Source organism: Stegodyphus dumicola, chromosome 9 (genome assembly GCF_044657685.1).
Source record: "Stegodyphus dumicola isolate Sdum_Otavi_A_Nest chromosome 9, ASM4465768v1".
In the NCBI taxonomy this organism is placed as follows: Eukaryota; Metazoa; Arthropoda; class Arachnida; order Araneae; family Eresidae; genus Stegodyphus; species Stegodyphus dumicola.
Window position 1 is genome coordinate 175,818,126 of NC_140776.1, and position 72,089 is coordinate 175,890,214.

The window sequence follows — 72,089 nt, forward strand, 5'->3', positions numbered from 1 at the left end:
ACATTTTTTGCTTTAAAAATGATTGAATTATGTTGCTTTTATCTTCCGGTTAAGGTTTTTAAGCCTTTAGTAAACCTGTATGCAATATTTTTAGAATTATCAACAATTTTAAAGTTGTTTAAGTGCCGCTAAGCCTTTTTTCTATGGCAGCCATTGATTGTTTACATTTGAAACAGCAGACTAGTGGATTTGTTACCAATTTAGAGAAACTTAGCTTCGCAACAACAAAGAGAACGCCTTCATTTATTATTGCCAATTAAATCATGCTTAATCCTTTCTGGAATTTTTTCGAGGAAATAAGTGTTTAAGATTTACTTCGTAATTTTTAATATAGATATTTTGAGTTTTTATGAATTTTTGCCTTTTCGTGAAGTGAGAGCTGAATTAATTGAATGAGAAATACTCAATCGTCTGTGAAAAACTGTTTCTTTTTTGTTTTGTTTGCTTTATTTCTTTTATACATCATTCTAGCTTTATTATAGTATTTGAATAGAACATGTGGCAACGATTAGATAATTCTATTCTTTAAATGATATAAATTTTGTGTATTCTGAATTATAATATGAACGAAATATAATACTGTTAAATGAACCTAGCGCCGGAGTGTCGCTATGGTAAACAAATACTAGAGTGAATTTTAAAGAATGCATTTATTCTATTCTGGTTTATGCGCTGTCGGCGAAGTAGATTTAATTCAAACCAATACGTTTAAATGAAATGCAAGAAAAAAGGCTTATAATTTAATATTCCGTACAAGGAAGTCATGTGGTGTACACATCAGATTTTTTTTCAATTATTTTTGTTTACTATAAAAACAAATGCCACTATTATCACAGAAAGACGATTCAAAACACCTTATTGTTATCTCCAAGCCTATTTGATAAAATTGATTTTCGAGTATTTTTTAAATTTGGGATTTGTAGGAGGTTCTGTAGGTTACTTTTCTAAATAACCGATGTCTGGTCGTAAACTCTTCATGCCTTAAGCATTTTATATTGTTAGGCACATGTGTTTGCTTAGACTTCAAAACTGATGACTCGAGTTTTTATCTTAAATTTCTGATAGTTACAAATTTCAAAATTTAAAAATATCGGTTATTAATGGAAGAAATAATCATAGTTAGGCTGTTACATGAGTTACCTTTCTAAATATTTAATGTGATAATATGAGTACGTAACCCCTTTATTTATTTAACGGATATATTAAAATTAACTAATATAAAGCTATTTGTGTTCACAGTTAAAGTAAATTTGAAAGCAGGACTATATTTAATTAAATACAATGAAACAAGTGCTGTTGAAATGCATTTTATTTTCTTCAGAAGCATGATAAAATCAATGGCACATAAATAAACATCAAGAAACATACGTTCTTGAAATTTAGTTATTCTGAATAAGGCGAACGTATAACAACATAGAAATTTGATATGAACACAAAGTTCAATGAAACTTCAGGAAATGAAAGGAAAAAAATGGCTGTTGAGATGGACTTGCAAGTCTAAATAAATATTAGCTTAACGTGGTAAGCTTGACTGGAAACATTGTACCTTAAGATCGTTTTCTGATATGATAAGACAACTTTGACTAGCTACCCATAGTAAGAGCTTATTTGTCGAAAGAAAATTAAAGGATCTTCCTTACATAGTTTGACTTCAGAGAAATGTCTCCTGCCTAAAGATAAACAAAAGGAGTTTTCTAGGAAAAGCTAATAAGTAGAATGTAGTAGAAAGAAAAGAAGACATAAATCATTATTTCTCTTTTCATTCAGAGGTATGAATTATTTTACATTAAGTTTTTCATTTGTTCTGTATACTGAATGTTTAATAGTGGTAGGCATATCCGTAGTGAGGGGCAGCTAAATGGTGAGAAGCATATGCTACTGGAGCTGGTGCAGCATATGCTAAATGAGCTGGAGCAGCGTAGGCTATATGTGCAGGTGCCGCTGCCAGAGCAGGAGCAGCATAGGCTATGTGATGTGCGGGTGCTACAGCGAGACCAGCCTTGTTGATTGAAGCATGAGCGGGATCTTTGGGCTCTACGCCTGGTTCGTTGCTCTTGATTTCGGCACGGAATCCAGCAGCATCAGCAACGTAGTTAACAACACGAACACGTCCATCAGCATCTCTCAGTCCGTAAGAACCAGCAACATTGCCATGGCCATCTCCAGATTCTTTTCGGAAGGATCCCCCACTAAGGTGGCCCTCATCGTAGCCAAAGTTGTAGCCACCTAAGCTCTAGAGAAAAAAATTAAAAATAATAATAAAAAAACTGAAAGCTTTCAGATTTTACATTACATTGTTTTTCAAACGTTTTGATTATTACCTTTATTTATTAAATATTATGTTCTTCGCACTTAAAGCACATAAAAGTCAATTCAACAGCAGTATAGCAAAATAATTTAAAGACAAGCATACCTTTAGAATTTCCGATACACAATCTCGCGTGTTGGAAATAAAAATGCTTTTTTTCATACAGTGTTGCCACTGCTCCTTTCAAATTGCTGAGGTTGTTAATCAAAAGTTTGTTAAAATGTTACAAGATTGCTGAAATCGATGATAAAGCCCATATTCGGTGGAAGATTACGTAATTCAAACTTAGACGGCTCTAGGTACCGTATAATAAGATTACTCGTAGTTCCTAGTATATGCTTGAGAATTTAAGAAAACCTCGCTTTGCAATCATATTTTTAGTTATACCATTCATATATTTCTTCGCGTATCTGTTTACCTCCATAATTTTTTCCCCCGTCCGTTTTCTTATATGATATCTAGTTCGTGGTACTTGCAAAAAACATTTAGTTTTTTACTTCCTTATACGAAGTAAAAGAAGCATTGTAATAGTGAAACATTGCCGGGTTTTATTTTGAAAATTCTCAGATTCATTTGCACAATTCTTTTGCGTGACCTACGCACAAAATAAAGGTCTTTTCTTTTCCAAAATTGATTGTAAAATAGATTATTTTCGTGAAGTCTGTACGTACATAACTATCTATACGTACGTACATAACTATGTATGCATGTATCTCGCATACTACATAAACGAGTCACTACAAAACTGTAAAACTTTCTGTATGGAACTGCTATAGAATCTAGTTACGCACCACAATTTTTTACTGCAATTTCAGTAACAAATGTGTGTGTGTTGATATATATATATATATTGTTTCATAAGAATAAATTGAATTTAATTAAATAAATTTAATTTAAATACAAATTTAATTAAATAATTCTTTGGCCATTGCTGCAAGGAATGAAATTTAAATCAAAATTTTAACAAACACGTATAAAAGTAAAAAAGCATAAGCGCCATCTATATAATTAATTTAAAGAACACACTTACATCTCTTTAAAAACACTTTTGCAGACCCCAATGCTCATATAGTAGGTAAATTAGAATTAAAACTTACTATTTACTTGCTTTAAGTATTTTTTTAAATTTTTTATGTAGTATTTACGTATTTTCTAGACATAAAATTATTTTTAAGTATATATTTGTTTTTTAAAAATTGTGAATTAGTTCTTTTTGTTTCTTATTGGTTTATATCGATTATGTCTAGTTCTTTTTTAGTTTCTTTTTATTGATATGCATATTCGTGTCGGGGAGGTTTCTGTAGACAAGGGTTTCTAAAATACATTGGTTTCTAGATTATTTTTTTATAAAAAATTAATTTTTAAAAAAAATTATTTAAAAAAAGTTTAATTTAATACTTGACTTTACTTGCTTGTTTCTCAAAAGACTTCATATGTATTTTCCTTTTAGAACTTTAATTCTTAAATGCTAATTTAAGGGTACCACTTTATTGATATTTCTTTTTGGACATTCTTCTCTTTTTACTTTTGGTTTTGACTTTTACCCTTGCCTGCATAAATGACGAAACACGAATTGAATGATTGGAGAGTTAGGTTTGGAGGCAACTTCCCCTTAATAAGTCTGTCTCCTGCCTGCTAAACAGTCATTCACTTATGCATTTTTTTAAAAAAAAATTGTTTGGATTAATTTTAATTTGCTAAGTTAGTGAATTTATTTTCATGGATTGGTTTTGCACTTGATTTGCTTATGCTTCTAAATTTAAATGATATTGTAGATTAGTTCAAGAATTAAATCTTTTATATGTTTGCACATTTTTTAAAATTTTTTTAAAAATTATTTTGGCTTTAAATTTGCTTTTTTTATTTATTTTATTTATTTATTTATTTATTTTTTTATAAATTTGCTTTTTATTTATTTATTTATTAATTTTTTTATTTTGGCTTTATATTTGCTTTTTTACTTTTATACGTGTTTGTTAAAATTAAAATTTAAATATATATATATATATATATATATATTTAAATTACCTAAGCTAATACTAGATGTGCATATATATATATATATATATATATATATATGCACATCCTTATCCAGTCATATACTTTAAATTACGGAACTGTTTTAAATGATGAAAATCTTCATCTTTTGGTAATGTTAAGTTCAAAAAGAAATTTAATTTTTGTCAAGTAACGAAATTTATCTTTTAAAGCAGTCCCTGTATTTGTTTTTAAGAAAGTTTTACACTGGTTATGAAGAAAATAAAATTATGATAAGTTTGACTCTCGTACGACAAAAATTGACCTGGGTATTTAATTTCAAAATTTGCAGTTTTTGACGTAATTTTCAGTTTACTCTGTGAGATCGGTTATTCAAGGCAGTAAAACTAATTAAAATAGATTTAAATGAAGTGCAGCAAAAAATGAATATAATTTAAAAAGAAGTTATGTGATGCCCCACCATTTTTTAAGGTAAGAATATTTAATGCATTTACGTAAAATCTCTTATTAGTTTAATCAATTAAAATTATACATTGCAAGCATATTCTATAACTGATGATTTTGAGGATTTTTAATCCCGATTTTGAAGGACACTTACCAGAGTGTTCACAGAAAGAGAAAAATGCGATATAACAATTTACACATTTAACAAAAATTTACTATGAAAGAGGAAAATTTGCAAAATAATGAGTTTCCAGTGAGAAACAACGCGAGAATTAAACATTGCTTTTATTAGAAAAGTTGCATTTTAGTGTAGTGTGGGAAGCATTTACAATTTGCTATGGATTTTAAAAGAAGATAACTTATAATGAGTTCTAAAATATAGAATTTTCTTAAGAAGACAAATGAAATTAGTAAATTAACTAACATAAGGAAACAAGCTTTTCATGTGAAACGTTTCAAAATGTCGTTCTAATTTTATAAATTTTTGTTTTCATTTTGTCAATGCATTAAAACCAAAGATTTGTTGTAACATTTTCTTTAATAAAATTTCTTATGGGTAAAGATATTGGATAAAATTTGCATGTACTCAATTAAGTTAATCTGAATAGTAAAACATGTTATGTATCTAGTATTAGCTTAGGTACTTTCTTTAAAGTTTACGGTTTATGGATAAGATCATAAATAAATTTTCAGCCCTCCCGACCTACTTCATGAAAACTTCAGCTCTAAATAATTCATGCTATTAGGCTGAATGTTACGAAAGAATGAAAAGCATTATGATGCTCAGAGAATTCTGAAAATATTTTGATTATTTAAAAAAATAAAATTAGGAAAAAAATATTCTCCTTACAGTAATTGAGGCAATAGTTAAGTACATACTAAGGAAAGCTGTTTATCAGATAAAAAAGTATATTGCTGATACAATCCGTTAAAACTTATATAAAATTATAAACTCGTTCTTTTATTGGAGGAAATATAATACATGAAAATCTTTAGTTTCCGAAATAGTTTTTAACTTTTTTTTTTTACATTTTACTTTATTGTTATACATCTACGTATTTTCAAAGGAAACTTACGTTTTATTGCTTCTTCCAAAAAAAAAAAAAAAAAAAAAAAAAAAAAAAAAAAAAAAAAATGGCTCACATAAGTGATGGGACACCATTAGATACTACTACGTACTACAATAAAAATATCTTTGGGGTTTTCTTATTTTTACTCAAAAGCAATTGGCAAAAAAATCTGAAATTTTTCAGATTTTAAATTACGTCCAAATGGGCGTTTTTTTAACGTTTTGAGTGTTACCTTTATTCATTAAATATCATGTTCTTTGCACTTAAACCATAAAATTCAGTTCAAGAGCAATATCGCAAAATAATGTTAAATTAAGCATATCTTTAGAATTTCCTATATACACAGTCTCGCGAGCTGGAGATAAAAGTATTTTTTTTTTCTATATAAAACCCGTAATGTTTCCGTCCATAAATTTTTTTAATATTAAAACATTCATCAGATTTTTGGTTCATTTAAAAAATAGGGCTCATATAAAGAATTCCATCCAATTTCAAATATGTACCATGAACCATTTTTAAAATATCGTGCGCGCAAGGTGGAAACGTGACGAAATATTTTGTCACAAAGCGGATAAAATTATAAAAATATTTGTGGCAACACAAACTTTCTGGTTACTAGTTTCCAAAGCAACTATATTATGTAGTTAGCTGTAAAAAATTGGAAGTAATTGATTTTAAAATTTAAAAAAAAAATCTGAAATTTTTCAGATTTTAAATTACGTCCAAAAGGGCGTTTTTTTAACGTTTTGAGTGTTACCTTTATTTATTAAATATCATGTTCTTTGCACTTAAACCATAAAATTCAGTTCAAGAGCAATATCGCAAAATAATGTTAAATTAAACATATCTTTAGAATTTCCGATATACACAGTCTCGCGAGCTGGAGATAAAAGTATTTTTTTTTCTATATAACGTTGCCATTTCTCGCTTTTAAAGCATTGAGTTTGTAAATCAAAAATTCGTTAAAGTTTTACAAAATATAAAATCTATAATAAAACAAATTCCAAATTTGGGATTTCAGATGCCCATATTCGCAGTAGGATTTCGTCATTCAAAATTCGATGGCTCTATGTACCATTGTTTTATCACAATGCGAGAAATAGACAATCATTTATGCAGATTTTTCATTATTTAATTTCTTCAAATATAATGCAGGACTCTAACATTTTGTGGTAACAGTTTGAAAAGTGAACCGACGTTTATGAGTCCGACGCAAAATGCCAAAACGAAAGCAATAGTCCTTCGGGACTGAAATCCCTTTGGACTAAAAAAAAAATCTGCATATTTTATAACTCACAAGGTCTACAAAAGGATGGAATTTAAATACCTTTCCCATGCAGTCAATAAGTTAAAAAAAATATCGGAATCTTTCATCGCAGAAAGCATTTTATATAATCCAAAAACTTTTCTGCAATTCGTTGCAAATTAAAAATTTTGAATTAGCCGCGATATGAGACTTCCTCCCCCCCCAAATGATTTCATAAAAATATTACATTAAAGTATTTTATTTAAATGCGATAATAGATGTACCGATTTCTTGAAATATTTGAAGCTAATCATGTTATGTAAAGGTACTGAATGTTATGAAACTGGAAATACTTACATCTTGGCTTCTGTATTGACTGCTAGCGCCTGAACTAATAACCGCAGGATGATGGAGGACTGCAGCTGCCTGGGAAGCGGCCACGAGAGCGAACAAGATGAGGATCTAAAAAGCATAAAAGTACATATTAATGAACAATAATAAAGGAAAGTTTGGCTAGGCATAAGAAATTCAAACATTGTACTGTAAGATATTGTGTAGTTTAATGAAAATTAAATATCAAAGAAAAATTCAAACTAAACCTAAATTTGTTAAAGATTTTATCTAGAATAAACGAAAATAACTTGATTAAACCTGAGTATTATTATTTTAGTTAATTCTAATAATATTTAGTTAGTGTAGTTAAAAATAAATAAATAAGCTGTTATAAAATATTAAGCTTTCTGAAATGTTATAAATCTTACAATTTTTATGTTATCATTATATATATGAAGCAGCTTGTTTAGGCAAAGAAGTAACTGTTACAATTGTTTTGAGAAAATACGCTAAGGAATAGGAACAATTAGAATGAGTTTTTAACATTAGCAATTAATCAAAATTTTCTTTCTATTTTGTGAATGCTGCAGGATTGTTAAATGTCAGCATCTAAATGGAGGAAAATCTTAACCATGATCACTGATTAGGAACATTTATAGTATTTTGAGACGAATAGAACTTTTGAATGCAGTCAAGAATTTTTATTGACTAATCATTTTATTTAAACATTAATAGAAGAAAATTATCGTAAAACTAAATCCATATATAAATGAGAAAATTCCTTTTACATTATTTTAAGGATTTTTAAATATAAATATATTTTAAATTCAATTGTGCCGCTAGTTTTATTATTAGAAAAGTTTTAAAATCTCCAGTTTTGCAAATTTAATCACAGGAAAATTAAAAGGGGAAATTTATACATAGTATAACATTTCTGAGAAGAGAAGTCAAATGAAGAAATTGACAGATTAAAGAGCGTATCAAAATGGACGAATTAATATTTCTGAATTCTGCATTTCGAAGAATTCAGTTGCAGAGACAAATTTCATTATATTCATTCAATCAGATATTGCCTTTCCACCCTTTACTATCCTACTGAATCATACGATATAAAATCTCAGAACAAATACGCCAAGGAGGAACATAAACGAATTTTATTTTTCCAATATTTTATACCCAAATTCTTAATTCACGATGATTTATAATCTTTACTTTATTCTAAGCTCTGTTTTGTTATAATGTTACGTGTTTAAAATTGTCCATTTTAGCTGCTTTAAACTTATCTATAATTAAATCAATGTAAGGGCTTTGTATATTTCAGCAAACAGATATAGTACTAAACTGAATTAAAGTCTAGTTCTAACATAATTTCTACCTATATATGAAAATGAAAACTGGGATAAAAATTTTGCAAAGTTTTTCAACTGAATCCGGATTGATCACCTTAGTCGAATCTCCTGTTAAATAAACCCCGTTTATGACATCCAGCCTGAAAACTTATCCCACCTGGTAGACGGGTAAGTATATGGCTTACATTATATATTATATATAGATATTATATAGATATTATATATAATGTAATGAGAGTCATATACGTCGTAGCTATATGACTCTTGACATTAAATAAGGCTCATAGACATTTACTCTTGAATGGAGATCTAAAATTTGCTACTTAATACGAATCAGCGAATGGCAGACCCCCGTCTATTCGATTTTCTGTTCTTTGCTGGCTAGATAACGGATTAAATGGCTGCAACGTCTAAAATATTAGTCTCTATAACCCATGGAAAAGGTTAATGGAGTTAAAATCAGATTTCGCTAGTAAAAGTAATCTTATTAACAGAACGGTGTAATATCAACTATACTACTTTTGAAATATGTCGATTAGCAACAAGGATATGAACAGAAATTATGTATTCCTGTTAGAAAAATCTAAAGCTTTCTCACCTGCATGGTTGAGCTTGCTGTTGATCAAAGCTGAAACAACTGCTGTGGATACTTCGGACGCTCACTGCAGTTTATATACCTTTGGTCATCGAAGGGCCACAACAGGTGTTTTCCTTTCAGAATGTACAACCGCACGTGACCTGGGAGATGGCCGAGAGGGTGTAGTCCCTCGATTCCGTTCGCCTTCGAAGGTCATTCGGAAAGAATCGTTGCGTCCGACTTCTTTACGAGGTCAGTAAAAGAAACTACTGAGCAAAGAAAACAGAACCAAAGAACCCCCGAGGGGAAATGGAATCTTTACATTTTCTTAACTTTTCCACTTTCATTTCCTTATACATTGTTACAATTCCACAACTGATTTCAAGAGCTAAAGAATAGCTAAGAAATCTATATTAAATAATAATAAAGTGGAATTATTGTTTAATCGTTTAGCGAAGCATTAAATTTAAAAGGGGTACAGAATTTTAACTGTGCTTCAAACATCAGAGGTATTATAATACAGTTTTTACGGAAACATTTCCATATGATATAGCTATAAAATAAAAACTGTAAATTCATTAACATGTCTCCGTTTCAGCAAAGATTCGTTCTAAACACCAGTAAAGCATAAAAATGCATTTTATTAAAATATTTTAAGTGGCGTACATAATAGAGCTTCTTTCCGGTTTTTAATGTATAAATTAATTAACTGTTTTTCCTCAGGAACTAATAATGCATTTTTTGATTGTGAGAATTAAAGACATTTTCTCTTTCTATTTCATTAGACACACTCTCACACAAATTTATCTATAAAGGAAAAAACCTGATGTGTACACCACATGACTTCCTTGTACGGAATATTAAATTATACGCATTTTTTTCTTGAATTTCACTTAAATTGACTGGATTGAATTAAACATACTTCGTCGACAGCGCATAAACCACAATAGAATAAATGCACTATTTAAAATTCACTATATTTGTTTACTATAAGGACACTTTGAATGCACAATTATTTGAAGAATTATCTTATCGTTGCCACATGTTCTATTCAAATACTATAATAAAGCTAAAACGATGTATGAAAGAAATTAAGCAAACAAAACAGAAAAGAAACAGTTTTTCACAGACGATTGAGTATTTCTCATTCAATTAATTTAGTTCTCACTTCGCGAAAAGGCAAAAATACATAAAAACTCAAAATATCTGTATTAAAAATTACGAAGTAAATCTTAAACACTTATTTCCTCGAAAAAATTCCAGAAAGGATTAAGCATGATTTAATTTGCAATAATAAATGAAGGCGTTATTTTTGTTGTTGCGAAGCTTAGTTTCTCTAGATTGGCAATAAATCTACAATTCTGCTGTTTCAAATGTAAACAAATATGTCCGCCATGTTATTTAAAACTTAACCGCACTTAAACAGCTTTTAAATTGTTGATAATTGAACAAATATTGCTTCCAGAATTACGAAAGGCATAAAAACCTTAACTGGAAGATAAGAATAACACAATTCAATCATTTTTAAAGCAAAAAATGTACAATTTACAAACATATAAGAGTAAAGAAACTGAGATCTCTGAGCCGGGTAACAGAGTGGATACATATATAAATATATTTATATACGTTTGGTGCGGCCAATTGCAACCAAAATACGAGGTGCACATCTACATGTTATAGAAGTCCTGTATACAAAATTTCAACGTTCTAAGGCTACTCGTTTTCGAGTTATGCGAGATACGTAAGTACGTACGTACGTTCGTACAGACGCTACGAAAAATTCACTTCAGAATTAATTTTAAAGCAGTTTTATAATTTTTTTGGAGGAAACGAGTCTTTTATTCTGTCCTTACGTACAGATATCACGCATAAACATCGTTAAATTGCATTCGATAGCGGTCAAAATGGTTATTTTCCTTGAAAAATGTTCCCTGAAACTTTTCGCGATTACAATACTTCCTTTTTACTTCGTACAAGGAAGTAAAAAGAAAGTCTGTGTGTTTGGTTGTCTTCTAATGACTCAGTCACTACACTAGCTATCGTCACTAAACTTTCTACAATTCTTTTCTGGATCCTGGAGAAGTTTCAGTTTTTAAAAAAAAAAAAAAAAAGTAGCTAAAATAAAAGATATTAATTAAAAACAAGGAAAAACGATAATTTTTGCCCTCTTTTCTAAGTGGCAATATTCTCACAAGCTGGAGATGAAAATCTGCTTTATTTCGAAAGCTGTTGCCACTGCTCATTTTCAAATCCTCGAGCTTGTTGATAAACAAACCGAAATTCTACGATGAAATAAAAATAACGTTGCCAAACATTAAATACATTATTCCCGATTCAAAAAATTCGTGGGAAGCCATTTCGGCTATTTCCATCTTCGTACGACTTCAATCAGCCAAAAGATTACTTAAAAACTCTGAAAGCGCTAATTACCGCACACATTTTTGCGAGTGGCAACAGTGTCGCGCGTTGGAGATAAAATTATTGCTACTGCTGGCTTTCAAATCGTAGAGTTTGTTAATCAAAAATTTGTAAATGTTACAAAATCTATACATATAAAGAAGAATGTCTGTTGTGTGTTTTTGTGTTTGCGTCATTGATTTCTGATCAATTATAATAAATTTTTGCCACATTTAATCGACTGAAATTAAATATAGGGGAAATATTGGATGGAACTTGAGCTTTGACGACCATTTGATTAGAAAGACGAAAATCATTAAAAACTGCCTGCCATTGTTGCTGATATAATGAGAAAGAATTAGTTTATTTTTCTATCGAAATGTTTTATGTGGGTTCCATATCGCATCAGACTGAAAAATGTATAACAGTGAATCATAACACACAATACATTCAAAATGAGAAAGGAAAATAATAGAAATTAAAAACTTACTTAATTATACAGTACGTTCTAAATGGGAAAATAAAATAACAGTCATAAAAAACTTACTAAATTATGTGATTCAAATCTTATTTATTGCAACAACTTAAACTATTATGGTATTTTATGACCTCTCTTTTCGACTTTCACCAGAGCATATCTGTGATTGTCGACATACACCGGTGAGGGTCCGAATATACAAGAATGTAGTGCAATATTCGGTCTTTCACCGACGTATTTGGTGAATGTTGATATTCTCCGGTGAAAGTCAACATTCTCCAATTTCGGTCTTTCACGGTAACATATATATTTATACATTAATTACAATATGTACATAGATCTGTGTGAAGAAACTAAAACTAAAATATGCTTAAAGTTATATAGAATGAAAACGAATTTATGTCAAAAATGCGAATTGTGCTTAATAAAAATATGAAATAAAAATTCTATTCACTGGGAACCTCTGATCCATGCTACACTTTTAAGTATGCTAATGTTATGTACAGTAATTTCTTTAATAAAATAACATAAAGGTAGGATACACGTAAAGTTAATCAAGAAATGGTTAGTGGGTTAGTGGATCTTTTTGTTTATATATACATATATATACACAAATAGTTTGGTTTATGTATATGTACAAAGTAAAACACAGTTCAAAATGTTATTTAAAGGGAGTAAATACGAAGCACAGAAAAGGTTTAGCTACAAAGTAAAAAAACAGTTGATTACCTAATCCAAATATGCGCTAATACCAGCAACCAGTGGTGGTAATAATAAAAAATAAAGTAAAAAAATAAATACTTTAAAATTCCTTCCCATATTGGATTCGAAATACACCACGTTGACGGAGAAAAAAGCGAAGCGGAAGAACTCAAGGAATAGGCTAGAAAGCATGCCAAAAACAAAAATAAAAAATAATATTTATAACTTTTTCTGCAACGTCGTCAGGGTGTTTTCGCAACAAAAGAAGTAAATAAATAAAATAACCTGTTTTTGAACCGACAAGGACACAAATTAAAATTTTAAAATAATCTTATAAAAATAATAACCATCGAAAAAGAATGAAAATTTTCTGTGTCCATACCATTCCAACCTCTACAGGTAACATTAAGCACTGCAAGTATTGTAGCATGAAAAGGATAGAGAAATTTAAAAAACATTGTGAAATAATTGTAAAATTTAAAAAATATTTTGAGTAGATCGAGTCCAAAACCAAAACTTGAAAAAATCATAATCCAACACTTGAAAAAACAAAACTATAAGCAATATTTTTCATTCAAAATTTAAAAAACAAAACTAAATGCAAAATTTGGAAACAAACAAGCTTGGTCAAAAACTAAAAGCATACTTCATAAACAAGCAAAATTGCTTAAAAATTCAATATTTTCTTTTTAAATTAGATGACCGAGTTAAAAGCCATGTAAAACAGAAGTTACCCAACATATGCAAAAATAAAAGAAATATGAAAATTTGATTTAAAAATGTAAAATAAAATATAATATAAATATGGAAATAATAAATAGAAGAGTTAAGTTCTTAAATCTGTAACACAAAAGCAACAAAAGATTTGAAAGGATAAAATATACTTACATACACCTGTCAGTGACAAAGCCAAAAATGTGTCGCGATAAATTACGAATTTAAAACTGATAAAACTCAATAAAAGTAATTAGATGAATAATTTGAAAAAGAACAACGAATCGCTTGGTTTATGAATATGTATGTAATGGAATTAGAAGAAGTTTATTGTAATTAATTGGCGTTATAAATTGACTCATGAAACAGAAGCTTGCAGACGTGGCCGAATTCAATTGTTTCCTTTTTATTCATGGCTGGCATACATTTTTATTTAATTCAACGCAAATCAAATCGGCATTACAGCACCTTGTTCTTAAAGAATATTTTACATTGGATAAACTTAAAAAATATACTTTTTGAAGACATCAGCATTTTGGTAGAGCAAATCCAAATAAGAGCAAAGACAAAAAAAAAAAAAAAAAAAAAAAAGCAACGACCCCCCCCAAAAAAAAAATACTGAAAGATTTCTGATTTTATATTAGGCCCAAAGAGGTGTTTTTTAAATATTTTTTGCGTTACTTTTATTTATTAAATATCATGGGTTTCGCACTTGAACCATAAAATTCAGTTCAAGAGAAAAATGAGAAAACAATTTAAAAAAATGTATGTGTTTAGAATTTCCGATAAGCAGTGTTGCCACTGCTCGTTTTTTAATCGTTGAGTATGTTAATCAAAAATTTGTTAAAAGTTTTAATAAATATGAAGTAGGTAATAAAACAAATTCCAAATTTTTGGCTTCCAAATGCCCATATTTGAGTGGAGGATTAAGTTATTCAGAATTTGATGTCTCTATGTCCGTTGTTTTCTCCCATTGCGAGAAACATACATACATTCATCCATATTGTTCATTATTTATTTTCTTTAAATATAATGTAGGGAACAAAATTTGGAGGCAAAAATTTGAAAAGTGAAACTCCGTTTATAGTGAACCAACGCCAAAACCAAATTAATAGCCCTTCTCGGCTCACGCCCTTTTAGTTAAGGGCACTCATACACCTTAAAACCCATAAGATGTTCGAATAGGTGACTGTTGCAAGAATTGGGATAACTTTTTATTTTAAAAGCAATTACTACCACCTTTTTACAGCTGACTGCATAATATAACTTCTTTCTGAAATAGTCATCAGAAAGTTTGTGTTGCCACAAATATTTTTATAATTTAATCCGCTTTGTGACAACATTATTCGTCATGTTTCCAACTTGCGCGCACAGTTTAAAACATTCTGTTTCATAATTTAATTCCATATTTAATATATAGCTTTTATAACGTCTGGAAACTACTGTGAACCTAAAATTCTAAAAATTTCATGTTAAATTTTTATTTTATTTTGAGTTGAGTTTATAAAATGTATTTTATTAAAAGAATTTGTAATGCTTTCGTCCATAAAATTTTTCAATAGTAAAATATTCATCAGATTGTTGGTTCAGTTAGAAAATAGTGCCCATATAAAGAATTCCATCCAATTTCAAGTATGTACCATTAGCCATTTTTAAAATATCATGCGCGCAAGGTGGAAACATTGCGAAATATTTTGCCACAAAGAGGATTAAATTACAAAAATATTGTGGCAACACAAACTTTCTGGTTACTAGTTTCCAAAGCAACTATATCATGAAGTTAGCTGTAAAAAGTTGGAAGTAATTGCCTTTAAAATAAATAAAATATCCCAATTCTTGCAATAGTCACATATTCGAAGATCATGAGGGGTTTAAGGTGTATGAGTCCCCTTAAAAAAAGAGAGACCGCGAGATTGTGCAAGCAAGTACTTTTTGTACGAGGCATTATTACATTAAAGAGATTGCATTCGGAACAAATTAGAAGAATGCTCACATTAATGGAATTAAATTTGAGATACGTAACAGATTAATATTCAGATGCTGGGTTAGTATTCCATAGCATACCATATCTGGAATAATTACGGAATAGAGATCAGATAACAGATCACCTTTTCAGAATTATAATAAGTAAAGATAATATATTCCTGTGCTATTTTTAGAATGAAGAGAGGAGCATGCTCAAATTTAAAAGGGAACTTAAAGGACTATAGTTTAATTTATTATTAGAAAGGTATATATTTTGTATTATGCACACACACACGCATATATATACAGGGTACCAACCGCTTATTAAAATCACTTCCGTTCCAGGCATACTTGATTTCATTCATTGGGTGAGTTTAATATGGCTGTTTGTGCATTGCGAATAATGATATCAGTTTAAAACTTTTCAAGTAAAATAATAGCTATTAATTAATTTAATAATTAAGCCTAAAATAATAATTAAAAATTAACGCTAAAATTAAACTATTTACGCAATTTTGAAACTAATTTTTATATTTTTTAATTACCTTCTTAATGAAGTTTCATCTCTTTTCAAACAACTATTCTATCTGTTGGTTTTTTCATCTCGTTTCTAAGTGTCCTAAAATTACTGGTAGCTTTATTGATCACTACTTTTCACTTCAAGAGTTTTTCTTAGAACTTGCTGTGCTTTTCTAGATTCGATTGATGTCTGCTATGAATTGGAACACGTTCCAAAAATTAATTTTTATAAATTTTAATTCAACTGATATCTGAAACATTAACTACAACTTGTATAATTAAGACACAATAACACGCCGAACAAATACTAATTCAGAAGTCAAACAACAAAAATCAGCGTTATATTCACAAAATTTTCACAGGACTAGTTTCGATGGTTTTACCGAACCATCATCTTCAGCTGCAAAACCGCAAATGAACAAGATAGGAAATAATGATTAGATAAGATAAGGAAGCCTGGACAAGAATAAGCAAGTGGCGCCATCTGTTGGCGAAACCAGAACTAAAACATAATTTCTCTAAAAGCCGAAGGCAAATTTGGATTGGAACCCAACATTATTAATCAAGCAGTTAAAAAATTATGATTGCATTATGATTGGATAAACATCTATGAAGATAAATTTACATGCATGGAAATAAAGACTGAAAATTCGTCAAGTTCATGCTTTGTTGTCTTCATCTGTAAGCCTTCACTCTCAGCCACGACGACTGTAAGCTGAATCCTCTTCTGTGCTCCCGGAATCATTACATATATACATGTGTGTGTGTGATGAAACAAATTTAGCTGTAATGTTGTAGGTCCATTACTTGTGCCTATTTCAAAATGTTTATATTTCCGACAGCTCTGGAATAAGAAGGGAATAGCAGGCAGTAGTCCATCTACGCTGACGAGTTGAAAGCAAGTGCAGTTGAGTTCAGGATGAAATCTTAATTCAGAATGAGTTATGAGTTAGTTTTGGTTCTCAGTGCATATGATTGGATAGTTAATACTGCTGTAAAACTCTTATTGGATGTTTTAAAGATAAAGCGTTAAAACAGAACCAAATGAAGAAAAATGTAAATCAAAATTTTGGCCAATATAATTAAATTACTGTAAAGTACAATTTTTAAATATAGGAATTTAAAAAACAAATGCAAAATCAGAGTCGTATTATTTTCAGCATTTCAGCATTTGATTATACCTATTGTTAAATAAATACAAATAAATTAAATATATTCGTTGTGAATAAGATAAATTCATTCTAAAAAGTATTTCTTGTGCAGATAATATATTTAAGAGGGAACAGTTATTATGTGAAATTTAACACATAAATGTGTAGATTGCAAATTTACTTTGAATTAACCTGTCCAATGTATAGAACATCCTCATACAACTACAAATGCAAGACATGCTTAAAGTGCGGCAAAAATTATGTGAACTGACATAAATATTACTGGAAGCCCATTGGTCTATTCTAGAAGCCACTCCCTAGGTGGCGGTACAGATGCGCACTTACGAAGCATACTCTCCGGGATTCAAACACTTGGGCTTCCAATTAGCAGCCGATTGTGCTGCCAATTGGGCTGCGAAATCAAGTGACACAGAAGGGAAAATTCTTTACAGGCACTGACCTAAAATAAAAAGTGAAAATACAAATTCATTTTAAATATTGCTGTAATTGCTATTTCGATTTTAGCAATGACAAGCTAAAGGGTGAATTAACGTTTCGCCACTTAAAAGCAGATGTTATGTTATGGTCTGATACGTAGCGTTATTGATATTTTCAGAACGTCTTAAATGAAGCGTTACTTACTCTTAGTTTCTGGTAACCCTGAATACTTTCTAACAATTTTTTCGTTTGTTTCTTTCTAGGCTTTAACGTCTATTATACTGTACTTCTCAAATGAAACAATGTTCTCTTTTTTTTATTGCAGGCAATGTATCCCTTAAGATTGCATTAAAAAAAGGGCGCAATAAAATATATTCGAAGTTCGAACAATAAAAGATACTTTGAGTAATAATGCAATATTTTGCACTATTCGAAGTTCCTTTAAGTATTAATTGGTTCCAGAGACATTGAACCAGTATAAAAATTGAAAAACATAACTCTCTAACTAAAAACAAAATTGATCAAGAGACAACCTTCAGCGAAAGTATAAAAAATTAAAATTTGTGCATGGGTTCACTGAAAAAAAAAAAAAAAAAAAAAAAAAAAAAAAAAAAAAATGGATGTGTACACCACATGACTTCCTTCTACGGAATATTAAATTATACGCATTTTTTTCTTCCATTTCGTTTAAACTTATTGGATTCAATTAAATCTACTTCGCCGACAGCGCATAAACCACAATAGAATAAATGCATTCTTTAAAATTCGCTCTATTTGTTTAACATAGCGACACTCTGGCGCTAGGTTCAATTAACAGTATTATATTTCGTTCATATTATAACTTATAATGCACAAAATTGATATCATTTAAAGAATTATCTAATCGTTGCCACATGTTCTATTCAAATACTATAATAAAGCTAGAACGATCTATAAAAGAAATTAAGCAAGCAAAACAAAAAAAAGAAATAATTTTTCACACATGATTGATTATTTCTCATCCAATTAATTCAGTTCTAACTTCGCGACAAGGCAAAAATACATAAAAACTCAAAATATCTGTATTAAAAATTACTAACTATTAAAAATTAAATTACTAATTATTAAAAACTAAATTATTAAAAATTAAGTAAATCTTAAACACTTATTTCCTTGAACAAATTCCAGAAAGGATTAAGCATGATTTAATTCGCAATAATAAATGAAGGCGTTATCTTTGTTGTTGCGAAGCTACGTATCTCTAGATTGGCGACAAATCCACTATTCTCCTGTTTCAAATGAAAACCAGCAATAAACGCCATCAAAAACATTATTAGTCTTAGCGGAACTTAAACAACTTTAAAATTGTTGATAATTCTAAAAATATTGCATACAGATTTACTAAAGGCATAAAAACCTTAAGCGGAAGACAAGAACAACATAATTCAATTATTTTTAAAGCAAACAATGTACAATTTACAAACATATAATAGTAAAGAAACTGAGATCAGTGAGCCGGGTAACAGAGTGGATATATATATAAATATATTTATATACGTTTGGTGCGGCCGATTGCAATCAAAATACGAGGTGCGCATCTACATGTTATAGTAGTCCTATATACAAAATTTCAACGTTCTGAGGCTACTCGTTTTTGAGTTATTCGAGATACGTTCGTACATACGTTCGTACAGACGCCACGAAAAATTCTCTTCAGAATTCATTTTAAAGCAGTTTTATAATTTTTTTGGAGGAAAAGAGTCTTTTATTCTGTCCTTACGTACAGATATCACGCAAAAACATCTTTAAATTGCATTCGAAAGAGGTCAAAATGGATATTTGCGTTGAAATTTGCTCCCTGAAACGTTTCGCGATTACAATACTTCCTTTTTACTTCGTACGAGGAAGCAAAAAAACTCTAATTAAGTTGTTTATTTATCTATAAAAAGGTTGTAAGGATTATGCTAATTTTATTAAAAATTTTAAGTTAAAGTTCCTTTCCTGTCAAATTCTTAACTTCAACTTACTACTTCCGGCCAGAACGTAGTTTTGGAGTTTTTCTGAATACTTAATGAGGAGGAGCGGTATTTAAACCGCGAAGTTACTTTCGCGTGAGAGAGAATCAGAGTTCCTGATTTACGCGCGACTGCCTTGTGGCCACTCTCTCTCTCAAAGCTGTTATTAGGCTCGGCCGTTCTCAGGTCCTTGCTAAGCTTCGTAGTCAAATAAAGTTAAGCGTCCAACTCGATTAGAATCTTGATAGCTTCGGCTATATTTCTTTAGTTAATCTTAGTTTTAGTTTAATTCTTAGTCTCTTAAGTTCAAGCCCAAGTGTCGGCTTTGATTGTACACTCCAAGACGGAGTTTTGTTAAATCTTATTGGAATAAATAATAAAGGGTTAGTTACCCTTCCATCTTGTTGTTTCTTGTCACACGAACTTTAGCGATTATTCGCTAACTAGTTCTTAAGATTCGTCACCTTCTGCAATAACTGAGAATTACACTAGTGTGAATCTTACAAGGTAAAGGAAAAAGTTCTGTAATATGTGAGTATAAACATTAAAAATAACAAAACTTACATTATGTAAACTACGTGATTAAAAATGCAGGAGATATTTTGATTTCAATGATCCTCTAAAAGTTTTTTTATATGAGATTTAATATTTTAAAATAACTCTTCTTCGAAAGGAACTGTCAACGTATTTCCTTTACCGCGTTAAAAAGAATTCTTTCAAAAGTTAGCGTTTGGAAGTTTCCAGTTTGAAAGTATTTGCATGATTTGACTTCATTAACACAATCTCTCATAGAGATTGACTTGACAACTAATCTGTTCGAAAACATTATATTAATAGTTTATTAATTTAAATGTGGTGATTCCTTTCTTTACAAGTAAATATGATCTGACCAGCATTCTTCCGCCATTTTTATGATCAATGTTTGATATTGTAACGGGTTGTAGAAATGAATATTTTAACTATGTAATAAAATTTTTATTTATTTATCTTGCAATAAAAACGTAACCGGAAGCAGTTAAGTCGGTTAAGTTAGCAAGAAGCAGTTGAGTATGCTAGGTTCCTTACGAATTCAACATTTCTATTTAGTTGACGCTAAAATAGTGTCAATATTAATGGTTTGCAGTTATTGCTCATAATCATTGGTAGCTTAAATCAATAGCGCAGCCTAAATTTAGAACTTAAATTAATTTTTTTTTGTTTTAGTAGAATAGTATGGGTTACTTTAGGAGCATAAACTCAGCTCCAAACTCCTAACAGACGCAAAGCGAGTTATCAATGTCTGAAGTAACTACATAGAGTTGAAAAGTTTTAAAGAAACTGTTCATTAAAACAGAGCTCTGAACATAAATGCGCATCTTATGCTAATAGACTCAACCGCCACTCGTGGCGATGTAACTTCAATAACACGTAGCAGGAAACGAAGGACGGGGATACCAGTAGTTTACCGTCATGTTGGGCAGTTAGCCAGGTGTAGCCAGGCTTCTCGCTGTTCTAAAATCCCCTTCGCGCTGTGTTTTGGAAAGGAATGCAAAGGAGATTTAGTAAGAATGATGTAAAAAAAAAAAAACTGCATATTGCTATAGAACGTGCCGTGCGCCTGAGAAAAACGAGAAATTACGTGACATCACACCGATCTAGCCAGTGTGCTGCCAGTATATCCAGGAGTCTTGAATTTTGTGATGAGTGCCTGTTTAATGATATACTGTTGGTACGGGATTCTTCATCTGTATTATCCGGAAATCTGAGATGGTGGCTGGGTGTCAGTGAACAGCTCGTCAGGTAATATTCCGGAGTTCCCGTGTTACAGCAGATGCTTCAAAGTGCCGTGGATTCAATTTCGGATACGTGAACCTTGATTTCAGTGTGTTTTAATTTCGTCTTTTGTCCTGCCTCATATTAAGAAAACCGTATCATTAGCCTAAAAAATAACTGAAGTGTAACTGGGCTATTCTTCGTTAACGATATTAATTGAATTTCCGGTTCCACAGGATAGGCTCAGCGCATGAGTCATGTGAGCAACCTCTATCCTGTATTCTACTAATGTATCAGAGTCATGCATTATCAGGAACGGTATGTTGCTGAGGTATTTTCGAAAATAAAATATATATTGCTAGGGCATTTTGCGTCTCGTAGAGTATGCAGAATCGCGGGCCACCAGAGGGCGTTTAGTGTTCTTCGGAGGTCGAGCCTTAGAAGTACTGAGTGATATCTGTTTAACTTATTGGTCAAAATACTGTTTTTTAGGTAAACGAGGCCACAGACTATTAAGGTCGATTTACTATTTCGAACATGTATTTAAGGCTCATTAGCTCATGAGGTTTGAATAAAAGATAAATTTTAGTTTTATAATAAGCAAATTAAACTGCGTTTTTGTCTTAAAACTAAGGTATTAAAATATTGACGTTATAATTTCGTATTAGCATTAAACATGATTCTTAAGTGCTGTTAAAAATGTAGAGTCGCTATATATATTTTTTTTTTCTTGTGATGTCAGGAAACGTGAAAATTGTGTACGACCTTCACCGGACTTCGAACCCGGGCCTTCCGAATGCGCGCGGAGTGTGCAACCATTATCCCACAAGGGCATGCTGGAAGAAGAGAGAAAATACCTTATAAGAAAAATAGATTTCGCTAGATTTATTAATTTATAAAATTGTTAATAAAATTTTCTAATGAAATAGAAACTAAAAATAATTAAAAAATGAAATTTATATCAGCTATTCTGCATACTTGTATATAAATCTGCATGCTTATAAATCATTATAGTTTTTGAAATTACTGTAATACGAGTTTTCTCTAAATTTAAATTTTCGTATGGGAACTGCTGTTAATAGATTACAATACTTTGGTTCTACGCTATCAAAATAGTAAAAATAACTATGTAATTAAAACCTAATTGTGTAGTTAAATGAAAAGCTTAGTAGCTAAAGTCAGCTTAAAAGCACAACAGAAGTATTTACGGGCTTTACTTATAAGTTATTTCTTCCGCCTTCGTGGTGTAGTGGTCAATATGCTCGACAAGTCCGTGGTTCGAGTCCCCGCGAGGGCTTTACTCATTTTTCATCTCGCCTGCTTCAAAAATAACTAATGCATCTACATTGGCGCCCGAACTAAAAAATGGTGATGGATGATGCGTCTCCACCACCAGGATTTGGCGACTGGGTCCCCTAATCCCCAGTTGCGCCTCAAAAAAGGGGGAGTATATAAGGTATTTCTCCCTCCTTCTTAGCATGCTTTTGTGGTGTAGTGGTCAGCACGCCCGACACGTATTCGAGAGGTCCGTGGTTCGAATCCCGGAGAGGGCATTGCTCATTTTTCACATCTCCTGCTTCAAAATAACATGATGTCTCTACATACTTAATTATAGTTCCTATTTTGTTCGCCTCTAGTGTTAAATAAATGTGCTGTTATTCCGTTTAAGGGGGCTCATACACCTTAAACCCCTCATGATCTTCGAATATGTGACTGTTGCAAGAATTGGGATATTTGAATTATTCATTTTAAAAACAATTACTTCCAACTTTTTACAGCTGACTACGTAATATAACTGCTCTGGGAACTAGTAAACAGAAAGTTTGTGTTGCCACAAATATTTTTGTAATTTAATCCGCTTTGCAACAAAAGTTTTCGCCATGTTTTCACTTCGCGCGTATGATATTGTAAAAATGGCTAACAGTACATACTTGAAATTTGATGGAATTCTTTATATGGGCACTATTTTCTAACTGAACCAAAAATCGGATGAATATTTTAATATTAAAAAATTTTATGTACGAAAACATTACAATTTTTTTAATAAAATACATTTTATAAACTCAACTCCAAAGAAAATAAAAATTTAACATGATATTCTTAGAATTTTTGGTTCACAGTAATTTCCAAATGTTATGATAGCTATATATTAAATATGGAATTAAATTATACAACAGAATGTTTTAAACTGTGCGCGCAAGGTGGAAGCGTGACGCAAATTTTTGTCAAAAAGCGGATTAAATTATAAAAATATTTGTGGCAACACAAACTTTCTCATTACTATTTCAGAGAGCAGCTATATTATGTAGTCAGCTGTACAAAGTTGGAAGTAATTGCTTTTAAAATAAATAAGTTATCCCAATTCTTGCAACAGTTAGATAATCGAAGATCTTGTGGGTTTTAAGGTGTAAGAGTCCGCTTAAATTACTCTTTAATTACTCCCATTTAAATTACTCTTTAATTGAATTTTTTTTTACAATTAAAGGTATTACAGCTGGGTAATTGAGGTTGAATCGTTGCCTTGTTTAAACATCGTGATAGCGGTTAGGTGCAAGATCATTGTCCCTTTTGCTTATTTTTTTATTTATGTATATCATTGAAATAGTTTTTTTAAAATTTAACATGTCTGAAACTGGCATTACACTTATAGGATATAAAGCAGTATTATAATAAAAACGACACTGAAGAATAATGTGACATAAATGTTATATGATAATTTTTAAATCCCCAAAATGATAAAGTTATATATGCATTTTTAATTTAAATTACCAGACTAAAATATTCGCTCAGTATTTTAAGTAACTGTTTCTTTCATTAAATAGTACTATTGTAATAAAATGTTATTTTGCCAGTTAATGAAAGTAAACAAAGTGGAATTATTAATTTCCTGTTTTGTCAGTCATCAGATTTTAAAATTTGTGACTTACTTTTGTATCTTATAAATTTTTATATCTTATTTCTTTTATTCAAAAGAATGAACTAATATATTCAAATTTTGAACATAAGTAACAATATAAAAAATTTCTAAGAATTTTTGAAAGCATCAATTTTTATCAATAATGTTGTTTTATTACAGGTCAGCAGACCGTATCTTTAGAAATGGAATAGCTTAGGGTCTTACTATTAATGTTTCATATTTTAATAAATTTATTGCAAAATGAGCATAGATTTTTCTAATTAGCTCCTAGATCTCATTTTTATAATTTGAAATTAAAAAAATTAGTTTCCCAATGTCAGATTAAATAAAATAAATTTTGAAATTTAGTTGCATTTTCCAACACCTAATGTCTTTAGGACACAATAGTTATTGTTTGCTTTTTTTTTTTTTTTTTTTGCTTTTTTCTTGATTCTTTTTGCTTTTTTTTTTCAAATGTAAGAATTTTCAATTGTAAGTCTTCTCGTTATGAAATTATAAAAACAAAATTATTTTAATGATCCAAACTTATTTTGAAGGTCAGAACACCTGAAATATGTTTCTCTCATTACTCGTTTTCTCATTTTAGTTTTTTTTAAAGACAAATACCACCATCCTCACAAAAAGAAATTTGAAGAAAAAGTTGTAGTTATCTCCAAGCGTAATTGATAAAACTGATTTTTTAAATTTTTAAAATTTGGGTTTTGTAGGATGTCCTATGTCTTAAATTCTAAATACATCTATGACTTCAGCTCTGTTTTGTCAAGTACTTATCTTGAATTTCGGGAAGTTAGAAATTTCAAAAATTTTAAATATCGGCAATTTTTAGAAGAAATGATTACAGTTAGACTGCTGTCTGAGTTTTCTAAATATTTAGTATCATGATGTGAGGATGGAAGGTACATTTTTATTTACTTGATAAACACGTTCAAATTAATTGATGTAAAAACATTTAAATTCCCACTTGGAATAAATTTGAAAGAAATATTATATTTCATCGGAAATAATGAAACAAATACTCTTGAAACGTATTTTATTTTCATCAGAATCATGATAAAATCAATGACACATAAACAGGCATTAAGAAACATATGTTTGTGATACTTGGTTATTCTGAATTAGAAGAACCTATAAAAATATGAATATTTAGTATGAAGAGAAATTCCATGAAATTTGAAGAAATGAAAGGAAAGAAATGGCTGAAGAGATGGACTCGCAAATCTAAATAAATATTAACTTAACATGGTAAGCTTGACTGGAAACTTTGTACCTTAAGAACATTTTGTGATATAGTAGGCTACTATGGTACGGTAAGCCTTGACTAGCTACCTAGAGTAACAGCTATATTTGTCGAAAGAAATTAAAGAATCTTGCTTGCATAGTTTGACTTAAAAGACATTTTTCCTGCCTTGCACTAAGGAGAGGTAAACCGAGTTTCTGAGGAAAAGCCAATAAGCAGAATGCAGTAGAAGGAAAAGAAAACATAAATTACTCTTCGTCTTTTCATTTAGAAGTATAAACTATTTAACATTAACTTTGTCACTTGTTTTGTACACTGAATGTTTAATAGTGGTAGGCATATCCATAGCGAGGGGCAGCTAAATGGTGAGAAGCATATGCTACTGGAGCTGGTGCCGCGTATGCTAAATGAGCTGGTGCAGCGTAGGCGATATGTGCAGGTGCGGCTGCCAGAGCAGGAGCAGCATAGGCTATGGCGTGATGTGCAGGAGCTACAGCGAGACCAGCCTTGTTGATTGAAGCGTGAGCGGGATCTTTGGGCTCTAAGCCTGGTTCGTTGCTCTTGATATCAGCACGGAATCCAGCAGCATCAGCAACGTAGTTAACGACACGAACACGTCCATCAGCATCCCTCAGTCCGTAAGAACCAGCAACATTGCCATGGCCATCTCCAGATTCTTTTCGGAAGGATCCCCCACTAAGATGTCCCTCATCGTAACCAAAGTTGTAGCCTCCTAGGCTCTAGAAAAAATAATAATACAAACATGAAAATATACATCGAAAACTAAAAAGAACGGAAAAGAAAGAGCGTACTGCGTAAATTTGTGGGTAAATTTCAAAATTTTCCAAGTTCTAAGAGAGATAACTAGTAAAGAAACAAAATAACAATGTTTTCAAAGTTAACAGAAGACAGAAAATAATTTATCTCGCCCCAACATTAAAAGCGACATGTTTTAGAACGGAAACTTTAGGACTTTGCTAAACGGTAACTTTTTCGTTTCACACTACAAAATAGCGCAAACTGCGAGACTGCAGTTCAAATACCTTTTCTACTACCAAGAGTCAGTTCTGAGAGATATCTCTACATTCAGCTGGGTAATTTATTAGATGCGGTATGAACCTTGGTTTAACAAGCAAAAGGATTTGCTGGAAGCGTTGCATTTGAATGTTGCATACATCTCAACTTTCAAGTACAGCTATGCAAAAACGCTCATGCCAGAGATTTCATGCATGACCACGATTTTGAAGAGATATAATATTTTGAGACCAAAACAACTTTTGAATGCGTCCAAGAATTTTTATTGGCTAATAATATTATTTAAGCTCTTACCTGAAGTAAAGTATTCTAAGCTTAAATATATGCATAAGAGAATTTCCTTCTACATTCTCTTAAAGATTTTTAAATGTGTAAATTATTAAATTAAATTTTACTAAATTAAATTTATTTAAAATTTTATGAATTAAATATATTCTAAATTCGATTTTTCTGCTAGCTTTATTAGCAGTATAGTGTGTTTAGCTACATTTCATTTTTAGAATATGTTTAGCTACATTTCTCATCGCTGCAACTATATGCTTAATCATTTGTGACAATCTTGCCTCGAAATCATGCATTCATATGACACTAATCATACATTTCTTCGCTTCTCTCTTTCTCTTCCTGGCTTTAGTCCACCTTTCCATTTTCTGATACTATATCTAGCTCTTAGATATCGTTTAACGTTTTTGCTCCATTTTACTCCATTTAATTTTTTACTTTCTTTTAAGAAGTAAAGGAAATATTGTAATCGTGAAAATTTTTGGGTATTGTATTTCAACGGAAATATAAATTTTGACTATTTCTGAATCCATTTGGACTTTTTTTTTCGTGACGTCTATACGTATCCCCAGAACAAATGACCTTTCAAAAGCGATTGCATAATAGATTAAAAGTGGATTCAAAAGGGAATTTTTTCGTTTGTTTGTACGTATGTACATATGTACATATGTACGTAAGCATGTATGTACATATGTACGTATGTATGCATCTCACCTAACTCAAAAACAATTAGCCGTAGAATGTTGAAATTTTGTATATAGGACATCTTTAAAATCTAATTGTGCACCTCCATATCCATATATATATATATATATATACATGTATATATATATACATATATATATATGTGCACACTATTAACCGGCTTTTATTTTCGCAGTCGGTGATAGTAGTCATGTACTTCGAATAACATATGTGTGTAAAATCATGAAAATATTCACGTTTTAGAATGGCAAATTTAAGAAGAAATCAGCTTTCGACAAACAACGAAATCTAACTTTTAATGTGTTCTCCGGTTTTCTATACTTATATACAGGAAAGTTTTGTAATTCTTATGAAAAACAAAGTTATAAAAAAGTTTGACACCCGTACGAAAGAAAGTTTTACTTCCGCGAGAAAAAAAATTGACCGGGATATTTAATTTCAAAATTTACAATATTTGATGCCATTTTCAATTTACTTTGAGAGAATAGTTACTCAATTTAGGATAACTCTAAGAAATAAGTTTAAACGAAGTACTGCAAAAAATATGTACAATTTAGGTCGTCGTACAAGGAAGTCGTGTTATGTCCTCATGAGATTTTTTAATAAAAGAATAATTAATACATCCATATAAAATCCCTCATTCGTCGTCTATTCAATTAAATCTATCTATTGTAAACATATTCTACAATTAAGAAGACACATGAAATCAATAAATTAACTAAGGTAAGGAAATTAGCTTTTTAGGTGAATCGTTTCAGAGTGTTTCTACAAATTTATATATTTTTGGTTTCAGTTTTTGAATGCGTTAAAGCCGAAGATTTGTTACAACCTTTTCTGTAATAAAAATTCTTATGAGGAGAGATGCGAGATAAAAGTTGCATATAGTACGTGATTTAATTTGTTTGAATATTTAAAAAAAGTTATATATATATATGTAATAATAAAATTCCATAGTCAAGAATACACTTAAAATTCTAACTGTATGTTCTTTTCATTTTTAATGGCGACGGTCTCTTATTTGAAAGTATGTGGAATTAAATCCACAGCCCCGTAGTCAAGTTGTTTTTCCCGCGTTTTTCTACACGTACAGTTATAGAATTTTCTGGAGATATTTAAAGCGAACTGGAAAGGCTGACGAGGCTGACGTCATTTCTTGGAAGCTCCGCCTTTCCAGAGGCTATAAAAGGACTCGCAAAGGAGTATCGGGGTCTTTTCTTTAATGTGATGATGCAGTAAACTTCATACAAAAAGTTATTAGTAATTCTTTTCTATTTACTCCGGAATTATGATTTTTGTAATTGCTATTTCCCCTGAAATATAATAAATGGATCCTGTTTTTTAAACTTATCGTCTGATAATTTAAGCTACGACTACATCTATGATTCTTCAATCTATTTATTCTGGACAAAGGCTGGTACATCACATATATATACACATATCTTGTGTTAGCATAAATATTACCTCTGAAATTTGTCATTATGGAATAAAAATCATAAAATAATTTTTAGCTCTCCGTAACTCCTTTACTAAAATCTTTAAATAATTTATGGTACTATAAAATTATTAGTGAAACTGCTTCTTTATTGATGCAAATATAAATTAAAATTCGTTTTCTAAGTAGAAAGCACCTTATTATTGTAGCTTCTGTCCAAACTAGAAGCCTAATTTTCTGAGTTTTCCCGCTTCTGCATAGCATATTGTCTCTAATGCTATATCGTGGAACGGATGAATAAAACTTCAATTTATTTTTGTTATCTTTTGCTTGAATGAAGCTAAAAATTTGCAATGCTGTTACATAATACTTTACTTAGTAAATTCGATTTTGATTTACCCAATCCTTTTTTTTTATTTCCCTATTACATATTTTCTTAAATAAAATTAAACTCATATATATATAAAAGGAAATGTAATTCGAAGTGTAAGTGATAGTAAATGATCTTACTTTTCTTTCCGAAATTTTTACAATAATTTTATGATTGTTTTTATGATGATAATGATGACTTTTTTAAATAAAATAATAAAAAGATTATGAATGCTGAAAGTATTCTAAAATTATTTTGATTATTATTTAAGAAACAAACGTAGTCGAATAAAACTTTTCTGCTCGTTAAAGGCAATAATTAAACATATACTAAGGGGCTATTTAACAGATAGAAAATGTTTCAGTATATTGCTCATAAAACCATTTCAAACCTACATAAAGTTATTAACTCGTGGTTTTATTAGAAAAAAAAATCTGAAATGTTTCAGATTTTAAATTACGTCCAAAGGAGCGTTTTTTAACATTTTGTGTGTTACCTTTCTTTATTAAATATCATGTTCCTCGCACTTAAACCATAAGATCCAGTGCAACAGCAATATCGCAAAATAGTTTTAAAACGAGCATATCTTTAGAATTTCCGATACAGAGACTCACGCGCTGGAGATAAAAATGTTTTTTCTGCACAACGCTGCCATTGCTCGCTTTGAAATCCTTGAGTTTGTTAATCAAAAATTCGTCAAAGTTTTAAAAAATAGGAAATCGATCATAAAACAAATTTCAAATTTCAAATTTGGTCTTCCACATGCTCATATTCGTTGGAGGATTACGTTATTCAAAATTCGATGAATCTATGTACCGTTGTTTTATCACAATACGAGAAATATACATACATTTACGCAGATTTTTCATTATTTAATTTCTTCAAATATAATGCAGGACTCCAACATTTTGTGGCAACAGTTTGAAAAGTGAACCGACATTTATGAGTCCGACGCAAAATGCCAAAACGAAACTAATAGTCCTTCGGGATTCAAATCCCTTTGGACTAATAAACACTACATGAAAATATTAATGTTTTGAAATCATAGTTTTTAACATTTTGCTGATATTTTACATTAAAATTAATATCTAATTTCTGTTCCAAAGAATTTTATTTTTAACTGTTTCTTAAAATAAAATCTACGTATCTTATAACTGTTAGGGACTAAATATTGTTTTTCCAAACTGTTAGAATTTAAATAACTTCTACAAACTGCCAATAATTTTTAAAAGAGGTATTGTAATCTTTTATCACAGAAAACATTTTATATAATTACAAATTTTTTCTGCAATTCGTGGCAAATTAGAAGTTTTGAATTATTCGAGATATGAGACTCTCCCTCCCACCCAAAATGAGTTAATATTCCATTAAAATATCTTTTAAACTGAGATAAGAAAGTTATTGAGTTCTTGACAAATTTCAAGCTTATCGTGTTATGTTAAGATACTGAATGTTATAAGATTGGAAATACTTACATCTTGACTTCTGTATTGACTGCTAGCGCCTGAACTAATAACCGCAGGATGATGGAGGAGTGCAGTTGCCTGGGAGGCGGCGACGAAAGCGAACAAGATAAGGACCTAAGAATCATAAAAGTACATACGAATAAAGAATACTAAAGGCAGGTTTGGTGACACATAAATTTTTCAACTACTGTAGTGCAAGATATTGTTTAGTTTAATGAAAATTAAATATCAAAGAAAACTTCAAACTAAACCTAAATTTATTAAAGATTGTATCTAAAATAAATGAAAATAACTTGATTAACACTGATAATATATTTTCTAGGTAATTCTAAAACTATTAATCCTCTTTAGTTGTAAATAAAGAAATAAACTGTTATAAAATATTAAGCTTTTTGAAATGATATAAATCTTAGAATTTTTATGTTATTATTATATGGTATATGAAGCAGCATGTAAGAGTAAGAGTTCCGAGTTGTTTTGGGATAATAAACACTAGTAAGAGTGGTTTTGGGAAAATAAACGCTAAGTAATAGGAACAATTAGGATAACTTTTTAATATAAGAAATTTATCACACATTTCTTTCTTTTTGTGAAAGCTTCAGGATTGCCAAATGTCACAGCTGACTGAAGAAAAATCTTAAGCATGTCCACGATTTGGAACACATATAGTATTTTGAGACGAAAACAATTTTTGAATGCGGTCAAGAATTTTTATTGAGTAATACTTACTTAAAGTAAAGTATTCTAAACTTAAATATGTACATAAGAAAAGTTTTAAAACCTTCGGTTTTGCAAATATACTCAGGTTGTAGAGACATTAGGATTAATTGGAAAAGCCGGAGAGATGAAAAATATGCAACCGCCTTCGCCGGGAATCAAACCACGGACCTCTGGAATACCGGCCCAGCGTGTAGAACCACTACACCACGAAGGACGCTTGGAAAGCGGGGGAAATACCTTATATACTCCCCTTTTTAAAGGGCGACTAGAGTTTTAGGGGACCTAGTCGCCAAATCCTGGGTGTGGAGAATCATCATCCACAACCCTTTTAGTTCGGGCGCCACTGTAGAGACATAAAAATTAATTGGAAAATCCGGAGAGATGAAAAATATGCAACCGCCTTCGCCGGAAATCGAACCACGGACCTCTGGAATACTGGCCCAGCGTGCAGAACCACTACACCACGAAGGACGCTTGGAAAGCGGGAGAAATACCTTATAAGGTGAAAATTAGAAGTAGAAATTTATACTTAGTATATCGTTTCTGAACATAGACGTCCAATAAAGATATAGACAAAATATAGAGCTTGTAGAAACAGATGGATTAATATTTCTGAATTGGGCATTTCGAAGATGTGAATTGCAATGCTAGTTGTCAGTATATTTTTCGATTAGAAATTATCTTATGCTATCCAATTACACCTTGCGTTTTGCTGCTATAGATTAAACCTTTCTGAATCGTACGATATAATACTTTGGAGAAAATACTTGAAAGGGAGAAATAAACGATTTTTATTTAACTAATATTCTGTGACATAATTCTTAATAACACCATAATGTATGGTAAAAGGTGCTATTTCTAAGCCTTATTTCATTAGAATGTTGTGTGTTTTAAATTGACCCTGTTAGCTGTTTTAACGTTATCTAAAATTAAATCGATGGAGATGCTTGTTTTATTTGAAAAAAATTGAGGTATTACTAAAATTTTATGAAATCGTTCAAATCTAAGACCTAAAACATCTTGAATTAAAAGCTCATCTATCATATCTTATACTTACATATCGAAATGAAGTTAGTCAAAGTGTGGAATAAAAAATTACAGAAAGCTTTTTGATTGAACCCAGAATGACAATCTTGGTGGAATCTAATATTAACAAAACCCCGTTTATGACATCCACCCTGAAAACATTTTCGCTCTAGGGGAGGGGGGAGAGAGCTGGGACGTATATGACTCTCACTTTCTTGAAATTAAATAAGGCTCAACGACATTTACTCTTAAGTGGAGATTTAAAATTTGCTACTTAATACGAAGCAGCGAATGGCAGACCAGACCCTGTACATTTTATTTTTTGCTCTTTGCTGGCTAAATAACGGATTAACTGGCTGCAAGACTTAAAATGTTAGTCTCTATAACCAACGGAAAAGGTTAATGGAGGTAAAATCAGATTTCGCTAGTAAAAGCAATCTTATTAACAGAACGGTGTAATATCAACTATACTTCTTTTGAAATATCTCGATTAGTAACAAGGATATGAACAGAAACGACGTGTTCCTGTTAGAAAAATCGAAAGCTTTCTCACCTGCATGGTTGAGCTTGCTGTTGATCAAAGCTGAAATAACTGCTGTGGATACTTCGGACGCTCACTGCAGTTTATATACCTTTGGTCATCGAAGGGCCACAACAGGTGTTTTCCTATCAGAATGTACAATGGCACGTGACCTGGGAGATGGCCGAGAGGGTGTAGTCCCTCGATTCCGCTCGCCTTCGAAGGTCATTCGGAAAGAATCGTTGCGTCCGACTTCTTTACGAGGTCAGTAAAAGAAACTAATGAACAAAGAAAGCAGAACCAAAGATCCCCCGAGGATAAATGGAATCTTTACACTTTCTTAACTTTTTCACTTTCTTTTCCTTTAACATGGTTACAGTTCTGCAACTGATTTCAAGTTCTAAAGAAAGCTGAGAAATCTATATCTAAATATTAATAAAGTAGTACAATTGTTTTTTATTCTTGTTATAATTAATGATAACATGAAAGCTGTAAATTCATTAATAGGTTTGCGTCGTCATAAAAGCTTTGTATAAAGCATAAAAATAAAATTTAATAAAATTATGACGTACGAAATGGAATTTTACTTTCGGTTTTTAATAAATTTAATGTTTCAATTAATTCACTATTTTTCGTCAGTAATAAATAACGCGAATTTTGATTGAGAGAGCTAATGATACTTTTCTCTTTTTATTTCATGACATAGTTTTATATAATTAGATAAGTTTTGGTTTATTTGATGATGGCAAAGCACTCGAAAACTCTCTGCCTAAGGGGAGGAATGCCTTTGTGGATACCTTCTAAGGGAAACTGGTTCCTATACACATTTCACATGCGGAAAACCACGAAAACGCCCACGCAAGCAGCCCGTTCCCTGGTATTCCCTGGGTTCCCGGATCGAAATGCAGCATCCAGCAACTGTACGGCGCCGTTAGACCTGTAATGAGAAAAGAAATGTATTAACCTAAGCAATATCTATCTATCTAGCTAGCTATCCCTGTATACATATATTAATAATTAGTTTCAATTTTGTTATCTCCTAGGAAATGATAAGAAAATATTAATTTAATGGGATAGTGAAATACTAATAAAATGCAAGATTTTTTAAAGTGCATAGTATAGTAAGGATTGTACGTAATGTGGAACGCAAAAGATGTGATATGTATATAACTTAATAAAATTTTTTTAATATAATAATAATAATATTTTAGAAGAAAAATTGTTGCTTGTATGTTTGTATGCGTATATTATTTAATTTTTTTCCTTTAAGATTTTGCTTGTTGATTTACTTCTTATCATTACACTTTATAAGGTATTTCTCCCACTTTCCTAGTGTGCCTTCGTGGTGTAGTGGTTCTTCACGCTGGGCCGGTATTCCAGAGATTCGTGGTTCAATTCTCGCAAAAGGCGGTTGCTAATTTTTCATCTCCCCAGCTTTTCCAATTAACCTAATATCTCTGCAATGGCGCCCGAACTAAAAGGGTAGTGGATGAGGATTTCTCCCCACCCAGGATTTGGCGATCGGTCTCCTAAAAACCCCAGTCTCCCTTTAAAAGGGGAAGTATATAAGGTGTTTCTCTCATCTTTATAGCGTGGTGTAGTGGTTCTGCATGCTGGGTTGGTATTCCAGAGGTCCGTGGCTCGATTACTGGCAAAGGCGTTTGCTAATTTTTCATCACTCCTGCTTTAAAAAAATTCCTAATGTCTCTACAACTTTAAGAAGCAAAATTTAGAAGTACTGTTGTAGAAACACCGAGACGTAGAAAATACTGATGGGGAAGCACGTAAATGGCATACTGAAGAGGAAGAATTTGGATTGCTTAGAATGTTAACCCATAATGAACAGGAAACTTGGCAGTAGAGGCAGATTAAATTCCACTGTTATTTAAATGGACATTTATGCCTCAGTTCACTTGGCACTCTTAATCGTGCCTATTTTCGGAATTTTTACGTTTTTAAATACTATTGCGATAGGAAGAGAGCGCAGCAAAATTCCGTCCTAGCAGCGCAGGGAGGAAGCTAAAACTGCACATTTATCCAATATGGAAGATCATCAAAGGGGAAGTTCTCGTTTAGATCAGAAATTATTTAGTTCTCAAAATTTTGAATTTAGCTGCCGAATTATTCATGTCGTCAGCTTTGCCTAGGCCATGCTAGATGGACTGATCTTGAAATGTCGCAACCCAGATAAGTTATTAAGAATTTTAGAATAGAGATGGAGAATTAAGGGGTTACCGTTAGGTTAAATTTTTACTTTGATTTACACATTTTTACTTCCTTGAACGAAGTAAAAAGGAAGTATTGTAATCGCGAAAAGTTTCAGGCAGCATATTTCAACGAAAATATCCATTTTGACCGCTATCGAATGCAATTTAACCATGTTTTTGCGTGATATCTGTACGTAAGGACAGAACAAAATACTCCTTTCCTTCAAAAAATTTATAAAACTGCTTTAAAATTAATTCTGAAGAGAATTTTTCGTGGTGTCTGTACGAACGTATGTACGTACGTGCGTACGTACGTATCTCGCATAACTCAAAAACGAGTAGCCTCAGAACGTTGAAATTTTGTATACAGGACTGCTGTAACATGTAGATGTGCACCTCGTATTTTGGTTGCAATCGGCCGCACCAAACGTATATAAATATATTTATAGATATATCCACTCTGTTAACCGGCTCAGTGATCTCAGTTTCTTTACTCTCATATGTTTGTAAATTGTACATTTTTTGCTTTAAAAATGGTTGAATTATGTTGTTTTTATCTTCCGGTTAAGGTTTTTATGCCTTTAGTAAATCTGTATGTAATATTTTTAGAATTATCAACAATTTTAAAGTTGTCTAAGTGCCGCTAAGCCTTTTTTTATGGCGGCCATTGATGTTTACATTTGAAACAGCAGACTAGTGGATTTTTTGCCAATCTAGAGAAACTTATCTTCGCAATAACAAAGATAACGTTTTAATTTATTATTTCGAATTAAATCATGCTTAATCCTTTCTGGAATTTTTTCGAGGAATTAAGTGTTTAAGATTTACTTCGTAATTTTTAATACAGATATTTTGAGTTTTTATGTATTTTTGCCTTTTCGCGAAGTGAGAACTGAATTAATTGAATGAGAAATACTCAATCGTCTGTGAAAAACTGTTTCTTTTTTGTTTTGTTTGCTTAATTTCTTTCATACATCGTTCTAGCTTTATTATAGTATTTGAATAGAACATGTGGCAACGATTAGATAATTCTATTCTTTAAATGATATAAATTTTGTGCATTATGAGTTATAATATGAACGAAATATAATACTGTTAAGTGAATCTAGCGCCGGAGTGTCGCTATGGTAAACAAATACTAGAGGGAATTTTAAGGAATGCATTTATTCTATTGTGGTTTATGCGCTGTCGGCGAAGTAGATTTAATGCAATCCAATATGTTTAAATGAAATGCAAGAAAAAATGCGTATAATTTAATATTCCGTACAAGTAAGTTATGTGGTGTACACATCAGATTTTTATCTTACATATTTCCCGTTCAAAGAGAAAAAGGCTTACCTACAGAAGAGCCTTTTTAGAAGAAAGCATTAACGCACTAGCGAAGCAAGGAAAATACAAGTTTGGGAAAAAAAAAACACATCAAATATAGATCATAAAATATAGATCACATAAATCAAATATATGATCTAAATATTTTTTTCAAATCATCAAATCATCAAATATAGATCAAATATAGATCTAAATATTTTTTTAAGCAACAAAATCTATACCTATCATTTTTAACAAGAAAGGCAAACTGAAAATTCTATTGAAATTTTGAGTCTGTAAGTTATTTTGTCTGTGAAAAATACTGTAAAATGTGTCTTAGTTTTAAAAGAAATAACCATAAATTCCACAGTTTTTAAAATCTCTGCTCGAATAACATAATAATAATATTTTGTAGTTCTTAGCTTGAACGCCGTTTATGAAAACCATTATTGTCACTATATAAGGAAACTTTTCTTTTACATATTCATGAATTTTGTATTAAAATTAATTACTTAACGGTTATAAAAATATCCAGATTTTCTGAATTCTAAAGCAATGGAAAATAGGATTTAGAATTTAATAAGCATAGAAAAGTAACAAAATTCAGTACGATACAAAACAAACTTTGATAAAAATGGGCAAGTCCTTTATAATTCAAATCAGCGTAACAACTTGCTGAGGCTGTGAGATACTTAAATACAATAGTATCTAAAACCCTTTAGTAAAGGTAACTGGCTTCTAGCATTGTATACTTATCAAATTTTACATTTAAAACGTATGGCCATAAAAATCTTCAAACTAGTTAAATGAAACAAACAATTATACGAAAATAAAAATTTAAGTGTAACTTGTATATTCAAGTTAAGTCTTAAATAACAATAAAATTCAACACTGCCTTACAATAATAATGTGAACCATATAATTCTGAAAATATAAAATAAGAAAATAAATAAACTTCATAATTATGTGCGTTTATAGAAGGCTCTTAAAACTTTTCAAATATAAAAATTTTAAATGCATCTATTAATTACGTTGCAAAACCACAAGAAATTTCGAATTTTATAAAGTAATTGATTTTCATTCGAAACATGAATTGAAATAAACATTACTAAAATTATGTTTTCGATTATCAAAAAAATTTCTAATTTACTTTTTTTTTTTTTGTACAAAATGAAAGACCCCGCGGCTTTCTCTCAATGCGAATATTTCCATCTATTAACACTAGAAGCGCCAGAGCAGTCATTTTGACTGCTTTCGTCATTTGTCCTTGGATTCCTTAAAAACTCTTTATCTTAAGAAGTCTCAAATTTTGGTATTTTCCTAAAATATGTCGAAAATTATTGGTACCAAATATAAATCGAATGCAATTCAAATTAACGGAGATATTATTAGTTATACCTAAAAGCACCACGAACAGTCATAATGACTGCTATTAATACTGGGTAGATTTATATGGTATTCTCGCTCAGAAAATCTTTTTCTTGAAAAACATCTGGCGTACATATACATGTCTTTCATTCACTGATTATTTACAGAAGGAATTACATTATTTTCTTAGAAACAATGTCTCGCAATCGTTTTCGAGACATTATGAAATATCCAAGATTTGACTTGAAGTCAACTAGGACTCACCGTTTAGAAAGTGATAAGTTTGCACTTTTTTCCGATATTTGGAATAAATTTATACAGAACTGTGCGATTTCCTATAAACCAGGAGAATATCTATTTGTAGATGAGCATTTATTTCCATCCAAAGCCAGGTGTAAGTTTATACAGTATATGGCGAATAAACCGGATAAAATCGGTATCAAATTTTGGATGTTAGTCGATGTAGACTCGAAGTATATGTGCAATGCTTTTCTATATCTTGGAAAAAATACATCGAGAAGTGAAACTGAAAGTCTTCCTGAAAATGTAGTAATGCGTCTTTTAAGCCATTATCTGAATTCAGGTCGAAATTTGACAACGGACAATTATTTTTCCTCACTATCATTAGCTAGAAGACTTAAACTGAAAAACACAGGTTTTGTCGGCACAGTAAGAAGACAACGACAAGAAATTCCGCATGAAGTAAGGAAATCAAAAACATGGCTATTTGAAACAGTTTTGCTAAAGAATGGGGAAACTACGCTTACTGTCTATGAGGGAAAAAGGAATACAAATGTCCTACTACTAAGTACCTTACATCCAAAAGTGTAAATATAGACTCACAAAATAAGAAAAAGCTTCCAGAAACAGTAGAGTTCTACAACAAAACCAAATCTGGAGTTGATATCGTTGACAAGATGACACGTAAATATTCTGTTCGCACTGCTTCACGTAGATGGCCTGTGCATATTTTCTATAATATGCTGGATTTAGCACGGACGAATGCCTACATTATCTACCATAAATTGAGTGATAAAAATATAACAAGGCACGACTTCCTATTTCAATTAGCAGAGGAATTAAGAGAGCTTTATTTAAACAGAAGAAAAACCGCAAAATTGCCCCAGGAAATTTCCAAATCTAGCAATAGACTCTCGAAGAAAAGACACCAATGCCAGATTGGACTTTGTAACAACAACAAAACAAGTGATGTGTGTAAAAAATGTTCATATTATGTGTGTGGAAAATGCACTTCCAATATTGAAAAAGTTGTGTTTTGTAAAAATTGCGAAAAGCTGTAAAATGTGTTTTATTAAGGGTAGGCTGAAATTTATAATAAAATATCCTCTATTTTTTATTAAAATAATCTGTTATTCTTTAAAGTTCTTCAACAACTGTAATTAATATTCTTAAAAGCATTATAAAGCATTTACATTTGAATATATACATTAATTCGTTGAGCAGTCAATTTGACTGTCGTTGGCTCTTCTAGTTATGGAGAAAGCCTGGCGCTTCTAGTGTTAAGCAAATCCACATTAACGAATTAGTGTATGAAACTTCACCAATGGTTAAAGGGACACTCATGGCAGTTATTTATAAAGGTTTCATTTACTTGTTTAAAGAAACTGACCTTTTTGAACTGCGCTATAGCATTCTATTTATATAAAATTTTTTAACTGTATTGCATTATTTTAAAAGATAACAATAATAATTATATACGAAAAATTAAAAGCTGGAGCCTTCAAAGGTTATGTGAACATATAATTAATTACCTGTGAATTTTAAACTTAGTTAGCATAATTCCGTACTTCTTATGATAATTTTTCAATTTCTTGAATTACGTACATTTTTATACCTTATTAAACTATTTTAAATGTATGATATATGATCCAGATCGATTAGAATGATATTATCTATTCTAATGGATCATCTTTCAATATGAAAAATCGCCAAGAAGGAATTTTTTGGCTTGGGTCAGAAAGGTTTTAATTCCCTCTCTCTATATATATACGCCCGGCGGTCGTACGAAGTGACTGCTGTTCTAGATATTATAAATTGTAATTAAAATGATTTGTGCAAAGGTGTCTGCTAATTTAAACTGAATTACCTATGGCAGGCGGCGAGGACGCCCCTTTGCTTACTGCACACGAGGTTATCCCGTTCTTCTTGCTTAAAGTAGAGTGCAATGGTGGAAACCACTGGCGGTACATTTCTTAAGGGTGTCCGCCGATAACATCGCTGCAAAAACATCGCGGACGAAAACGTCGCGGAGAAAACAACGCAAGGCGAAAACGTCGTGCTACAAAACATCGTGGGAGAAAACATCGCAAAAAGAAAACATCGCAGTTCTGAAACATCGACGTCGAAAATAAAGCGGTTCAAAAACTTCGTAGTTTAAAAACATCGTCGTCGAAAATATCGTGGTAAAAAATAAAGTATCTAAAAATCATCGCATGACGATAACATCGCAGACATGCTTTTTTCAAGTTTTAATAATTGTAAATGGATATTTCCATAATGATTTGTGAGCGCAAGATGTAAAGAAGGATAATTTTTACTTTCACATTTTTCTATTAACTAATAAATTTTTGCTGAAAAAGTAAGAAGGCAACTTAAGCATAGAAAATTAAATGCAACTTATAGATTACACTTTTCATGGAAAATTACCAGTAAAAACTTTATAAAAATGATTTATTAATGGTCTTTGTTAGTTAACTATGTCGGTTTAAAATTTTATTATGTGCTATAAGTTGCATTAATCTTCAATGCTTAAGTTTTATTCTTATTTTCTCAGAAAAAATTTATTAGCTAATAAAAAATATGAAAGTAAAAATTATCCTTCTTTCCATCTTGCGCTCACAAATCATTATGGGAATATCCATTTACAGTTATTAAAGCCTGAAAAAAAAAGCATGTCTGCGATGTTAGTGTCATGCAATGATTTGTAGATACTTTATTTTTTATCACGATATTTTCGACGACGATGCTTTTAAACTGAGAAGTTTTTGAACCGCTTTATTTTCGACGACGATGTTTTGTACCACGATGTTTTAGAACTGCGATGTTTTCTCTTTGCGATGTTTTCAGCCACGATGTTTTGTAGCACGACGTTTTCGCCTTGCGTTGTTTTCTCCGCGACATTTTCGTCCGCGATGTTTTTGCAGCGATGTTTTCGGTTGTAACCTTTCTTAAGAGCCACCGCTAGCTCAATCAATAAAGGTGATTTAAATAATGAAATGTGAATTCACATGTCAAAGATCTCTTTGTACACAACATTTCTTGTGTAGATCTTTCCATCATTTTTAAACTCACCTTGCAGAAGACCATCCATTATTTTTAATTTTACGTCCGCTCTTTCACGAGCTCTTGAACAGGCAACATGAAGTTGACCGTGTTCAAATGCAGGCTCAGGTAAAAAAACTACCAACATGCTTAAGCGTTTGGCCCTGAGACTTATGGATGGTCATAGCAAAAGCAAGTTTTACAGGAAATTGTCTACGCCTCAATTGAAACGGCAACCCTGTGCAGTGGCAACTTCACCCCATTGGCTAGTACAGTTACGCAAGCAACCAATAAACTATCGGCGACAAACAGACACTTAAGCCGTATATATATATATGGGGTGAAGTAATATCATCTCCTCCGAAAGGTCTGGCTCCCGGGCTTAGCAAAGCAGACCGTTGGATTCCGCAGGTCCATGGCACGCCATTTTGACCATTCGAGAATTCTTGGGACTTTAATTAGCTGAGATATTAATTAAAAACAAATTTTCTCCTACGTTTTCCCTACATTCTCCACTTTCTTTCTTGGGTTTTCCCTATTAGAGAGATTTGGCTACGTGCCAAATTCGTTTTCTCGAATATCTACGGAACGACGCCGAATTGAAATGCGAGACGCGTATCCTCGGATTCCAAAAATTTCTCCGAAACCATCGATACCGTTCTCCATTTCGTACGACTGTAATAGACCGAGATATTAATTAAAAACTGCGGAAAAGTTAATTTCCGCGCTCTTTAAGCTCTAACAATAAACTATCGGCGACACACACTTTAGTCGCTTATATAATATAAAGATGTGTGTGTGTATATATATCCATGTATTAATTACAATATGTACATAGATCTGTGGGGATAAATTAAAAATAAAATGTGCTTAAAGTATATAAAATGAAAACGAATGTATATCAAAATAGAAAATTGTGCTTTTATAAAAATAGGAAATAAAAATGTTATTCACTGGGAAGCCACGATTCATGCTAGAATTTTACGTTTGCTAATGTTACGTGCAGGAATTTCTTTGATAAAGTTAAAATAAAGCGTAAAGTTAATTAAAAAGGATTAGCGGGTAGTGGAATTAATTTAAAATGAGTCAAAAGACTCACCGAAGAGCTGTTCAATGCTAATGAAACGATTTTTTTCGATGATCCTTTTTGCTTATCCATGTTTTATTCGACAATTGATTTCATAGAAATCATTCCCACGCAAAAAGCTTATATAACCATAAATATATAACTATGGTTTAGGGTTTTCGAGTGAAGATAAATCTTTTTATTTTTATTTTTGATAAAGCATAAATTTTTCCTTTTTAACTCGCATTTCATTTTCATTCTACAAACTTTGGGCATGTATGATTAGTTTATTTTATTTTATTTTTTTAGACTGGTTTCTGTAATATTTGTATCTAGTGTAATTAAGATAACTGTCTTCTCTTTGCATTATATTGCCTGAGATTAAATCTTAAAAAAAACAGTCTAACTAATATTTGTTCTTTTGGTTTATATATATATACAAAGAAACATAATAATAGTTAAAAATAGTTAGCATAATAATAAGTAAAAAAAAAATAGTAAGAATCGAAGTAAGCAGTGTAAAACCTCTAGCAGGGAAAAAAAAAGACGAATTCAATGTGATTGCGAAATAATGGACAAATTTAAAAAAAAAAGAACTGCCTAGACAGAGTCTGTGTAGACAGAAAGAAAACTTTCAAATAAAAAACATTTGAAAAAACAAGAACATATGCATTTTTTTAAATTCAAACCTGAGAAAGAAAACTACATACAGTGGCTCAAATAACTGAGAATACACCTTATTTTTACTTGTTAGATCTAACTTTCAATGTAACACATTACCAAGAAGAGTAAACACGCTTGTAGTTTTACACGTAACAAATGGTTTAATTTAAAGTAAAAATAAAGCTCAATCAACCAAAAAATTCTAAAATGAAAAAATTCAGAAGCATTTAAATAAACATATCTAGATTCTTGCTTCAACAAATTAAGAATACACCAATGAAATTTTTCTGATATCTCACATACAAAAAGTGTCAAGATTTTCTTGCATGTCCTTTAGCTTTTATGATCTCTAGCAAACGTCGTGGTACCGTTAGGACCAACTTTGTGACGTATCTGAAGATATTTCGTCCCCTTTTTCTTGCAACACTTGTTTTAAATGCACTTTGTTTTTTATTTTGTGTTTTTGGACCGCTGTTTCGAGTGTGACCCACAGGTTTTCTCTGATATTGATGTCTGGGGACTGTGGTGGTGTGTGTAACTTCTCTTTTTAATGAAAAAGATACCACATCTAACTTTTTAGCACTTTCTTTTTGATTTCCACCGTTTATTAAAATCACTTGCGCCCCAAACATAAATGAGTTTATTCAACGCCTGAGATTAATATAAGATCATTTGTATATAGGAAATAGTGATATCAGTTTTAAACATTTCTAGCAAAGTAACAACTAATTTAATAACTAATCCTAAAATACTAATTAAAAATGAATGCTAAAATTAAACTATTTGCAATTTTTATAAAATATTTTTATAATTACGCTGTTGATGAAGTTTCATCTCTTAAAAACACATATTTTATCTGTTGTTTGTTTTATCTCGCTTCTAAATATCGTAAATTTGCTGGTAGATTTTTTGATGGCTACTTTTCAGCTCAAGAGTCTTTCTTAGACTTTGCTGCGGTTTTCCAGATTCGATTGATTCTCGGTACTGTTATGAATTAAAACGTATTCCGAAATTAGTCTTCTTCAAATTTACCTCAACTAATACCTGAAACAGTAATGCAAAATGAATTTTAAGGGTGTTGTGCCTGCTTGAAGGCCATCTTGCTGTCTTGAATTACTTGCGATTAGATATTTGTGGCGTTGAGCACTTCTAGCCATTAAGCTTGTTTACGCCGATTTCTACGAGTCAGAGCCTTCCTGCGCGTTAAAGTTTCCTGTGAGCCGTTAGGCTAAACTTACTACATTTATTAAAGTAAGAACTTTAAAGTAAGAACTATAAAGAACTTTATTTTATTAAAGTAAATTATTTATTAAAGTAAATTTATTAAAGTAAGAACTATAAAGAACTTTATTTTAAGTTCATTGTTACCTGCTTTGAGTCAAGAAGTGCTGGTTTTGAATACGCCAAGTGGGACAATCTGGGAAATTATATTAAGTGATTAAAGAGTTCACTATATCCTTCCTCTGACTTTTATAGTTACTAAGAGAGGATAATTCCTCACACAATCCTTTAGGTTTGGTTAGTTTGTGCTACCCAAGTCTACTATAATCTATGCGTTTATTAAGGGATGTGCAGCGGCATTTTTTGGTGAGATTGTCTGCTTTTTTTATAGTACTTTGATGCAATTATTCAACATTTGTCATCAATTCCCTTTTTTATTCTTGTGTTATGTGCTTTAAGCACTTCTTAAATTTCTTTCTCATGAAAAGTATTTATTAAAAAGCCAATATTGGCTCGTTCAAAAAATACTCCGCGTTGGTGAAAATGACTATTGTGCTTAAATATGAAAAATAGTTATTTCGTTAAACTAATAAATGCTGCTTTCGAGTAACACCGAAAACATTGCATTAAAGTTTACCATTATTATATTGGATTGGATTATTTAATTATGGCAAAGCACACGAGGGCTATCTGCCTAAAGGGAGGGATGCCTTCGTGGAGGACTTTCTAAGGGAAACTGGCTCGTATACACGTTACACATGGGGAAAAACCACGAAAACGCTCATGCAGCCAGCTCGTTCGTGGGACTCGAACCTCAGACCAAACTACCAGTGTTCAGCGTCCTTACCGCTCGGCCGCTGGTGGGCATTTGCCATTATTAAGGGCGATTTATTTCGAATGTGTATTTAACCTAACTGCTGTGACAATTTTTTCTGCATAATTAATGTGAGCGGTCTCACAGACCGCTTTAAAGAAACTCGTAAAAATACATACATTTATGCCTTTTTAAGAAATGTTATAGATATTTTATGCATATTTATAGAATTCTAATTCATTTAAATCAATATAGTTTAAACATAAATCATTTAAATTTACAAAGTTTAATTCGTATAAAAAATGACTTTTTTCTTCGTTTTAAAGGATAAAGTGTTTAAAGAACAGAGATTTTATTAAACATGCATGAAAATATGTGACTTTATTGAGTATTACAGTCAATTAAACCATAATCATACGACAATTAATTTAATTGTTAATAAATAATAGTATATTATGTATATTATAGTTGTATATTATTGTTTACAAGGATGACTTATGAGATGATACACAGTCAAAACACATTTTCGAGAGCACTGAAGACACACTGGTTCCTTGCATACCAAGCATTTGCATGCTGTTTTTCTCTTCTTACAAGATGGGCACAGACTACACGTTTTTCTTTCTTCTAGTATTTCTTCTTGATTTTCTTTTCATTTTTGTAGCATCAGGATATGACTGGAACAATATGTATGAACATAAATTCCAAGTATCTTTGAGCTCTGCTCTAGAGCCTAATTTTGTAGAATCTTTCAGACCAGGGAGCTGAACTATTATGTTATGTTTGGGTGTTCGTACCGCTTATGTTTATTATGTTATGTTTTGGTGATCTGCACTCTGGGAGCGTATTTCAGAAGTCCGCGGTTCGATTGCCGGCAGAGACGTTGCTAATTTTTCATCTTGCCTGCTTAAGAAGCTCACGTGGGTCTCACATCTTACGGAACTCCGATATAAGACGCATCGAATCATCAATAAACTAAACAGGATAATCACAGACAAGTGGAGCCAAAAGGGACGCCTGTTAAAACACCTATACCTAAATGCAATTGAATCCATGATCCTCTACGGCTGCGCAGTCTGGATGACTGGCACAGCAAGGATATGTCAGAAACTTCAACAAATACGCGAATAATCCTGCTAAAACTACAGTGCCTATAGCACCACCTCAACCGCAGCACTTCAGGTTCTAGCTGACACGCTTCTACTTGACTTGAAAGCAGAATTAGAAATATCAATCTACCGACTTCTACACCACAAAGAGCACCTTCACACTAAAGATTTACACCTATCCTATGCCAGGATAGAAAGCTTCCAAAATCCCCCTGTCTTACACCCAGGAGATCTACCCATCCTTCCTTGGTGCAAATCGCACTCTTTTATCAAGCATAATTCCGTCTAAACAACCACGCTTCAGTCTTACATGCCGAGTCCGTCGCTCTCAAAGAAGTACCATTATGGTTAGGTACGCATCCAACAGCTCACACTTCAATCTTCACAGTTACCATGAGCGTTTTGAATGCTCTGAATTCCCTTCATCCAAACCATCCGCACACGCCGGCAGTTAGAGAGATCCTATTGATGTTAGCCTCCTCCATTCCTTTAAGGGGACTCATACACCTTAAACCCCTCATGATCTTCGAATATGTGACTGTTGCAGGAATTGAGATATTTTATTTATTTTAAAAGCAATTACTTCCAACTTTTTACAGCTGACTATATAATATAGCTGCTTTGGAAACTAGTAACCAAAAAGTTTGTGTTGATACAAATATTTTTGTAATTTAATCCTCTTTGTGACAAAATATTTCGCCATGTTTCCATCTTGCGCGCATGTTATTTTAAAAATGGCTAATGGTACATACTTGAAATTGGATGGAATTCTTTATATGGGCACTATTTTCTAACTGAACCAACAATCTGATGAATATTTTAGTACTGAAAGATTTTATGGACGGAAACATTACAAATTCTTTTAATAAAATACATTTTATAAACTCAACTCCAAATAAAATAAAAATTTAACATGAAATTTTTAGAATTTTAGGTTCACGGTAGTTTTCAAATGTTATAAAAGCTATATATTAAATATGGAGTTAAATTATGCAACAGAATATTTTAAACTGTGCGCGCAAGTTGGAAACATGACGAAAAATGTTGTCACAAAGCGGAATAAATTATAAAAATATTTGTGGCAACACAAACTTTCTGATTACTATTTCAGAAAGCAGCTATATTATGTAGTCAGCTGTAAAAAGTTGGTAGTAATTGCTTTTAAAATAAATAAGTTATCCCAATTCTTGCGACAGTCACCTATTCGAACATCTTATGGGTTTTAAGGTGTATGAGTCCCCTTAAAGATGAACAGGATAAAAGGACATTCCGGGCAGAAAGGCAACGAACGAGCTGATAATCTAGCTATGACAGCAGCTCACAAACCAGAAATTCCGCTTTCCGCAGGAGTTGCAAAAAGGCTCCTAGAGATAACATTCCAAGAGACATGGTCATCACGAATGCAGGAAAAAGAGGCAGGAAGATTTTCTTACAACATCTCCCCAATAACTACTCTCAAGGGGCTCAAATGCAACCGAATCTTCCTCCAGGCCTGTACCAATCAAAATTTCCAGCGTATTACAGACGATTCCTCAGACGGGACGTCAAGTGTTCATGCGGTCTTCGCGAGGAAGACGCGAAAGCACTTCATTACCTGCTCTCCTGCCCTCTGACAGAGCCTCATTGACAGTTCTTTCCTTCCGACTACATCGCATATCCTGTGAATAGACTGTTCACAGACTAGTACTGCAACAAGGGCATCTTAGAGATAATGAAGCAAGTGAATGAAAATAATTATATCCAAGAAACTGAAGATTAATGTAATTAAAATGTAAAAAGGCGACCTAACCGTCAGATTGCTAGCAACGACTAGGATGACTTCCTAACTCTGTCGTGCCATTAACGTTGTTTGGCGGAACAGGTTAAATAAAGTGTCCCTATCTTGTCTGCTTCAAAAATTACCTAATGTCTCTATAACCTGTCACCTATAACCTGCGTAAATATGCTGATTGCGTAGGCACTTGATGCTTAAGGCGTCCATACGTTTTGAAGAAGAGACAGTCGAGCCGGATTCCATATTTATTTAAATTCACATATGTGGCCACAATTCACTTGGCAGTCCAATCGCGCCTATTTCCAAAACAGTTTTGTTGCTATTTCGATAGAAGCGAACATATAAGATTGCTGCAGCGTCTTATATGAGGGTGAAAGTGTAAGAGAGAAGAGAGAGTGTATAACAGTACTTCGGAGGAAGAGTCAAAAAAGGTCTTGGTTTACAAATTACTTTGATTGAACAAGAGATATTTGTATTAAGGGTTACTTAACATCGCATGATTAATTTGAGTGACGCAGTTTAGATTTATAACGCTATTTTTAAGAAAGAGAGAGATGAGTTCACAAATTAAACAAAGAATAAAAGAGGTTATAGCCAATTAAAACTAGAAGTTTGCTTTTATATTTTTTATATTACAGTAAGACCCCGCTTAACGCTGTTTCGTTTAGCGCTGTTTCGGTTTAGCGCTCTTTTATTTCAACCCGGGGATTCCACAAAATCGCTCGCAGCATACGGGGATTCCCCGAAATATTATGCAGCGATAGGTTTCAAATACATATCCGAAAGAGTGTACTTGTATTTCTTGTTTGGTGCGGTATTGTACAGACATATTTTGAAGGGGTAAATGTGGAAGATGTCGAAGAAATAATTCAAGAAGCAGCGGCTAGTCTTTCTAATGATGAGCTCAGGGAATTAACTGAACAAGAAGAAAACAAAAATGTTGACAGCACTGATTCAGAAGAAGAGCAAAAAGAACTTTCGATGGCCTTTGTAAAAAGGAGTTTGTCTACCATAACTGAAATAATGGATCAATTCATTGAAAATGATCCGAATTTTGACAGGAGTTCAAAAGTAAGGCGTGGTGTTAGAGATGCTCTATCCGTTTATGAAGAACTTTTAAGAGAACAACGCAAAAGAAAAAGGCAAACAACATTAGATGCTTTTGTCACAAAAAGGCAGAACACTGAAAACGCGGAAGGCTAACTAAATATGACTGACTTAGAATTTTATTTATTTTTTTTTAAGAATATTCGTTCTAAAAGATAAAGTTACATATGTATTTTTAATTTAAACACTTTACCAGACTAAATATCCGTTCAGTATTTTAAGTAACTCTTTCTTTCATTAAATAATATTATCGCAATAGAATATTATTTGGACAGTTACTGAAAGTATACAAAGCAGAATAATTAATTTCCTGTTTTGCCAGTTATTAGATTTTAAAATTAACAAGTTACTTTTGAATCTCATCATTTTTTATATCTTGTTTATTTTATTCAAAAGAATGACCTAATATATCCAAATTTTGAACATAAGTAACAACATAAAAAATTTTTAAGAATTTTTAAAAGCCTCAATTTTTTCAACAATACTCTTTTATTATATATCAGCGGTATGTATCTTTAGAGATGGAATGGCTTAGGTTCTTACCACTAATATTTTATATTTTAGTACATTTATTAAAAAATTAATATAGATTATCTAATTAGCTCCCAGAGATCTTTTCTATGACTTGAAGATGATGATACTAGATTCTCAGAATCAGATTAAATAATAGAGTTTTGAAATTTAGTTGCATTTTCCAACTCCTTATGTTCTCAGGACGCTTTAGTTTTTTGTTTGATTTTTACGCCGTTTTTTAGTTGTAGATCTTATCGTAATGAAATCATAATGTTAAATTCTGTTTAATGATCCGGACATATTTGGGAAGGCCAGAACACCTGAAATATGTTTCTTTCATTAGCATTTTTTAAAAATTATTTTCGTTTATTTTTAAGATAAATATCACCATCCTCACAAAACGATGATTAAAGAAAAGTATAGTTATTTTATAAAACTGTTTTTTTTTTTTTTTTTTTTTTTTTTTTTTTTTTTTTAGTCCAAAGGGATTTGAATCCCGAAGGACTATTAGTTTCGTTTTGACATTTTGCGTCGGACTCATAAATGTCGGTTCACTTTTCAAACTGTTGCCACAAAATGTTAGTTTCCTGCATTATATTTGAAGAAATTAAATAATGAAAAATCTGCATAAATGTATGTATATTTCTCGTATTGTGATAAAACAACGGTACATAGAGTCATCGAATTTTGAATAACGTAATCCTCCAACGAATATGAGCATGCGGAAGACCAAATTTGAAATTTGAAATTTGTTTTATGATCGATTTCCTATTTTTTAAAACTTTGACGAATTTTTGATTAACAAACTCAAGGATTTCAAAGCGAGCAATGGCAACGTTGTGCAGAAAAAACATTTTTATCTCCAGCGCGTGAGTCTCTGTATCGGAAATTCTAAAGACATACTCGTTTTAAAACTATTTTGCGTTATTCCTGTTGCACTGGATCTTATGGTTTAAGTGCGAGGAACATGATATTTAATAAAGAAAGGTAACACACAAAATGTTAAAAAACGCCCCTTTGGACGTAATTTAAAATCTGAAACATTTCAGATTTTTTTTTTTTTTTTTTTTTTTTAAATTTGGATTTTGTAGGAGATCAAACTTACTTTTTCAAAACGTTACTTTTTCAAATGAATAATGTCCACTCATAAAATATTCAGGCCTTCATAAACATTTCACGGTGTTGCGATATGTTTATTATTTTTCACTTGAAATATGTTTTATCAAGTATATATCCTGATTTTCGGGAAGCTAGAAATTTAAAATTTTAAAATATCGGTTATTTTTAGATGAAATAAGTATAGTTAGATTGTTGTATGTGTTATCTATCAAAATATTTAGTATCATGATGTGAGTATGGAAGCCATTTCTTTATGTAACTAACGAACACATTCAAATTAACTGATGTAAAGAAACTTGCATTCACATTTAGAATAATTTCACATGAGTTTAGACATTTGGAATAAATTTGAATGCAGTGTTACCTTTAAATGAAAATAATGAAACAAATGCTGTTGAAACGTATTTTATTTTCATCAGAATCATAATAAAATGAATGGCACATAAATAGGCATTAATAAAAATATGTTTGTGATATTTGGTTATTCTGAATTAGAAGAACCTATAAAAATATGAATATTTAGCATGAAGAGAAATTCCATGAAACTTGAAGAAATGAAAGGAAAGAAATGGCTGGAGAGATGGACTTGCAAGTCTAAATAAATATTGACTTAACATGGTAAGCTTGACTGGAAACTTTGTACCTTAAGAACATTTTGTGATATAGTAGGCTACTATGGTACGGTAAGCCTTGACTAGCTACCTAAAGTAACAGCTATATTTGTCGAAAGAAATTAAAGAATCTTGCTTGCATAGTTTGACGTGAAAGTAATTTTGCCTGCATTGCACTAAAGAGAAGCAAAACGAGTTTTCAAGGAAAAGCCAATATGCAGAGTGCACTTGAAAGGAAAGAAGACACAAATCACAGTTCGTCTTTTCATTTAGAGGTATAAACTATTTTACGTTAACTTTGTCATTTGTTCTGTATACTGAATGTTTAATAGTGGTAGGCATATCCATAGCGAGGGGCAGCTAAATGGTGAGAAGCATATGCTAAAGGAGCTGGTGCAGCATATGCTAAATGAGCTGGTGCAGCGTAGGCGATATGTGCAGGTGCGGCTGCCAGAGCAGGAGCAGCATAGGCTATGGCGTGATGTGCGGGTGCTACAGCCAGACCAGCCTTGTTGATTGATGCATGAGCGGGATCTTTGGGCTCTACGCCTGGTTCATTGCTTTTGATATCGGCACGGAATCCAGCAGCATCAGCAACGTAGTTAACGACACGAACACGTCCATCAGCATCCCTCAGTCCGTAAGAACCAGCAACATTGCCATGGCCATCTCCAGATTCTTTTCGGAAGGATCCCCCACTAAGATGTCCCTCATTGTAGCCAAAGTTGTAGCCACCTAAGCTCTAGAGAAAAAAATAAAACAAACTTCAACATATACATCGAAACCTAAAACTATAAATAGAGAACTTAGCTTTTAAGTTTCAAGATCGTTTAAAAACCTATTATGGAAGATAACTAATAAAGGAATAAAATTTGAATATTTCAGCAGTTAAACTAAGAGAGGATAAAAGCATATATTACATTCCAGCATTAAGAGCTGCAAGTTTCAGAGCGAAAACCTAAGAGCTTTGTTAGGTGAACACTTCTGTTTCACACTACATGTAGGAGAAACTGCGAAATTGCAATGCAAACAGCGTTTCAACTGCCAGGAATGAGTCCGGAAAGGTTATTTGTTCAACTCTGAGAAATTATCAAATTACTTAATTGTTTAATTTATAAGATACGGTAGGAAATCTTGGTTTAAAAAAAGATTATATATGCAAGAGGATTATATATATATATATATATATATATATATATGCACAGAAGTCACGCAAAAGATTTGTTATATATATATATGTACACCTTACCTGGCCTTTATTTTCGCAGTCGGTGTGGTAGCCATATACATCCAATTACAGAAATGTTGTAAATGATTAAATTATTTCTGTTTTGGCAATTTCAAATTTAAGAAGGTATTAAGTTTCGACAAAAATGAAATCTAAAATTTAATACGTGTCCCGGTTCCTATACTTATATATAGGAAAAATTTATACTTCTTATGAAAAAAAGCAAAACTATAAGCAGTTTGACTCCCTCGCGACAAAAATTGATGGGTATATTTAATTTCAAAATTTGCAACTTTTGATGTTATTTGCAGTTTACTTTGAGTTATTTCAAGTAAGAATAGTTCGAGGAAATAAATTTAAATGAAGCGCAGGAAAAATGGTGTACAGTTTAAGAAGCCTTGCAAGGTAGTCATGTGGTGTCCACGTCAAATTTTGTAATGTACGAAAAATTAGGCCATCCATGTAAATTTAAATTTCCTTATTCGCCTATTGCATTAAAATTATATATTGAAATCATATTCTAGGTTTTTAAGAATGCTTAGAGTTTACACAGATCGAGGAACGTCCGACACAAATTTACACGTTCAGCGGAAGTTTGCACAAATGAGAATCAGGGGGAAAATTAAGAATTGCTTTTATTAAAGTAGCATCCATGAAATGGAATGCTTCTGTGAACGAAACCAGCTATAATTAATGTGAGTTTTAAATAAACACAATTTATCATGAGTTCTAAAATATGAAAGTTTCTTAAGAAGACTCGTGAAATTAAATTTTCATGTGAAACGTTTCAAAATGTTTCTACAATTTATAAATTTTTATTTTCAGTTTTGGAATGCGTTAAAGCCACAGATTTGGTTTGGTTCTTTTAATTATGGCAAAGCACACTAGGGCTATCTGCCTAGGGGGAGGGATGTTTTCGTGGAGGACTTTCTAAGGGAAACTAGCTCGTATGCACGTTACACATGGGGAAATGCAAACACCCATGCAGCCAGCCCTTTCGAGGAATTCGAACCTCGGACCGAACTACCAGTATTCAGCGAATTTATCGTTCGCCGCTGGTGGGCAAAGCCACAGGTTTGTTACAGCCTTTACTTTAATAAAAACTCTTATGAGGAAAGATACGAGATGTTTGGTTTAGTTTTGGTTTTATTAGATTACCGCAAAGCACTCGAGGGCTATCTGCCTTAAATGGGGATGCCTTCGTGGAGGACTTTTTAAAAGAAACTGGCTAGTATACACGTTACGCATGGGGAAAACTACGAAAACGCCCATGCAGCCAGCCCGTTTGCGGGATTCGAACCTCGGACCGAACTACCAGTGTTCAACGACGATACCGCTCGGCCGCTGGTGGGCCCGAAAGATGGGAGATGAAAGTAGCATATGCTTGATTTATTTCTTTGAATATTTGAAAAACATGATAAAATCTTGTATTAGCATAAATGTACCTCCTAAGTTTCTCATTATGGATGAAATCATAAAATAATTTTCAGTACTCCAAACCTCTTTTACGAAAATCTTTTACTAGCATATGTTGTCTCAAATGCTATAAATTGGTACGGATGAAAACCACTTCAATTTGTTATTGTTATTTTTTGCTTGAATAAGGCTAAAACTTTGCAATGTTAGTTAACTGTTTCCTTAATTCAATTCCATTTTTATTTACCCAAGCCGTCTTTTTATTTCACTATTATATTTTTCCTCACATAAAATTTAAAGTCTAAAGAGAAAAATATAAATCAAATTATAGGTGATACTATATAAATTATCTTAGTTTTCTTCTCGAAATTTTTCCTATGATTTTATTGTTATTATTAATTTTATTATTATGCTGAATTTTTAAATGAAATAATGAAACAAAATTTGAATGCTTAAAGAATTTTGAAAACAATTTCGTTATTTTTTAAGAAACAAAAGCGGCAAAGAAAACTTTTCTGCAAACTAATTGACGAATAATTCAACATATACTAACGAAGGCTGTTTAAAAGATAGAAAATACTTTACTATTTTGCTCATAAAACCTGTTAAAACTTATAAGGTATTTATTCCGCCTTCTTAGCATGCCTTCGTGGTGTAGTGGTCAGCACGCTTGACGCGTATTCGAGAGTATTCGAAATAACCTAATGTCTCTACAAACTTACATAGAATTATAAACTCGTTGTTTTAGTAGAGAATAAACACTACATAGAAATTTCTGAAATTGTATTTTTTAACTTTTTATTCATATTTTACATTATAATTAAATATCCAAATTTCGTTCCAATGAATTTTATTTTTTACTGTTTCCTGAAATAAAATTTGCGTATTTTATAACTTTTAAGTCCTATTTTTTTTTTCAAACTGTTAGAATTTCAGTATCTTTTATATGGCGTTATTATTTTTAAGAGTAATATCGCGATCTGTTATCGCAAAAAGCATTTCATATAGTCTCCAAAGTTTTCTGCAAATGGTTGCAAATTAAAAGTTTTAAATAACGCGTCCTTCGCCTACATATGAGTTAAAAAATATATCACATTAATATATTTTTTTAACTGAGATAAGAAAGCTATTGAGTTCTTGACCAATTTGAAGCTTATCATGTTATCTTAAGGTACTGAATGTTATAAAATTGGAATTACTTACATCTTGACTCCTGTATTGACTGCTAGCGCCTGAACTAACAACGGCAGGATGATGTAGGAGTACAGCTGCCTGGGAGGCGGCGATAAGAGCGAACAAGATGAGGACCTAAGAATCATAAAAGTACATATGCATGAAGAATATTAAAGGTAAGGTTTGGTGACGTATAAATGTCTCAAATACTGTAGTGCAAGATATGGTTTAGATTAAAGGGGCTCATACACCTTAAACCCCTGATGATTTTCGAATATATGACTGTTGCAAGAATTGGAATATTTTATTTATTTTAAAAGCAATTACTTCAAACGTTTTACAGCTGACTACATAATATAACTCCTTTAGAAACTAGAAATCAGAAAGTTTGTGTTGCCACAAATATTTGTGTAATTTAATCCGCTTAGTGACAAAAGTTTTCGTCATGTTTCCACCTTGCGCGCATGATATTTTAAAAATCGCTAATGGTTCATACTTGAAATTTAATGAAATTCTTTATATGGGCATTATTTTTTAACTGAACCAAAAATTTGACGAATATTTTTGTATTAAAAAAATTATGCACGAAAACATTAAAGGTTTTTTAATAAAATACATTTTATAAACTCAACTCCGAATAAAATGAAAATTTAACATTAAATTCTTAGAATTTTAGGTTCATAGTAGTTTCCAAATGTTATAAAAGCTATGTATTAAATATGGAATTAAATTATGCAACAGAATGTTTTAAACTGTGCGCGCAAGGTGGAAACTTGACGAAACCGTTTCTCACAAAGCGGATTAAATTATAAAAATATTTGTGGCAACACAAATTTTCTGATTACTATTTCAGATAGCAGCTATATTATGCAATAAGCTGTAAAAAGTTGGAAGTAATTGCTTTTAAAATAAATAAGTTATCCCAATTCTTGCAACAGTCACCTATTCGAAGATCTTATGGGTTTTAAGGTGTATGAGTCCCCTTAATGAAAATTATATATCAAAGAAAACTTCAAACTAAACTTAAATTTATTAAGCATTTTATCTAGAAGGAAAGAAAATATCTTGATTAACACTGGTAATAAATTTTCTAGTTAATTCTAAAAATTTAAGCCACTGTAGTTATAAAAAAAAAAAAAATCTGAAATGTTTCAGATTTTAAATTACGTCCAAAGGGGCGTTTTTTAACATTTTGTGTGTTACCTTTCTTTATTAAATATCATGTTCCTCGCACTTAAACCATAAGATCCAGTGCAACAGCTATATCGCAAAATAGTTTTAAAACGAGCATATCTTTAGAATTTCCGATACAGAGACTCACGCGCTGGAGATAAAAATGTTTTTTCTGCACAACGTTGCCATTGCTCGCTTTGAAATCTTTGAGTTTGTTAATCAAAAATTCGTCAAAGTTTTAAAAAATAGGAAATCGATCATAAAACAAATTTCAAACTTCAAATTTGGTCTTCCACATGCTCATATTCGTTGGAGGATTACGTTATTCAAAATTCGATGACTCTATGTACCGTTATTTTATGACAATGTGAGAAATATACATACATTTACGCAGATTTTCATTATTTAATTTCTTCAAATGTAATGCAGGACTCTAACATTTTATGGCAACAGTTTGAAAAGTGAACCGACATTTATCCGTCCGACGCAAAATGCCAAAACGAAACTAATAGTCCTTCGGGATTCAAATCCCTTTGGACTAATAAATAAAGCTGTTAAAAAATATTAAACTTTTTTAAATGTTATATAAATCTTGGAATTTTTATGGTTATTATTATATAGTATACGAAGTGGCTTGTTTATGCAAAGTAATAAGAGTTACAAATATTTTGGGAAAACACGGCAATGATTAGGAAGAGTTTTTAATATTAGGAATTAATCAAACTTTTCTTTCTATTTTGTGAAAGCTGCAGGACTGCAGAATGTAGAGACCTAAACGGAGGAAAATCTTACGCATGATGAGAGATTAGGAACAAAAATTTTTCTTGATTATTAATTTTATTCAAACTGATGTAAATTATTCTAAAATTAAGTATGCACACCAACAAAAACATTTTTTCTTATTTTTTAAATGTAAATATATTTTAAATTGTATTTTGCCGCTAACTTTGCTAGCAGAAAAGTTATAAAATCTACAGTTTTGCAAATTTAGTCGTACCAAAATTTAAAGGGGAAATATATGTATAATATACGATTTTTGGGATGAGAACTCCAATATAAACAGATTAAAGTGCGCGTCGAAATAGATAGATTAATATTTCTGAATTAGGCTTTCGAAAACTTCAGTTACAATGCTATTTGTCAGTATATATTTCTATTACAGCTTATCTTTTGTTATCTAACAATACCTTGCATTTTGCTGCCATAGATCATAATTTTCTTAATCGTACGAACTTTGGGGAAAATGCGTGAATGGGAGATTATTTAACTATTATTCTGTTAATTAACTCTTAATAAAACCATAACGTACGAGATGGTAACAGTTGCATTTTCTAAGCTCTATTTCTTTACAATTAGAGCTATTTTTAAGCTCTATTATACAATTGAATACCAAACTATTATGTGTTTTAAATTGTCCTTGTTAGCTAGCTTATCTAAAATTAAATAAATGCAGATGCTTTGTTTATTTGAAGAAACTGAGCTATTACTAAAATTTTACATCATTCAAATCTAAGGCCGAAAATACCTTGAATTAAAAGCTCCACTTACATATCTAAATGAACTGAGTCAAAATATGGAATACAAATTACAGAAAGCTTTTTAACTGAACCCGGAAACTGTCATTCTTAGTGGAATCTACTATTAAATAAAGCCCATTATTGGCATACAGCATGAAACATTTTTCACCTATGGAGGGAGAATAGCTGGGACATATATGATTAACATATTTTGGACATTAAATAAGGCTCGAAGATATTTAGCTATCGTCAAGATTTAAATTTTGCTACTTAATACGAAGCAGGGAATGGCACACACTGACAATTCGATTTCCTGTTCTTTGCTGTCTAAACAACTGATTAAATGGCTACAATGTCTAAAACATTAAGTCTCGACAGTCCACAGAAAATATTAATGGAGTTAAAAGGTGATTTCACTAGTAATAGTAATCTAACTAACAGAAATCTGTAATAGAAACTATATTGCTTTTAAAATATCTTCTTTAGCAACAAGAATATGAAAAGAAACCATGTGCTCCTGCTTGAAATTTCGAAAGTGTTCTTACCTGCATGGTTCTACTGAGAGCTTGCTGTTGATCAAAGCTGAAACAACTGCTGTGTAAGTACTGGACTTTCGCTTCAGTTTATATACTGTTGTCCATCGAAGGGCCACAATAGGTGTGTTCCCATCGGAATGTATAATCCCACGTGACCTGGGAGATGCCCGAGAGGGTGTAGTCCCTCGATTCCGTTCGCTTTCGAAGGTCATTCCGAAAGAACCGTTGCGTCCGACTTCTTTACGAGGTCAGCAAAAGAAGCTAATGAGCAAAGAAAACAGTACCAAAGAACCCCGAGGGAGATTGGAATCTTTACACTTTCTAAAATCTTTCACTTTCATTACCTTTTACATTGTTACAATTCTACAATTGATTTCAAGAGATAAACAAAGCTAAGAAATCTATATTTAAATACTAATAAAGCACAATTGTTATTTAATCGTTTAGCGAAGCATTACGTTAAAAAAAGAGAAAAAAAAAACGAATTTTAGTTGAGTTTCAAACGTTAGAAGGCATTTTATCACAATTTTCATGAAAATATTTTGATAGGATATAATTAAAACTGTAAATTCATTAATATGTCTTCGTTTTGATCAAAGCGTCGTCATAAAAACCAATAAGCATAAATACGTAATTTATTAAGTGATTGTACGTAATTAAGCTTCTTCCCGGTTTTTAATGTTTAAATTAATTAATTACTATGACTCAGAAATAAATAACGTGAATTTTTATTCTGATTTTTAACAAGATTTCGGTCTTTATATTTCATGATATATATATATATATATGTATATATACATACACTTAAAGCATCTAAAAGTATACATAAATTGGAGTTAAGCAAGCCAATTCCTCAACAGTATTAGTAATTGCATCTTTGTAAAGGGTTTAAACATAAAATCAAAACATTTCAAAATAAAAATTATCATAGTACAAACTCGAAAACTGAAAATGCAAAAATGGAAAATATATACAAGAAATAAAAATATAAAAATTAACCTCCCTTTTTTGAAACTTTAGTTATTTAAGTTTATTTTACTTCAATCCTGCAGCTATAGCGCAGGACGAGTTTAACGAATTTGCTTTTTATTTTTGCCCCTTATTATGTTTCTTTTCATACATATATATAAAGAAAAATCGTTTGGTTTGGTTTATTTAATTATGACAAAGCACACTAGGGCTATCTGCCTAAGGGGAGGGATACCTTCGTGGAGGACGTTCTGAAGAAAACTGGCTGGTATACACATTGCAAATGGGGAAAACCCACGAAAACACCCATGCAGCCAGCACGTTCGCCGTGATTCGAACCAAGGACCGAACTATCAGTGTTCATCACTTTACTGTACGGCACCGGTGGGCTTATAAGGAGAAAGAAAATATATTAAATGTATATCCATCTATATAATTATTAATTTCAGTTTGGTTATCTCATAGAAAATGATAAGAAAATACTAATGTAATGGGATATTTTTTAAAGTGAACTACTAATGAAATGAGAGATTTTTAATAGAATGTATATATAATATATATGTTACCGTGAAAGACCGAAATATGAGAATGTCGACCTTCACCGGAATATTGCATTACATTCTTGTACATTCGGACCCTCACCGGTGTATGTCGACAATCACAGATATGCTCTGATGTAGGTCGCTAAAAGAGGAGTATATGTACACGCTGCCATTGCAAAAGGAAGTGTTCCACAAATAAATGCAGTTGTAAAAGCAAGGGCCTCTTGTGCGATTCAAAGTGTCATAATAGTTTAAGTTGTTGCAATAAATAAGATTTGAATTACATAATTTAGTAAGTTTTTAATTTCTATTATTTTCCTTTCGCATTTTGAATGTCCTGTGTGTTTTAAGTTCTTATATTCTTATTTTAAGTCTCAAGTGCGTTTTTTTGCGACTGAATTACGGAGAAGAAAATATAATATTCTTCATATGTTCAACATCCACCATTAGTACATCGTGAATGTCGACATTTACCGGTGTAAGTCAGAAATAAGAGTATTTGGAAAACATTTTGGACATACACCAAGCGACTATGTCAATGTTGACATTCACCGGTGAAAGTCGACATTCTCCAGATTTCCGTGTTTCACAGTAACATATACATACTATATGTTTCAGTGTGTGTATATATTTGTACATTTATTACAAAATGCACACTGATCTGTGTGGAGAAAGTAAAAATAAAATGTGCTTAAAGTGTATAGAACGAAAACGAATGTATTACAAAAAGAAAAATTGTGCTAGAGAAAAATAGAAAAGGAAATTTCTATTCATTGGTAAGCTCCGGTTTATGCTAGACTTTTAAGTATGCAAATGTTAAAGGCAGCACACACGTAAAGTTTATTAAGAAATGGTGTAGTGAATAGTAGGATTAACTTAAGAGGCAAAAAATTCAGTAAATAGCTTTTCGATGCAGATGGAACTATATTTTTCACTAATCCTTTTTGCTTATCCAGATTTTATTCAATAACTCGTGTAGCAAACCAAAGTCCAGCATAAAAAGCTAATATAATCGTATGTCCAGCTATGGTTCAAGATTCCTGAGAGGAGATAAATCTTCTTATTTTAAATAAAGCTTAAATTTTTCCTTTTTGACAGGCATTTCATTTACGCTCTGCACACTTTAAGCAGTATTCGCAGATAGTGTAATTAATATAATTACACATATCAATATGTAAATATATGCCTTCTCTTTGCATAACGTTACCTAAAATTCCAATCTAACTAACTTTTATTCTTTTCTTATATATATATATATATCTAGTTGTAACGAAAGTTTTCCGCCAAAAAACGTTCTTAGGTAGAAAAAACGTAACTTAGTTCTTAGTTAGAAAAGTTAGAAAAGAAACCATAACAGCAGTATCTTCAGTGTGTTAGTAATCCTACTAACACACTGAAGATTCATAAGATTAGTAACACACTTCGGGTCTAGTCCATGAAGAACTTCATGATCTTCATGGACTAGACCCGAATAGTCTAAGTAAGCAGCACGGGTGTACAGATTCTGCTCTCAACTGTCAACTGTGTTAGTAATCACCACACAAATCTATGATTTTCTACCAAAGTTTCAGTAGTTTTCCAAGCCTTCGGCTCAGAAACTTGGTGACGAGTCCAAAAATATATCAACCTCATTTCAGAAGTCCTGAGCAGAATGGAAGATAGCACCAGCAAGACGTAGCTGCAGGTATGAAAAAGGGTAGACGTCCGAAGGGGCGATGGCTGGGCTATATGGTGGATGTGGCAAAAGTTCCCTTTCGAGTCATTACAGAGTTCAGCTGGTGAATGCAGACACATGTATGTATTATATTGATGAAATATTATTATTTTGCAGCGGAATTCTATGTTTTCCCTTGCCAGCATCGCCAACATCGCCATCTTGCTGTACATCTTACTGCAGGGATGGGCAAACGTTTTCGGTTCAAACCAAAAATCGAAAAAAAAAAATGTTTGTAGGGCCAACGTACATTTTTCTAAAATTTTAAAAACAATATACAAGTATAACAATTTAAATATGTTAATGAGATGAATGAAACTGCGATTTCATTTTTAGAAGTTCCTTATATTGAAGTTCGATGTACTGATTCTAAGGAACGAAGTTAAATGCGCATCTGTCAGTCTACTTCTGACATTACTCTTTCTAAGGTTCATAGTTGAAAACACTTGTTCGCATATGTGAGATGAAGCAAACATAGCACTGATTTTCTGGGCGTGAGATATTAAATTTAGGAAACTTACATTCGATAATGATTTGTAAAACTCTAACGTTGGCATATTTAGAAACAACTGCTTGAGATGGTTGTCAAATTGCACAGTCAATTCAAGCTGAAAATTTGACCACACTGTTTCACAATTTACGTTGAAAGGCATGTTAAAAACATACAATTCTGTTCAATGTTGTTTACTAATTTTCAATTAGTAAAAATGTTGTTCACTAATTGAAAATTAGCAAACAACATTTTTAGTGCAAAAATTCGTAAATCTTCATGTCTGGGAATTTTGGAGAAGAAATTTCATATCACAATGCAAATTATTTATCTCCATTTATAGAGTGTTCGTTTTTAATGGTAATGAAAGCAATGGGAACTCGGACATCAAATAAATAAAATCTTCGCAAAAAATACATTACTGAAATGTCTTCGCGGGCCGCATAAATATTCTTCGATAGTCACCAGTTTAAAACCTCTGATCTAAATAATCCAAATATTTTTTCTTTTATTTAATCATCTGGTAGTTCGGTCCGAGGTTCGAATATCGCGAACGGGCTGACTGCATGGGTGTTTTCGTGCTTTTCCCCATGTGTAATGTGTATACGAGCCAGTTTCCCTTAGAAAGTCATCCAAGAAAGCATTCCTCCCCTTAGACAGATAGCCTTAGTGTGTTTTGCCATAATTAAATACTACACCTTTTATTTAATCTGCTCCGTCTTTGGACCTGTACAAAAGAATATGTTTCGCGAAAGCATGTTTGAAATTCTGTTACCTAAAAAGCAAAAGAGCTATGATTCCAATCTGATAGCCTAACAATCATGCATAATTTAAATTAGAAAATGAATTTTAATGTAAAATATAAAAATATATAATTATGAAACACAGTTGATTTACCTAATTTTTTTTTTTAATTTTAAAAATTAACTATTCGAAACCATTTGGTTTCCACTCCGCTTAGGTAGTCGATGTCTTAACTGGCAGATTATCTCTTCCATTTTTACTAAACATGTGACGAAGTAATTCATATTTGATTTCTCCGTTGCATATTGTGTATGAAAATGTGAAAAAAAAACAGATTTTTTATATTTTTTATTGTCTAAATTTTATTCTAAAGGTTTTGCAGTATCGCAGTTACATTAAAAAATATAGCCAAATAGAATATATTTGTTTCTGCTGTTTCTCGCACTTACGTGAAGTGTGTATGTGGGGGAGATGGATGACTAATACAAAAAGTAGTACTTCTGAAACTGAAAAAGAGTTTAGACACACCCGCTAGATCCAAACTGGTCCTTTTCTTTAGGAAAAAAAAAGATACCACAAATGAAGTCATGAAAGTTCGAGGATTTTTACCTCAAAAAAACACCAAAAATTCGTGATTTCTTCAACAAGCACACGTGGGGTAAGTAACTAGGTGAGGAGGGGTTCTGAAGAATAAATAAAAAGAAAATAAAAAGGCCACTGGCTACCCATCTGACGCTCCTTCGCTTCAGGGGTATAGCGAAAATCTACAAGAAACCTGTCATATTTTAACTACGTTTAGTGGTGTGAAGCGACGACTGTTACAAGCTGACACGCTTTAATGTTTTGCTGTAATAAGGCCGAGTCCTTTGAGCCAACCTTCACAAGAAAACGTGCTTTGTATTTTAATGATCCGGTCGGCAAGAGATGGACATTGATGTTATTGTTCGAAGCTCTCTTGTGTAGATTATTTATCAAGGCTCATGTTATCCTTACAATTTTCTTCAAGCTGCATTTTGTTCAGTTGAAACGAATGTACATAGCGCAGTGGCAGATTTAATGAAAAAAAGTAACGTATACAACAAAGCAATGTAAACGTAGATAGATTTTAAGAAAATTTTAAAAATTAATATTTCTGCCAGTCATTATAAAGAAGCCAGAACATGATTATTGGATTATGTAACGTAACATAAATAATTAGAAAAACAAAATTGAAAAAAAATATTTTTAAAAAATTTTTTTAAAGTTTTTAGATTTTAATGGTCGCCCAGAAGGGTTTCTTAAGGTTTTATATTCCCTCACTGAGTTCGCAGTCTACCAGTCTGCTGTTACACGCACTAATACTAACCCCTTTTTTCGAGGGTGGGGTTTAGTAACAGTATACGTTTAGAATTCTTGATGCAACGTTAAGTGTTAGAGTACCTTTTCCTGTTTTTTTTTTTTTTTTTTTTTTTTTTTTCAATCTTTTCTCCGTTTAGCATATCAATGTATACGTTTCCTACTAGGATGGCTTTAAAAATTTTGCTTTCTTTTTTTATTATTAACGTTTTATGTGTTTACTTTATTTATTAAATATCATGTTCATGGCGCTTACGCATGATCAAATTCGGTTCAACAGCATAATCACGAAATATTTAAAAACAGCATATCTTTAGAATTTTCGATATAAGTCTCGAGACAAAAATGTTTTATTCCGCACAGTGTTCCCTCTGCTCGCTTTGAAATCGTTGAGTTTTTTAAACAAAAATTCGTTAACATTTTACAAAATCTGAAATAAATAGTAAAAGGAATTCCAAATTTGGGCTTCCAAATGCCCACAGTCGAATGTGGCAGATACACTGCTGTGCACCGTTTTTTTTTTTTTTTTTTTTTCTTTTTTTTTAGGAAGTGATGAAATATTCTTCAGAAAATGCTAGTATTTTACTAAAGAAAATAGTTTTACTTTTACCTAGACATATGAAAAAAGTAAGTTCCAATTTCAAAAACCTTGACTCAAATAAAGACGATTGGTGCAGCCGATTGCAAAGGAAAGGGGAAGTGCACATTTATATACTATAGTAGTCCCATATACGAAATTTCAACATTCTACGGCTACTCTATCTTGAGCTATGAGAGATACATATGAACGCACGTACAGATGCCAAGAAAAAAATTATCTTTTGAATCCATTTTAAATCCTATTTACAACCCCTTTTTGGCAAAAAACAGTCCTTTATTCTGTCCGTACGTACAGATGTCATCGTTCAAATGTTGAGAGCGGTTGAAATGGGTATTTTCTTTGGAATATGATATATTTCCCGATTAGAATACTTTCTTTACTTCATACAAGGAAGTAGAAAAATACTTTTGACACTTAAATCATTAAACTTACTGATACTTTCTGAAGCATCTCTGGAGATTTAGCTGGTAATTTTGACTAATGGCATTTTTAAGACGAAGTATTAGCCTATTTTTTACTCCTTTTTTCTATGAATTATTTGTAGAGATTCAACAGCAAATTTTAATGAATTTAATTTTTTTAATATGTTAATGTTTCCCAAATCAATTCAGTTTTAATGATTGAAATATATCTCTTGTAATAAGGGAAAATAATTAATTAATAAGTGATATACACAAGTCTTTTTTATTTCTCCTTTTTTCTGTAGATAAAAACATATTGTTACGAAATGTAAAGGCGCTGTAAGATGGCTTCCCCGCAAAGCAGTTTTAGGGTTGCAATAAAATGGCAAAGGAGGGCTGGGTTGCCATATTTGGCGAGAAATCGACCATTTGGCGACAAAATCGACGATATGCCATGGACGGTTGGAGAACCTTTTGGAACGAATTCTTACCGGTTTAGCCCAGAATGTTCCCGAACACAAGCCGAAAGCTATGAGAAAAAAAGTAACAAGATTTTTTTTTACATCCTCACCAAATTAGAACCACGGTAGTTAAAATTACTGAAGAAAGAACAAATTTATAGCTGGCAATAAACATAACCCCAAACCGCAGATTTGAAGACGGACAGAATCTGAAGGATTCAGTCTTCTTCTCAATGCAATTAAGAATAATACCTTCACAGAATGCAAATTTAAAAAGTGGCATTCAAGTGTCCTAATATAGCTTTGCTGTATAAATGATTCGCATTTGTATAAGTGCTTACGTATAATTCACGGACATCGATAATTGAGACTGACCTTGGCAATAATTTGATTCCGAGCATTTTTTTTTATGTTTAATTAATCAAGAAAGACAAGGTTACAATGTATTATACGTGAATGCAGGCTTGTACAGACTTTCTTTACACTTCAATGCTCTTAAAGACTTTTAAAACCTTTTTTTCATAATTTAAAGAAAGATTTAAAGATGAAATATTTTGGTTCTGAAAAATTTCTTTGATTTCATGATTTTATAGTAATATGCCAATGCATACTGAATATAAATTTTATGCATTTTTATATCTAAATCGGGTCATTAAAAATCTTTCTCCTTGTAGATAATATCGTCTTCAGTTTTGCATAGTATTGCTGGAGGAAAACGTTTTGAATAATCAGACAGTCGCTTCTCACTAAATTTCTATCCACACTGTTTTCACTTACTGCACGATCGTTATGATATCAAGACATTTTATACTGCCATCCTTCGCTATTTCTGTGTCTACGCACATCGTCCATTCCGTCAATTTTGCCGATTTTTGAAAGCTTATTAAGGTATCCAACCACCTTCGGAGCACTTTTTTTTTTTTTTTTTTTTTGAAAAAAGCAGTATAGGTATACTATAAACACATTTTCTCATTTATTATCTACAGAGATTAGTTATGGAATATCAAAATTTAATATATATTATTATTCTCCTGAAAAAATATTAAATTTACGTGAAATTGTAGACAATTTTTGAAACAATTTGGAACATTCTATACGAAAATGTATTAAAAATATTAAGTAAAATAATTATAAATAATAATTATAAATATATTAATTATTAAATTAAATTATATTAAAAAGTCATAGAATAATAAATTAGATGCTTTTATCTAGGGAATGACATAGGATTTTAAGGATATCTTAAATAATAAAAAATTTCTTCTGAAATATTTTTATGCGATTTTCGATAAAATCACGATGTCATTATTTAAATAACAGGCCACAATTTCAAAAATATTTAACACATAAATATTCTGGTATGTCATTCCCTAGATAACGATATGTAGATGAAGCATACAAAGTTTCATAAAAATAAAATAATAATAATCTTGATTTATCTTGAAGTGAGCCAGTTTTTAGAAAAAATAGATTTTGAAAAAAAAATGCATTTTAAAATTGCAAGTTTAAAATGCTATATTTTTATTATTAAGGGGAGTTAGAATCCCAAAATCTTCAAAAAATTGTGATTTCGGATTTTTGCATTTTCGAATTCTCTACACTTTTATCTTTCTAAATATACCATTCTTTAATCTCTATGAAAATTAGAACTGTGAAAAAATCTAGTTTTAATTTCTTATCTACTGCTTTGATCAATGAGGATTTTTACATAAAAAAGCGTTTTTCTCCAAACGTGAATTTTTTATGCTCGATGTACCTTTTCTCAGGAACTACTGCTCACAGGTATCTAAACTCTTTCTGGCTTATTTATTAGGTTCCCTAATATTTACTGAAATGAGATTTTTGCAATAAACTTAGAAAAAATATTTTTTATAATTTTTTTGTGTGAGAGAAGTGCTAAATTTTACTATGCCTAACAAAATATCCTGTAATTTACTCTAAAATTCAAAATGTTTCAAAAGCTCATTTCAGTATAATCAGATAGGTATACTTTAATTACAGAAAAAATTTCAAGCTTGTATCTACAGCAGATTTGGAGAAAAGGTACATCGAAAATGGCCAATTTAACATTGTCGGTATAAGGGTTTCTGATACCCCTTAAATCTTGACCCAGATACCTAAAACTTCCCATATGTATAGGTTTTACCTTCCGTTTGTTCAACTTTATCTGTTTCTCTGTTTATATTTAACCTATTCGTTTCTTGAGGCAATTTTTACTCTGGGTAGTAAGTGATATTTTGATTTACTTGTTCGCTCCATGCCAAGCTTACTAAATCTCTCGACTGCATACTCACCATGTTGCATACCTATATAATTTATAATATCTAGTTAACCTAAAAGCCCTCTGTTAAAGTGTATAACAAGTATATATGTCCCCAGTTAAAGAGTTTGTAATTCCACAATGGGCAACCATCGGTATAAATTTGCAAAAAATTTTATTGAAGTTTTGTTTGCATTTTATGACTTTCTTTATAAGCGCCTTTATAAGATATTCTGCTCATATAGTTTTATATACACTCTGAAGAATATAAATTACATTCTTTGACCCAGTCCTTTGTACTATTTGTTTGTTTAGTGAAATTACTGATACAGCTCGCTGATATTTACAAAAAATGTCTGATCCATCTGTGCACTGACCATTTATAGGTAGTTTTGCATAAAATGGAGCAATTACAGCACTTTCCATTCATTGTTCCTGATTCTAACTCCATTTTGAAGTTTGTCAATAAAGACATCCATTAGTGAACGACGTTGACCCCTCCATCAAAATATTTTTCTTTTCTTTTCAATTTTTAACTCTGGAACGGGGCTTCTGAATATGACTTATGTGTTCATATTTCGTGACACTACTTAAATATAAATATCTTTTACGTCACAAATCACTTTCAAAAACATCTCCTACCGATGAGAAACATTTTAGTTTTAGTTCACTCGTTGGGAATTGCTTTATTAATATTATTCTCAATTTCCTTTGCAACCCGTTTCATAAATTAGTTCCTTACGCATTTTCGTTTAACACTGCTTCGATTTTTTTAACCACCCTTTATTATACTTTTAACTCGAATGTTATTCAAAGTAATCAAAGACTAAGATAAATCTAATTGCAGTAGACAATGTTTCGAATCAAATTAAGCTCATATGTTAGCAAGGGGACAACGCTTTATAATTCATAAAAATATTGCATTTTATTGGAAATAATTTCGTGTTGCTGCACACATTACAGCTAAGATTCCATTAATTCCCTCTCTTTAAAAGTCTTTAAATTAACAGTCTAAAAAACATTTTAAAGGTAAAAAATTATTTATGTCCATTTCTAGCTCTTTTCAACCCTTTAAATGCGCACTTCCGGTTATTTAAATGCCGATTTCCGGTTTTTGCGTCTTTATGAAATCCTTAATATCTTGGTTTCTAATTAACGTAGAAACAAAAGCAGACCAGTTTTGGAAAGCTAAATAAACAATCTATCCAATGAACGAATAAAAGAAAATTGTCATTTTTTGCCAAAATTGGCCTTTTCAATGTGTTCCTTCCTTTCGTTTCAACGCCCACCAGAGCGGCCGAGCGGTAAAGTCGCTGAACACTGGTAGTTCGGTCCGAGGTTCGAATCCCGCGAACGGGCTGGCTGCATGGGTGTTTTCGTGGTTTTCCCCATGTGTAACGTGTATACGAGCCAGTTTCCCTTAGAAAGTCCTCCACGAAAGGCATCCCTCCCCTTAGGCAGATAGCCCTAGTGTGCTTTGCCATAATTAAATACACCACCACACCACCTTTCGTTTCAACCTTAACCGTTCCGTTTCAAGCTTAAACGAAATATAGACTGGTTGCAGTGCAGAAATAAAACAGCCAAGAATAACGATCCAAATGAAAGACACCACCCCTCCATCTTGTCGGTAAAATGAGTTTGGAATGAATTTATCAAGAGCAATGATGATTTTGATTTTTCTAAAGCGGCTCTTTACTTGTTTCGCGTTTTATCTGATCTTTACAAGATGCCGCCCGCACATATCCGACTTTTGACATGCATCACCTATTGACATGATCACCTTTGAAAACTTTGACACTTTGAAAACGTTTTTCTTCAGCATTCAAATAAGGACAAAATGTAAACTGGCTCATTCGCCATATTGCACAGAACAGCTGTGAATCTCATCTTCTTACCTCCATCCATTTTTCAAAAATTGTTTTTATACCTACCCGCTGTTGCCCCATTGAAGGGAAATCAAAGCATAATGGTGTTGGTGTATTTAATTATGGCAAAGCACACAAGGGCTATCTGCCGAAGGGGAGGGATGCCTTTCGTGGAGGACTTTCTAACGGAAACTGGCTCGTATACACGTTACACACGGGGAAAACCACGAAAACGCCCATGCAGCCAGCCCGTTCGCGGGATTCGAACCTCAGACCGAACTACCAGTGTTCAGCGACTTTACCGCTCGGCCGCTGGTGGGCCAAAGCATAATGGAGTCTCCCTCTTTTACTCACCTTGTTGCATTTTAAGGTATCTGCCTACGTTAAAAAAAGGATTTCGGCGAAAAAATTCGATTTTTTTTAATTGCCCAGTTTGAAAGGTCAGTTTTGTAGGATTCCGAAAATGGTTCATTTTTACGTTTGTGATAATTAGAAGAGAAGATATAGCCAATTAACTGCACTGGAAGTGAAAGCAGAAAGACCGGAAGTGCCATTTAAAAGGCTCAATTTAAAGGTAAACGATCTTGTTATCCCTGTTTTTTTTTTACCTGTTTGTGTATAAAATTGTGCTAAAACATTTCATTTTAATTCTGGGTACTTTTTTTTTTTTTTTTTTTTGTTTCTGGCAATAATTATTTGCCTTAATTTTTTTGAACTGGGACTGGCAACATTGCGATTAGGTATAAACACTATGTTGCTGGATGCATATATAGCAGTTTTAATTTTTAATTCAGGGTATCTTGGATTACTTCCTGTGTTTGAACATTTAGGCATATCAACTGAACAAGAAATGATTAAAAATTACTTTGGAATTGATAACGAAAGAATAAAGAACTCGAAGCGTCATTCGTCGCTCATTTCGAAAATAGCCAGAAAAAAATTAAAATCAAATAGGAAATCAAAATTACTTAAGTATAAAGATATGGAGGGTGTGATGTACAAATGTGGAGAATTTTAAGTGTGTAAATACAACAGAACAATTTTTCTATTAATGTGAAATCTTTAAATGCGTTTTCTGGAAAACTAATTTTTCTAGTGTTTTTACATACAAGAAATGTAATTACTCAAAATGTTCTAAAGGTATCTCTATCAAATTTCACTAAAGTGTTTTCTATATTATTTACTAGGTTTTAAGCTACAATCTAAGTCATATTTATTAATTTGATTGTTTTATAAGTATTTCTATATAAAACGATGAGAAATATTTTAGATAAAACTGTGTTTTTTCATGTAATTACACATATTTTAGTAAATTTTAGTAAATTTTAGAAATATCATAAACATTTTAGTTCATAACACAGATGAGTGTTGTAGTAGTATACAGTATAAATAAAATTGAAATTTATTCTGTGGGAAAAAATATACGACATTTAACGTAAGTGTTAAATTCTCCTAAAAATGTGCATAAAATTGCATATATTTCAAACATTTATGAAAATATTCCGAAAAATTTACCTACTTTCATGATTTGATATCATATTTTGACTAAATAAATATATATTTCATCAGAATTCTATGTTTTAAAAAAAAAGTGCTCCGGTCGTAGGCAGATACCTTAAAAGTTATATTGCTTTCGGAACTGAATAATAAATGTTGTTGCGTGAGTATGGATTTGTAATAGATTGATGGAACTATGAAAGGTTATCAAAATTTATTTTTATCAAATAAAAACACTTCAGAGATCTGGAATTTTCTGCAGAAATACTTGTACACGTGTTCACTTCATCACAGAGTACAATTAGTAGTTACACTTTAAAATAGTAAGAACGTAAAACGTAAGGCAATGTAAAGCGCAACTAAAAGAGAAAACTAACACGGAGATATCATTTCAGGCTGAACTAAGAACTCGCAACAATGACAACAACTAACTAACTAACTGCGAGCACAGGCTCTCCCTTACACAGTTTTCAACCGGCCGTCGTTATATTTCTGGTATTTTCTGCTCCTTGAAATTAATGGAAAACAATACACTGAAGTGACAAAAGTCATGGGATACTTCCTAATATTTTGTCGGTTCTCCTTTTGTCCGTCGAAATGTAGCAACTCAACGTGGCATGGACTCAACAAGTCGTTGGAAGTCCCCTGCAGGAATATTGAGCCATGCTGCCTCTATAGACGTCCATAATTGTGAAAGTGTTGACGGTGCAGGGTTTTGGGCACGAACTGACCTCTCGATGATGTCCCATAACGATGGGATTCATGTTGGGCGATCTAGGTGGCCAGATCATTCGCTGGAATTGTCCAGCATCTAACCAATCGTGAACAATTGTGGCCCGGTGGCATGGCGCATTGTC

At 31.7% G+C, this 72,089-nt stretch overlaps 3 protein-coding genes across 3 annotated transcripts; all 3 read right to left on the reverse strand.

Annotated features, from left to right (window-relative positions):
• Window positions 1-1,291: 1,291 nt before the first annotated feature.
• LOC118185640 (cuticle protein 14-like) lies at window positions 1,292-9,489 on the reverse strand. Its single transcript, XM_035355529.2, has 3 exons — window positions 9,347-9,489; window positions 7,424-7,528; window positions 1,292-2,233 (listed from the first exon to the last, which is right to left on the reverse strand). Exons 1-3 carry the CDS (start codon window positions 9,350-9,352, stop codon window positions 1,820-1,822), a joined length of 525 nt encoding a protein of 174 aa, XP_035211420.1. The 5' UTR covers window positions 9,353-9,489; the 3' UTR covers window positions 1,292-1,819.
• Window positions 9,490-25,365: 15,876 nt separating this feature from the next.
• LOC118185638 (cuticle protein 14-like) lies at window positions 25,366-33,315 on the reverse strand. The gene is made up of 3 exons (XM_035355528.2): window positions 33,179-33,315; window positions 30,889-30,993; window positions 25,366-26,329 (listed from the first exon to the last, which is right to left on the reverse strand). The coding sequence occupies exons 1-3, from the start codon at window positions 33,182-33,184 to the stop codon at window positions 25,913-25,915; spliced, it is 528 nt and encodes a 175-aa protein (XP_035211419.1). The 5' UTR covers window positions 33,185-33,315; the 3' UTR covers window positions 25,366-25,912.
• A 17,770-nt stretch (window positions 33,316-51,085) lies between these two features.
• On the reverse strand, window positions 51,086-58,499 carry LOC118185637 (cuticle protein 14-like). Its single transcript, XM_035355527.2, has 3 exons — window positions 58,360-58,499; window positions 55,155-55,259; window positions 51,086-52,049 (listed from the first exon to the last, which is right to left on the reverse strand). Exons 1-3 carry the CDS (start codon window positions 58,363-58,365, stop codon window positions 51,633-51,635), a joined length of 528 nt encoding a protein of 175 aa, XP_035211418.2. The 5' UTR covers window positions 58,366-58,499; the 3' UTR covers window positions 51,086-51,632.
• Between the last annotated feature and the right edge of the window lie 13,590 nt (window positions 58,500-72,089).

Coding starts and splice junctions, on each gene's coding strand:
- LOC118185640 (XM_035355529.2), bottom strand. Junction 2,234..7,423: donor GTCAATACAGAAGCCAAGAT/GTAAGTATTTCC, acceptor TTTTTTCTCTAG/AGCTTAGGTGGCTACAACTT.
- LOC118185638 (XM_035355528.2), bottom strand. Junction 26,330..30,888: donor GTCAATACAGAAGTCAAGAT/GTAAGTATTTCC, acceptor TATTTTTTCTAG/AGCCTAGGAGGCTACAACTT.
- LOC118185637 (XM_035355527.2), bottom strand. Junction 52,050..55,154: donor GTCAATACAGGAGTCAAGAT/GTAAGTAATTCC, acceptor TTTTTTCTCTAG/AGCTTAGGTGGCTACAACTT.